Below are 72,089 nucleotides of genomic sequence, written 5' to 3' on the forward strand. Positions count from 1 at the left end.
CACAATAAAAGAGGATTGGACGGGAAAACACAAAATGAAGATCGGCAGAGTCGCTAAAAACTGTATAACAAACAGGAGGGAAGCTAAATATCAATTTGACTGCGAGTAAAATAGCAGTAAGTTCTGCGATAAAAGTAGATACGATGGGGGGAAGATTCCTACCACGAATGAAATCGGGAAATATAACACCCAAGCCTGTCCCCTCACGGGATTTCAGTCCATCAGTACATACGAGAATCGAGACACTGTGAGAGGAAGCATGTTCTAAAAAAATAGCAAAGAGCCGCCTGTGAGGAAAGAAAGGCCCCTCTCTCAGGAAAGTAAGCACACGGTTGCACCCCTGAGAGGAGCCAGGGAGCCATCCTTGGAACACGCACAGGACAAACAAGAAAGGTTGGAACATCCACATCCCCCATGGCAGCCTTCACCCTGTACCCAAACGGATGTGGATAGCGAGGATACGGCGAGGCAGACACTCCCTCCGGAACAGAGCCAACAAAATCTTCCTGAACTTTAGCAAAGACGGTGACACTAAGGACACTAGTTTGAGGCACTCCCTCCTCTTGAGGATATGAGGGAAACAAGGTGGCACCAATACGGAAAAATTCCATAATCCTGCAATACCTGGCTTGTGAAACGGTAGGACAACAGCCCCCGCCAAGAAGCAGGAGTGGACAAATCTCTCCAAATTCTATTTATAAGACTCAGGAGGAAGGACACTGCTTCATCATCCAGGTACCTCAGCACTGCATGGGGAATATTATCGACTCCGGAGAAGTGTCATGACAGGGAAAGGGTAGACCAAAGTTTACAACAAGACAAAGGGATGTTGTAAGTCTCTCCGCCCCCAGAACGGATGTCCAACACCTTAATCTCCTCCACCTCCCTAAGCCTGGCAAAAACCGAAGAACGAGTATCCCTACAGGAGACCTCAGCGGTAGGATAGGGTAGGGAACGCTAGGGCAGGGTAGGCTGGGGTAGGGTAGTGTAGGGCAGAGAAAAGTAGGTTAGGATGGGTTGATTTAGGCTAAAGTAGGACAGAATAGGAGAGGGGTAAAATGTGCCTAGTCCAGGAACGAAAAATATATCAGTTATCCATGTAACTAGCGTTTTCTATTTCGGTAGATTATTTTCTTGTCTGCCTAAAGTATCGTGATGTACGAACAATGAGATTAGATATCGAAACTGTAAGATGCGAATTAGTTACAGAGACGGTATTTTGTTTTGGCTAACGTTACATCGATACGTTCAGCTAAGAGCAACTCGGCAGAACTGAACAGTATATGACGTGCTAGATGAACGCTGTGACCGGAAAATAAATATATATGTATATATACTTCAGCATACAGTAAGCGATTTTATGTTAACTGAAGAGAAGCCACCACAGCTAATGGGTTAAGTTTACACACACACACACACACACACACACACACACACACACACACACACACACACACACACACACACACGTTGCGAAAAGTTTCACTGACGAAGTGGGTGGTTACTGTCCCTCTGGAGCAAGGGGACTGGTGTGTGCGTGTGTGGTCACAGCCTTGCCCTTAGATCGGACTATATGAGCTCTCAGCTCCCTTCCGGGAGGGTAAAAGCTGACGATCACGACCATCAAGTGATCCTGACCGACCCGGTGAATTACACACACACACACACACACACACACACACACACACACACCATTACTTGTAACTGGCTGGCCTATCATACAGCCATATCCTATATTCATGAAGTACAACACATCTTACATTTATGTAGTATGTAAAAAAAAAAAAAAAAAAAAAGATGGTTATATAATACAGAACTGGGAAATATGATGATGATGATGATGATGATGATGATGATGATGATGATGATGATAATGATGATGATGATGATGATGATGATGATGATGAGAGGGGAGTAAACAGGGTGAGATGAGGAGAATGAGAGAGATGGATGGACATAACAGTGAATGTATTATTTATATTAACCTGACAAATGCCGAAGTAAGCTGGTAAGGGTGAGGTAATATGGAGCCTGACCCTACCGTGACACCATATAATTATTGATTTATCCACCGATAGATCTATCTATCTATCTATCTATCTATCTATAGCCCGACGCCCTAATCCCACAGAGTGGCCGCAGACAAAACGCCTCCAAGTCGCTGTCACCCATCATTTGACTACCCTCCCCCCAACTCACCCTCCCCTCCCTCATATACCTCTCAACTCCATCCCTCCACCTCATCCTCGGTCTACCCCTCCCTCTCCCTCCCTCCACTTCACCTACATACACCCTCCTAGTCAGTCTATCATTCTCCATTCTCTCCACATGTCCAAACCACCTCAGTGTATTTCTCCTAATCTTCTCAACCACATCCACATCCACCCCACAACGTTCCTCCACTTCTTCATTCGTCAACCTGTCCCTCCATGTCACTCCACATGCTCCTCTCAAGTAACTCATTTCCACTGCTCTCACTCTTGACTTGTTCCCCTCTTGCAAGGTCCATGCCTCGCTTCCATACGTCAGGATAGGGATCACAATACTATCATGCAGTGACTTCTTAACTTCCATACTCACCTCCCTATTTCTCATCACTGCTTTCAGTGAACCAACAACCTTCCTTTCCTGCTGTACCCTTTCACGCACTTCATCCCCCAAAGTTCCATCCTTACTCATCACACTACCCAAGTACTTGAATGCACTCACATTCTCCATATCCTCACCATCCAACCTCACTGTACATTCTGTGACTTCATTCCTCTCAAACACCATAACTTTACTTTTGTTTACATTAACTTTCAGCTTCCTCCTCCTACACACTGTCCCAAATTCATTCACCAATCCTTGCAACTCCCATTCATCTTCACTCAACAATACTGTATCATCAGCAAACAGCAACACCGGAATCTTCCAAATCTCACCCTCATTCATCAGAGCCAACCCCACATCCACTGCCCTACCCTGCACCTTCACAACCCCATCCATGTATATATTAAACAGCCATGGAGACATCACACAACCCTGTTTCAGTCCCACATTGAGATCAAAGAACTCACTCAGCTCACCATCCACTCGCACCGTAGCCCTACCTCCTTCGTACATACTCTTCACAGCATTCAACAATTTCCCCTCCACTCCATATATTCTTAATACCTTCCACATACCTTGCCTATCTATTCTGTCATAAGCTTTCTCCAAGTCCATGAAGGCAGCATACACTTTCTTTCCTTTCTCTAGATACTTCTCCACTAAACATCTTAGAACAAATATCTGATCTACACACCCTTTTCCCTTCCTAAATCCCCCTTGTTCTTCTCCAACTAGCTCCTCTGTCATATGCCTAACCCTATCAATGAGTATTCTACCATATATTTTACCAGTCACACTAAGAAGGCAAATACCCCTATGGTTACCACATACTTCTCTCTCCCCTTTTCCTTTGTATAAAGGAACAATTATACCTGATTTCCAGTCCTCTGGAATCCTTCCCTCTTCCCAAGCCAATCTACACAACTTCCATATCCACTCCACAACAATCTCACCCCCATACCTCAGCATTTCACGACACACTTCTTCAATCCCTGGGGCCTTTCCCATCTTGATCTTCTTCATTGCTTCCACTACTTCCGCCCTACTGATTTCTTCCTCCCTCCTTTCATCTCTCCTTCTCCCAGCCATTCCCCAACCACTTATACTCACACTGTTGCCACCCTCTACATTCAACAAATCCTCAGTGTTCCTTCCATCTCCTCACTGTAGTGGAAGGGTTAATGTAATGTGTGTGTGTGTGTGTGTGTGTGTGTGTGTGTGTGTGTGTGTGTGTGTGTGTGTGTGTGTGTGTGTGTGTGTGTGTGTGTGTGTGTGTGTGTGTGTGTGTGTGTGTGTGTGTGAGAGAGAGAGAGAGAGAGAGAGAGAGAGAGAGAGAGAGAGAGAGAGAGAGAGAGAGAGAGGTGGGGGAGTTGATGAAATGATGTGGAAAAATACTACGTGTCTTGTAATCACTCACCTGCATTGCCAAAATTCTATCTCTTGAGCATTCTTACTTGGTGTGCATCTCCCCCTGCCTTCGACCTCCATTTTTCTAACGCTGTGTGTCCAGGTACAGCATGGTCTTGACGTTGGCTTGCTTGTTTGACTATCTGGCGGTGGTGTTCAGCCTTTGGTTCCTTCTCTCTGAAAAATGAAATAGTGTTAGTATATTGTATTGCTAGCACTTACTGTTAGGAATTTGGCGGAGAGGAACACGCAGAGAACATCAGGAAAATGGTAATGAAAATTAAAAAAAATAAGAAAACTGTATAAATAAATGAGGGAAACCTGTCATAGAGGTATCCAGGAAAAATGGCCTTGGGTTCATTCTTCCTTGCATGAAAAAAAAAAAAAAACAAATAATACACTCCTTCAATACTTCGTCTTAATTTAGTCCTTAATCTTAAAACTATGAGACCAAAGGAGAATTAAAGACCTCAGTTTTTGACGGTCACTAATGTAAGACTAGCAGGGATCAGATTTATTAGCCTGCATGCCACATTTTGAGTTCCTAATTGAGATATCATACAGGTAAAATCAACACATCAGTACAGGTGCATAATATCAGTGATGGTTTTATGTGAAAATTCTTTATTTATTCAACAACATAACACCTTCTTCTTCTTCTTCTTATTATTATTATTATTATTATTATTTAACTGGTACAACCTGATGATTATAATTGGCTCAGGTGTGAACTATGCAGGTAACTGGGTTGTCAACAGTCTCCTCTACTCCTGCCAGCGTCTAGAGATTTCTCCTAAGATGGATGAAGCTCTACTGAAGGGAAGAGGCTGTGTGTGTGTGTGTGTGTGTGTGTGTGTGTGTGTGGAGGTGTGGCTGTGTATGAAGGTGTGCCTGTGTATGGAGGTGTGGCTGTATGTCTCTGCAGGATATTACACAAACCATCTCCATAACGTGGTGTCTAAATATGTATATCAACATTTCGTAAAGCCTCTTATTTCCTAAGTACAGAATCACCCACTGTCTATCAATAAAGATAATATATACTTACATATATTCACACCATATTACTTCTACCAATGACATACACACACTCTGACACATAAACATAACCAATACTTTACAATATTTCCACTTTCACAAACATCACACTCCCTACACACCCATCCCATTCCCAGATGTACTTTGCCAGCATGTGGTAGTTAATTCTGCCTTTCACTCTCCCTCATATTTCTCCACTTTCATATGCATCATCCCTCCTACGGACACCCATCTCCCACTGGCACCTCGTCAGCATGGGAGTTAATTCTGGCTATCACTCTCCCTCCGACTTTAAGGTCCGACCCTACACTGAACGTAGCATAGATTAATAAAGCTATATATTCAAGGAAAAACTCCAGGATTATGTTAAGCTGAGAGAAGACCTTACAGAGCAACAGAAAAGAAAAATCAATTGACTCGCTACTATGGATGTATTTATATCTCGGTGCTCTTTCTTATATCTAAAACTAATCTCTGGAGGGGTGACCACAAACAAACCGCCTCCATGTTACCCTGTCATGCATCATCAGGCTGCCTCTCCTTCAACTCACACCAGCATCGTTCATATACCTCTCCACCGCATCCCTCCATCTCATTATTCTCGGTCTCCCACTACTCGTCTCTCCACCTGACTCACATACACTCTCTTATACTCCTTTCACTCTAACTTGTCCTAATATTACTGTCTCTGTCCTCAGTTCTGAGCTGTAGCAATACGAATACCAGAATATGACGCGTAAAATAAATAAATAAATAACAAGCATCATGGTAAGAACGTACGTAGAACCGTAGTACTGTATTATATTTTCCTGCCACTGAGCTACATGAAATAAGCTACAAAGGGACGAAAACCTGGGCCAAGTTAAGGTGGAAGAACTATAGGTAATCTCTCAGTCTTCATTCCACATGGCCAAACCATCTCAAGGTACCTCTCCCAACACCCTCCAACGCATCCACATCAACACCACAGCGCATCTTTACTTTTTCAGATTAATACAGACGATTTGGCGCAGCGGAGAGAACTCGTAGCTATCAAAGAACGAATGAACAGTATCCTCGCTTACCCTTCTGTACCTCAAGAAGACGAGGAAGCTGTTTACACACTATAATTCTATCACCGAGTTAATATACACACAGCACCTGCGTCCTCCCCCTTTCTCGGTTAGAGGGTGACTGATGGGATTCGGAGCTTCAAGGGTTCACAGAGTTCCAGTTCGAGACAGAAGACTCATTTCAATCATGCTCGGTAACATTTGCTTTACTGTATATTTCATTTTAACTATACTCTTTTCACTTATGTGTTATATACTTAAACATTATCATTATCTTTACATTAACCACTTCACTCTGAGAACGTCTCTTTGCCTCTGTTCATATTACTGTCAGACGATTTTAATTATCTAGAGTAAAACCTGTCGAAAATGATCGCTTATAGCATCATCATCCATTAACCTCTACGTAAGATGCGCCTTTTTAATTATATCTGCCACCGAGTCTCAAGATATTAATATATATAAAATGCCCGCCGCCGGACCATCCACCCCGCCACCCCCCACCCCACCACCGGGCCACCACCACCCCACCACCCCAGGAAGGGACAACGGGGGGGCTAATGACCCAGGGCAAGACCTGTGCCCCTTCTCCCCGCAACTGCCCCGACACCAGGTGAGCCTGGATCGGAGACAACCTCACCGGCGGGCTAACCATCGACAGACTTTGATGGATGGTTGCGGAGAGAGAGGACGTGTGCTGATCTCTCGTCTAGCTGCAGGGTTGCCTCACCGGCGTTAGCTTTTTCTTTTTTTCGCCACTAGGGAGTTTTTCAATAAAGTTAGGTTAGCTAGACCTCATTTTCCTCCCTGGCCTTAGTAGATATAGTAGGTGTCTATATCTAATTTCTGAGATTGCCTTTGCTTACTCACCTCTGGAGTGTACCCCCCACTGATCGCTCTGGGGTGTGAGTCACACACAGGCGCGTCCTCCCGACAGTGGGTTGAGAGGGTAATCTCAGCCTAGGTGGGTCTTCCCCAGGTACTTTGCCCCTTGGTCGTTTTTCTCTCTCTTCCCACGTCCCCTTCACGGGGGAAGTGGTAGCTATGACGGACGCCCCTACTGCCTCCCCTCCTTCAGGAAGGGAGGTAGTCCTGACGACATCCCTACCGTGACTGACCGGCCCCAGACTGACGGACGCCAGACTCGTTCCCCGCTTGACATACCTGTCAATAACGCGACCTTCGTAACGCTTCATGCACTAGTTTCCACTCCCCTGTCCAGACTCAATCCCTTCATTGTCAAGAAGGTGATTGACCACTGTGCGGGAGAGGTGGAACAAGTAAAAAAAACTTGGAAATGGGGACCTCCTGGTAAAGACATTCAACTCAGCTCAGGTTAAAGACTTGCTAAAGCTGCACAAGTTTCACTGCCATGATATCGAAGCCAAGATTCCAACATCCATGAATTCCTGCAAGGGTGTTATCACTTGCAGGGATCTCATGGTGATGAGTGAGGAAGATATCATACAGGAACTTGCTCAGCAGGATGTAATTGATGCCAGATTCATCACTCGTTATCAGGAAGGCGTAAGGATGAAGACAGCCACTGTTGTCCTCACTTTTGGCAAAGTTTTTCGACCTACAAATGTCAAAGTAGGATACGAAATTGTAAATGTAAGACCGTACATCCCGAATCCCCTTCGTTGTTCAAAATGTCAGCTCCATGGACATCATGAAAAGGCTTGTCGGGCTTCCAACATCGTGTGTGGCAAGTGTGCGGCTGTAGGTCACTCTGCTGGCAACTGTACATCCGAGACTGAGTGCTGCTTTCACTGTAAGGATGCTCACTCCACTTCCTCGAGGGTTTGTCCCAAGTGGAAGGAGGAGAAAGAGGTCTGCACAGTGAAGGCAACTGAGGGCATTTCCTTTTACGATGCAAGGAAGAAGGTGAAGGAGTTGGATGCAACTCCCAAGCCTAATATCTCCTATGCATCGGCGGTTGTGTCCCGTCCCGTGATGTGCACCGTTGAGACACAGACTGACCTTACATTCGCTCATCATGCCCCACGCCCTACCTCTCAGTCTAAGCCTCCCGTACGTTCCAACTCTCTTACGGACATCCCTGTTGCTACATCATACTCTCAGGCTGCCGCTGCTCCTTCGCAGTCAGTGCGGCCAAAACAAGCCTGACAAGGCTGACAAAATTAATTTGACCACCCTCACTAAGCAGTCACGTCCTCATGTCCTTCCCGCTCCTGGTCCAGTGAGGGAGAGAAAGAATAGCTCTTCCTCGGTGGAGTCTGGGAGCCTTATCACTGATGAAAATATGGAAGTATCCATGAATAAGAACCGGGAAAGGTCCCCCGGTAGCCACTCGCCTGGACGCGGGGGGCATAAAAAGACTAAGCACACTGGCCCCCCACGAAAATCTTAAACCGCCGCATTCACTATACTATAGTGGAATTGTAGAGGTATTGGGAATAAGTTACATAATATAGCTATCTTGCTTTCACTACACAGGCCAGACGTTGTTTGTTTACAGGAGACGCGCCTGGAGGATCATCCTGATCCTCCACAGTTCAAACACTACCACTCGTATAGAAGATAATGAAGGTCACGGAGTTGCCATTTTTTCATTCATCATTCATTCATTCATTGCCAGACGCCATGTATCCCAAACGGGGTGGCCAAGGGCTTAGAGTTAATTGTTTTACAGGGAGGGGCACTAATCCTCCACCAACCCCACTTGACACGTAGGGATGCCAACAGCATCTGCTGTTCCCAGGCGGTCACCCATCCAAGTACTAACCAGACCCAACGTTGCTTAACTTCGCTGATCGGACGGGAAGCGGTGTACTCAACGTGGTATGGCCGTTGGCCATAGCGAGGATTCGAACCAGCGGTTGCAACTGCGTGAGTACAGCAGCTTACCAAGTGAGCCATTTAGGCACCCAAATTGCCATTTACACACACAAATCACACCCACAAACGGAAGTGATTCTAAATTCTACTCTGGAAGCGGTCGCGTGCAGAGTAAAATTTAATAACACGTATCTGTCTATTTGCTTTCTGTACTGTACTCCACACGGCCCCATTGATAGTAATGCTTTAAATTCACTATTTGAACATCTACCTGGGAATAAGTTAGTGTTGGGCGACTTTAACGCCCATCACTATCAATGGGGTAGCTTGAGGATTGATGGTCGTGGGGAGCAAGTAGCTGACCTAATACTACAGTCCAACCTCTGTCTTCTGAACAATGGTAGAACGACTCGTGTAGATGATCGTACTGGTAACTTTTCGGCCATTGACTTATCTTTGGCCTCCCCTGGTATACATCAAGATTTCTCATGGGACCCTTACGACGACTCCTTGGGAAGTGATCATTTACCCATCTGTCTTTCTTATACATGCAACATCGTTTCGGACACTCCACCTCCAAAATTTAACTATAAGAAAGCAGATTGGGGATCCTTCTCAAGGATCGCCAATTTAGATATATCTGGGGAGACCATAGATGTTAAGGTCGAAAATATACCTACTTCCATATTACAAGCAGCTGAGGCTGCTATTCCCAAGACTTCTACAGTTCAGGCGAAGCATAGAGCACATTGGTGGACGCCGGATTGCCGACAAGCATTAAGAAAACGCAATAGGAGATACAGGATTTTTGATAGTCAGCCCACTGAGGAAAACTTTATTGCATACAAACAGGCACGGGCTGAGGCAAGGAGAATAATAAGAAGGGCTAAACGTGACTCCTGGCGGTCCTTTGTGTCCACGGTGACTCGTACAACACCATTACATAAAGTCTGGTCCACTATAAGAATATTAAATAATAAACGCCCATACTTCCCAGTGACCACCCTGCAGGTGAATAACACCATCTATGACGAGCCTGTGGACGTTGCTAACATCCTCGCCAGGAGTTTTTCTCATGTAAGTAGCTCAGCCAATTATGATCCGAGTTTTCAACATCATAAACGCATGGCTGAGCTACAGATATTAGACTTTGCCACAGAAGACGTAGACTTCCCGTACAACCAAGAGTTTAGGCTAGATGAACTGCTCCTTGCCCTTAAATCCTGTAAAGACACCAGCCCTGGACCAGACACCATCACGTACGGTATGATCCAGCATCTTAATCAGGACAACCTGATTAAGATGTTAGCATTGTACAATGAGATATGGGCGTCTCGAACGTTCCCAAACTCATGGCACTTTGCGCACGTCATACCGATACCCAAAGAGGCTGGTCGTCTTATGAATCCCACTTCATTTCGTCCTATTGTGTTGACTTCTTGTCTATGTAAGGTCATGGAACGTATGGTTAACAATAGGCTTCTTTTTGTTTTAGAGTAGAAGAATTTGTTAAATGATCAACAATGTGGCTTCCGTAAATACAGAAGTTCACTAGATCATTTAATGAATTTGGAGCATTGTATTGCAAAGGCATTTGCCAATAAAGAATTCATGATAGGGGTGTTCTTGGACATCCATAAAGCCTATGATATGACCTGGCGACACGGTATACTAATGAAGCTCTATGCTTATGGTTTAAGAGGAAATTTGCCTGTTTTTATTTCAAATTTCTTAAGGGACAGAACTTTCTCTGTCAAATTGCCCCGTAACGTAACATCGGATATATTTATCCAGGAAAACGGGGTGCCACAGGGAAGTGTGCTTAGTCCTACTTTATTTAGTATTATGATCAATGATATTCTGTCATCAGCTCCCATCCCGAGGAATCTTAAATACTCGCTCTACGCTGACGATTGTGCAATATGGCACTCCTCCTGTAATGCACAATTTTCGGCGGGCGGATTCAAGCAGCCCTTGACTCCGTCCACCTATGTGCCTCGCAGTGGGGATTTAAGTTTTCCGTCCGTAAGTGTGCCGCTATAGTCTTCACTAATCGTAACGTACCTAATTTGTGCTTAACTTTGGATAATCAGGCGGTACCTTTTCAAAATTCTGTAAAATTTTTAGGAATACATTTTGATCGTAGAATGAATTTTAAACTTCACGTTAATACTTTGCTTGCTCGTTGTGATAAACCGTTAAATGTCCTCAAGTACCTAGCGGGTACTACCTGGGGTGCCGACAGAAAATCTTTATTAATGGTGTATAAGTCCTTTATTCGATCGAAGCTAGACTATGGCGCACAGGTGTATGGCTCGGCATCTGATGCCACGCTGAAAGGATTGGATGTGTTGCAGAATAAATGTTTGCGAATGTGTCTTGGAGCCGTCCGGTGTACCCGTGTGACTCGTATGGAAGTGGAGGCGAATGTGCCTCCCCTCCGTATTCGCCGTGACCACCTGGCCTTGTCCTACGGCGTAAGAACGTTTAGGCAATGTGGCCTGTACCCCCCTGCGTCAATACCACCACTTCTGCTGGGGGTGCGTCGGCCACTTGCCGCTCGCCTCCACTTACTGACTCAGGAGCTTGGTGTGGACCCCAGTGACTGTGACAAGTTGGTGCTAAAAAATATAGCGCCTTGGGAGCCACCCGGCTTTACAGTGGATGTATCATGGCTCCCAGCACCAAAGGCCAAGGCACCGGAGGAGGAGGTCCACCACTTGTTTCGTAACATCATTGTTCGTCACTTGGGGTCCCATCAATTGTACACCGACGGCTCCAAGTCGAGTGAATGTGTGGGTGCAAGTGTGTGGTCGACTGAATGTGCCCTCAGGTATCGGTTGCCGACTCATACATCTGTGTTTACTTCAGAACTTTTTGCTATTGACAAAGCCATAGACAATGCTCTCAATTCTAGGCATGACTCATTTGTCATATTTTCAGATTCAAAATCAGCCCTTTAGGCAATTGCATCTTGTACTACGGACTCTCACGAGATCCAGGGCCGCATCGTTAATAAGCTGCATTCATGCAACAAGTCATTCACGCTGATCTGGGTGCCTGGTCATTGTCGTATCTACGGCAATGGGCAGGCTGACTTACTTGCAAAGTCGGCTGTAGAGCTCGAGGAGACTTGGGACGTTCCTCGTGATCTACGGTCGAGTCTCTCTCTCGGAAAGAAATCAGTAAATCTTCTGTGGCAAGGTCAGTGGACCAGACTAAATATTCCAACTTGTAAGCCGTACCTGGGCGACTGGGACACTGCCAACCGTCCCAGTCGCCTGGAAGAAAAAGTGTTGGCACGGTTATGGCTCAATGCCACCATTTTAACCCACATTAAACCATATATGGAAAGACGCTTCCCACCGCACTGTGACATCTGTAATGCGGTGTTATCTATCAGTCATATCATCCTGCGCTGTCGGCGATTTATTAGTGAACGTGCTTCATTTATAAATTACTGCGGCGCAGCAGACGTCCCCTTCACCCTTTCCACCATCCTGGGTGATGGGGACATTGTTATGACTGATAAATTGATGGCTTTCTTGAGAGAGACCGGACTAATCAGTGATGTGACTTTTTTACTGTGTGGTTATGGTTTTTATGAACAGTAAATATGTATATATTGTAATATTAATTAGGGTTGACAGTTGACATATTTTAAATAGTTCCTCCTCCCACCGATCTATTTCTAATATAGATGTCCCCTACATTAAGCCAAGTTCCTCGCCTGACAGTCACCAGCTGATGAGTGCAAGTGTGCAATATAGGAAGGTATTGGGCACTTGCAGTCGATGGTGGTCTGCTGGGCGAGGTTCTTCACTTTCTGTACAAATTATGTAAATACATTATATTATCTTGCTTAAGTTATTCTAATTAGGGACGACAGCTGACGTATATGGAAATGTTCCTGACTCGTCTGGTTCCCTTTCATATATTGATGTCCCCTATATTAGGTTGTGCCTCGACTGACAGTCACCAGGTGATGAGTGCAGGTATGTCATGTAGAAAAGCATTACATATCTGCAGTCGATGGTGTTCTGTTAGTCGAGGTGTTTTTACCATTAGTGTAGGTCTAGCTATTTGTCTCTGTAGGATTTAGTATAGGTTAGCGATTTGTCTGTTAGGTGATTAGTTTTAGGGTCTTTAGATTAGTTTTCCTTTATAATATAAGGTATAAAAAATATAAAACCAAGAAAAAAATAAAAAAATAAAAATACAAATAAATAAATAAATAAGATTAATATTATTATATATATATGTACGTTTGCATGAAAGTGTGTCTGTATGTATGCATGGAAGTGTGTGTGTGTGTGTGTGTGTGTGTATGTATATATATATATATATATGTTTGTATATATATGTATATATGTTTAAATGTATATAAATATATATATATATATATATATATATATATATATATATATATATATATATATATATATATATATATATATATATATATATATATATATGGCCTTAATAACCAGGGGCTTCGGCCCCAATGGTTGATAGGCCGGAAAAAAAAAAAAAAAAAAATCGACAGCAGTGAGGTGGGACTGATCTAACATCAGTCCCTAGTAGTTTTGTGGTGACGACCACAGCTTCACCCCAACAGGGCAGGAGGTCCCTTGGTGAGCCACGAGGTGTTCGCACCTGCTGCCACCGCGAGCCACGAGGAAATACCATCCTCTGCCGCTACTCTGGTGAGCCACGAGGGTCTAGTACCCTCTGCCACAGTGAGCCACGAGGGAGAAATACCCTCTGCCACTACCAGGACAGGAGGTCCTTTAACGAGGGAGAAATACCCTCTATCACAAACAGGGCAGGAGGCCCAATAGTGGACTATACGGGGCCAACACCCCTAGCCACCCCAAGGATAAGAGCCCCTTGTATAAAGCCACAAGTGGGTCCCAGGACCGATCGACCTGGCCCCACGGCTGTATCGGAGACAAGAGAGAGTCGCCTCTGTGCTACCCTCCCTGTGTAAGAGAGAGAACACGGCCTCCGTGTGTCCTCTAAATTCAGTCGACTCCTGCAGGAGTAGCTGGACACCACCCGGGAGAGTTGCCCCGAAAGTGTCACCCGAGCAGAGACCCGGTCCCAGTCGGGACCTACCTCCCACACCCGGGAAATTCTTGTCTTCCCCAGGTACCAGCAAGAGACGAGGCCGCAGCCCACACATGACGGTGCGTCCCCTGACAGACCTCCACAGCCCTCGGACCCCCAGGCGAGCCCAGCAGCCTACCAACGCTGACATACCCCTGCCGCAGACCCTCCGACGCCAGACACGACTGCTTCACCTGTTTGGCCCCAGTCCTGAGGGCTAACACAACAGGTCGAGGCCCCACATAGACGGGCCTCCCTGCACCACGACGACGGGACCCTGAGAAGGTCTACAACAGGTCGAGACCCCAGGCAAGAGGGTCTCCCTGCACCGTGACGACGGGACCAGAGAGAGGGTCTACAACAGGTCGAGACCCCAGGCAAGAGGGTCTCCCTGCAACGCCTCAGTGGATCGGACCCGGGTCGAGTCTCCCCCCAGCGGGTACGGTGATTCCCGCCACGGGTAGAGCCCCCGGAGGTCCCCTTAAAGTGACAGAGTGATATCGCCCCATAAAATCGGGCAAGATTAGTGATTTTCCCTCCTACAGTAAGACAGAGACAGTGATAAAGTGACAGAGTGAATAAGAGGGATCCCACCTATAAGTGTCCGTGATTACTTTCCCTTGATAAAGACTATAAGTTCTGGGCCCGTGAAACTAGTGTTATTCCCCAGCCCAGAATAGAGGAGTTCCCCCTTATCAGTGCACGCGCGGGCGAGAGTTGCCGCGCCGAGCCCAGCCAGTAAATTATAGTGATCTGCTCCCCTTGTTCTTTTATAGTAGTAATCCCTCCCCGGCTCATCAAGCCCAGACATCTCTATTGCACCAGTACACTAAGACCTTTTGGACTTTAATGAAAGTTAGTCTCATTCACTTATGGACCCTTAACCCATTGTAAAGTATAATTATAGTGTGTGTGAATATCCCGTGTTGTATTAACGTAACTTTGTATATCTGTATCCTCTGCCCATAATACCATTCTATGTAATATTGTCACGGTGTTAGAATTAAGGTAATAGATGTGTTAAAGGTGAACTGCCTAGTTTTTATGTCCTGTTCCTTTGTTAGTGCATTACTTCCGGTCCGGAAAGAGGACCCCGCTCAGTAGCTAGTGTCTTTAGTACGAGGAGTTGGCCTAAAAACACTCAGCATAACAGTATACCCTAACCCACTAACCTTGCCTTGGCTGTAAACCCCTGCAGCCCCAGCCAGTTGGTATACCCTAACCCACTAACCTTGCCTTGGCTGTAAACCCCTGCAGCCCCAGCCAGTTGGTATACCCTAACCCACTAACCTTGCCTTGGCTGTAAACCCCTGCAGACCCAGCCAGTTGGTATACCCTAACCCACTAACCTTGCCTTGGCTGTAAACCCCTGCAGCCCCAGCCAGTTGGTATACCCTAACCCACTAACCTTGCCTTGGCTGTAAACCCCTGCAGCCCCAGCCAGTTGGTATACCCTAACCCACTAACCTTGCCTTGGCTGTAAACCCCTGCAGCCCCAGCCAGTTGGTATACCCTAACCCACTAACCTTGCCTTGGCTGTAAACCCCTGCAGACCCAGCCAGTTGGTATACCCTAACCCACTAACCTTGCCTTGGCTGTAAACCCCTGCAGACCCAGCCAGTTGGTATACCCTAACCCACTAACCTTGCCTTGGCTGTAAACCCCTGCAGACCCAGCCAGTTGGTATACCCTAACCCACTAACCTTGCCTTGGCTGTAAACCCCTGCAGACCCAGCCAGTTGCTGTGCCCTAACCCACAACCACCAGGAGTCAGTTATGGTTACCACCCAGCGTATAAAGGATGTCTAGGGTTACAGTAAACTAGGTAACTTATTGAAGGCAGTCATGTATGGTTACCACCCAGCGTATAAAGGATGTCTAGGGTTACAGTAAACTAGGTAACTTATTGAAGGCAGTCATGTATGGTTACCACCCAGCGTAGTAAAGGATGTCCAGGGTTACAGTAAACTAGGTAACTTATTGAAGGCAGCCGTGTATGGTTACCACCCAGCGTAGTAAAGGATGTCCAGGGTTACAGTAAACTAGGTAACTTATTGAAGGCAGCCGTGTATGGTTACCACCCAGCGTAGTAAAGGATGTCCAGGGTTACAGTAAACTAGCTAACTTATTGAAGGCAGCCGTGTATGGTTACCACCCAGCGTAGTAAAGGATGTCTAGGGTTACAGTAAACTAGGTAACTTATTGAAGGTACTCACGCTGTGTTTCCTGACCAGTCATCGTCACTGTAGTTCTGTCACCGTAACTTAGGTCAGATTTTCGTCCTTTTGTATCTTATTTCACACAGCTGAGTGGCGGAGGAACACAATGCTGTGTCTCTTAGCCATTCCATTGCACTTACTCGTGACTGGCATCATATATTAGTGTTAATCTCAGGCCACAAGTCACAGTTCAGAGTAGAGTGATGGCAGTTTTTGGCCAAGTTAGTGTAGAATGAGTATAGCATCACTGACATCATTCCTCTCAAAGACGGTAATTTTAATCGTTGCTATAATTTAGTTTCAGATTTTGTTTTACACACTAACTTCCAAACTCATTAACAAGGTCTAATATGCAGAACAAATCGGTAAGCAAGATGTGTTAGGAATTCTCGTGTCAGTTGCAATAAGACCGGGAGTCTGCGTTGACATGGAGATATTTGCTTTCCCGTCAGTTTCATCTTACTGGCTAACGAGAGAGAGAGGAGCGACGTCGCTCTTATTGTATCCCATCTAATAAAGCCATCGGTGTATACGGATACAAACGAAATCCAGATACGGAGCAATATCCTACCCATACCCAACCTATATGTACAGTACCCCACCAAATTGTGGCAGTATTCTTCAGTCATTCAGCTACTGCACAGTACTGTATTTCGACATCAAAGCACACATGGGAATAACCAGTATAATGCTAGGGACTAAGAAAACAATGCATAAACAATAAAATTTCAAAAATATCCACAGTAGAGTATAATATAGTACTTACTGCCAACTGATCGGTGGACAGACATCATAACCCGGTAGCCCTCCAGCTGGTGTTAACAAATGTCAAACACCTCCTCCTCCTCCTTCATCCTCTGGAGCTGGGCAATGAGTGGGGACGTGTGGTGTGGTGTTGGAGGCCTACCCACCTCAGGAGACTCTGAAGACAGTCGCAGCTCATGTCTAATGGAGACTCAATGGCTGTTGATGTGCTCGGCTGCGGGTCCGAGAGTGAAGACTGGGGACAAGAAGGTGGTGGTGGTGGTGGTGGTGGGGAGAACAGGCTTGTACATGTCGGGGTGGCAGGCTTGAAGAAGGAGCTGATCTTGGTCTGACAATATGTGCGACGATTCTGACGGAGGATGACAACGTCCCCAACTGCCTGCAGATCAGTTGCCAGCTTGAGAGTCACCAACTCCATGTCGTAATGAGGGTGCTCAGCATAATCAAGCACCTGCTCAATGCCAGGATGTATCACACCGTGACGAGGGACTGATGGATTGGTAGGGTTCTCAGAGTTAGGGTCCTTGTCCTCACTGCTGTCCTCTTTTTGCTCTGTAGAGACAGCAGCGGCAATCTCATCAGACAACGTCTGATAACCTGGATCACTGCCATCGTCATCCAACCACTCCCTCACATCATCGACGCCCACATCCTCACCTACCATACATAGAAGAAGGTGGAAATCATCCATGCCAAATCCCTCAAAGTTGTGCATGGCCTTGTATCCCTGTAGGAGATGAGACCAACCAGTTTCAAGGGTTCTGATGGAGACTTCCTTCCAAGCATTCATCCAGTTGAACACCACAGACTTGATGTAACGGCAAAGATTTTCCAAGGTCTGCTCCCCATGTGTGTTGATTCCTTGCTCGTCCTCTAGCACCACTATCACCTCGTTGAGGAATCTCTGATGGTACAGTCTCTTCGCTGCCACGATAACACCTTGGTCCATTGGTTGACTGAGAGCAGTCATATTAGGTGGCAAAAACATGCACCTAATATGACCATTATCATCAACCAATTCCATCTCAGACCGATGCACAGTGGCAATGTCAAGGATCAGGAGTGCCCTCACCTGGGCACGAGGGATACTAAGTTCCTCCATTTGATAACGGATTACCTTCTTGACAAAGTGTCTGTGGAACCAATCTCTGAAAATCTTACAGGTAAACCAGGCCTTCAGAGAATGGTACCACACAACAGAAAGACTATCCATCAACCCAAGGAGACAACGTGGCTCTTTTGCATGTCCAACAATAACGAGCTTGAGGTAACGCATCCCGTTAGGATTGGCACAGCATAAGACCAAGATACGCTGTTTGGGTAACTTCTGGCCAGGCAGTCTTCTCTCTCTCTTTTGCCAGGGTGTTGGTGGACAAGGAGCGGTAGAGGAGGCCAGTTTTGTCAGCACTGTACACCCGACCGAGAGCAAGGCCCTTGTCCTTGATCAGGCACTGCATTTTCTGGCGAAATGGCTCAACATCCTCGGCTGCCGTGTCCAAAGCCTCACCATGTGTCTTACAGTCAGCAAGTCCACGCTGAAGCTTGAACCGGAAGTGCCCACCTTCAGATGCCTTGAAGTCGTGCACATTGTGTAGACGTGCAAACTTCTCAGCTGCCGCCTTCAGCTCAGTTCCATGTTTAAGCACGCCGGCACCCAGTTGTTGGCGGAACCAAACCAAAGTCGACTGGTCGATGGTGGTGTGGTGGGGCTGAGACATCACCTTCCTGTTGCCCTTCTGAGTGGCATCGCCGCAGTCCAGTCCATACTGAATAAGCTCGGACTGTGATTTCTTGATATGAAACAAGGTTGAACAGGCCAGATCATATCCCCACAGAATGCGTGAGGTGGTCCAGCCCGTGTCAACTTTGCTCAATATCTCACGTTTATTCTCCAGTGTCAAACCCTCCCTCTTTCGCTTCTTGGGTTATAGTGGGGCCATCATCACACACATGAGAATGCCACAGAGGAAAATTAAGGCCTGAAGGACGGAGGGAACCTCCACAAATGCAACAATGGAAGCAGCCATGGTCAGAAGCACGTCCACACTGGCAAGAGAAAGGCGGAAACTGAGGTCTGGTACTACCAAGTGAACCCTGAGCTGCTATGTCTCTACCCACACTTGACTATGAATACACAGGTAAAAAGCACCTAACTGACCTCTGAGCACAGGGGTCAATTTCACTCAGCCAGTCAAATGAGCAACACTGGAGCCCCTGCACATCATGGCCTCAGAGAGTGTTGGAGTCATCTGGCCGGCCAGGCAACTTCAACCATTCAGTAGGGAGGCAGACGGCCGCATGTGCCCAGTGGCATTGAAGTGATCCAGGCGACCCAGGGTCTTTGACCATTTGGTGAGAAGCCGGACAGCCATATTTGCTGAGCTTGTGGGTTTGGGTCTGTATTACTTGTGCGCAGCTGGTAGTGTCAGTGATCTGGGCAGGCGGGAACTTTGACCACTCAGTGACTAGTGAGGAGTCGGACGGCCGGTAATACCCACGCATGGCCAGAGAGGCCGGCCGGTCATCAAACTGATTTTTTTAATTTGTAGGCTGCCTAACCGATGATGTCAGAATTTTTCTGTTTGGATGTGGATTTAATAGCGCCAAGGCCTGATGTCCAAATACGAAGCATGTTGGATAAGCAGCTCCTGGAAAAACGAGTGATGACTGTAGTGTCAAATATCAGGAACACACATGGGCATGACTATGTTAATAGATTATTATGAAAAAAGCATGATAAGGAAGAATCATGTACCATACAGAGGCCTGAGACTGGCTTAAGGTAAGGGGTTCTGAGGCTTGGGGGTATAGAGTGTGTAGGCTCCACCACCTGGGATTAATTCCTCAAGTAGGGACTCATCTTTTAATTCCTCAAAGCCATCAAAAACCATACATTTTGCACCGTCATTATTGGCAGAAACCAGCTAAGATGCATGACGAGGATGTTTTTTAACCGAAAAATGTGCTATAATGCCAGGGGTGCAAATTTTCATCTTGCAGTGATATCGAACACTGATATAACCAAGTTAGTGCACAATAATCAAGGGATCACCATATGTACATATAGCTTTAATTAGAAAATTTTCAAAATCACGACAAAGTCACTGGGGAAGAATATCGGAGTAGCTGTCACACCAGGTTCATATAAAAAGTGAACCCAGAAGACTGTAGGCTGAAATGTCCTTCTGCAGTCCACCATTCTTCTTTGGGGTCCCGGGTCAGGCAGTTAAGGGACGTTTGTATAACCAGGCAGGGAAGTTGCCTTGTTACGTATTAGTGCCACCACACAAAGGCATACTGTACCTCAACAGGACTGTAAGAATACAAGACACCACCACATTGAGTCATGATGTATTTTCCTAGTTTTTCCTTGCTGCTGCCAGATGCCTTTAGTCAATATGGGAAGGACTAGTAATAAAGGAATTAACTACTTCAGCCTGGACAGCTTTTTTGTTTTTCTTTTTTAACTGTCATAGTTAACATTAGACATACTTTATGCAACTTGGGTGACACTCCTCATAATGAAAAGGATAATTAAGCCAATACTGTAAAAAAAAAAAAAATCAAGTTTTGCATAAACCTTTAGAATTTGCCATATTTGACTAACAAAAAGATTAAATCACAGTGCAGATGTTAATGAAAGTAATGTCTAACCTTTCCAGTTGGAAGTCTTTCTCTTATGCTGACTAAATCTGTCAGTAGATACAAGGGTGACCCAAAATGAATGCAGCCCATAAATGTGTGTCATTTCTACAACTGAAAAGAGATTGCTTTATTCTTGCATTCATGTTAGGCTGAGCTGATACCAAACAGTCCTGAATGTTGGGGTTCTGCAGTTTGAATGGTCTGCTTTTTATGACCCTTCTAAAATGTGTTCCAAATGAGAACCGTAACATTGCAGGCACTCCTGAATGTGACGCATGAAATTGTCAATTAAGCAGATACACTTCTTTCTTGGGATGGCTTTGATGTTGGCCGTGATTTCTGTTTTAGGTCTCTTGACTGTCTGGGGGTGGTTTGCATAAACATGATCCTTCAGATAACTCCACAGACAGAAATCTGGGGGATTCAGGTCGGGTGAATGTGGGGCTCACTCAGAGTCACATCTCCTACTGATCAGTCGATACCCGAATCGTTGCTGCAGCCACATCAACATTTGGTTTGAAGTGTTGGGGTGGCTCCAACCTGCTGGAACCATTGCTTCCAGCGACTGATGCCTCTGTGCCTTCCAAATGTCATCCAAAACTTTGTCATGACCTCAAGATAATGTTCTCTTTTCACCGTGACAGACTGTTTTTGGTCTTTGAAACAAAAAGGTCCAATGATGCCATGCTTAGAGATGGCCACCCATGTTGTGCATTTTGTTGAATGCAATGGATGTTGGAGAACATCCTCTGGTGGTGCTGTGCCCCAGAAAATACTGTTTTTACTTTTGACGTGGCCTGAGAGAAGAAAGCATGCTCCGAACTCAGAAGTGCCCGTGACGTTGAGGTGGTCATTTGGAATACATTTTGGAAAGATCATAAGAAACAGACCATTTAAACTGCAGAACCCAAACTTTCAGGACTGTTATCAACTCAGCTTAACATTAATATGAATGCCAAAATAAAGCACATCTCTTATCAGTTGAATAAATGACACATGCTTTTATGGGTTGCGCTCCCTACATGTCAAGTGGGTTGGTGAAGGGTTAGTGTCCCTCCCCGTAAAACAAATAACTCAGAGTCAAAGGGCCACCCCATACGGGATTATGGCGTCTGGCAATAGATAGATAGATAGATTCATTTTGGATCACCCTGTAGCACAAATAAATACAATGAGAAGGTAGTCATCTGTGGGGAAAGGGGAAGAAACACAATGTAATAATAAAACCTTTATTTACAAATGGCTTGACTGACTAGAGCATTGTGCTGTACCAAAAAACAAGTCCTCTCTTTCCTTGAAATATCCATTATTCCTTTTTCTCCCTCCCTCTTCCTATCTAGCAGCTACCCATCCTTTCTTTCTTCCTTCAGTCTATCCATCCTTTCCACCTTTCTCCCTTCCATCCATCCATCCATCCTTCCTCCCTTCCTCTTCTCTTCCATCCATTCATCCATACTTCCTTACTTCTCTTTTTGTCCATTCATTCATTCATCTATCCTTTCTTCCTTTTTCTTTTCCTTCCATCCATCCATCCATCCACACATCTACTTTTCATTCCATCCATCAATCTTCCCTTCCACTCATCCCTCTATTCATCTTTTCTTCCTTTTTTTTTTCATCCATCCACCCTTCTTCTCTTCATCACCCTTCCACCCATCCATGCCTTCATCCTATCATCCATCTTCATTCCCCTGCATCCATTATACCTTCTATCAATCCAACCATCAATCTACTACGTCTGGTCACCTTTGAGTACCATTCCGCCAACAATACCCAGGAATATCATCAAACCAACATGCCGATTGCTGCGAAACTTGTGTCCACAATCGCTCGGATCATCAATGTTTAAGGTCCATATCTGTGCCGGACAAGGAGAAAGAAAGTGGTATTGTGTGTTTATAAGCTGAGTTTAGGCAATATAATATTAATAAATAATAACAAAATAATAATAATATCAACAACACAGTCAGCCCTTTCCATATGCAGGTATGCTATTTATGGTTTTGGTTATTCTAACCTATAGTATCTTCCCTCACTGGTCAAGACAGTTCTACACATGTAAAAGCAACATGTTTTTCCCTGTATGGAATTTTTCCTCCCAGTACAGTCATCCAGCATGGCTCTGGCTCACCTCCCATCCCCCACTCTCACCAAAATTAACATCTCCCACTCACATCTTCCTTGCAAAATGTTTATGTTTCATTCACACACCTTCCCTGCATCCCAGCCACCACCACCTTTGCAGGTATCTCGCTCTGGTTCATGAATCTGATCTTATGGTCACATAGCTGTGCAACTTAGTGTCTGATATACGTCACTGTATAATGTTAGTGGGTAACCGATATCTGACCACTATTCGAAAGTTCGGGATGCGATATTCCCAACAGCATAGATGTTTTTTAGAACTACATACTGTACTATGTATAGTGTGTCATCTTCAAAGTCTCCCCTCAATCATGAGATCCAAGGAAGCATATTTTAACATTTCAATTTTAAAAAATCATCATCATCCGGACCTCCTTTCCCACCCTAGGGGAGGGTAAGGAGTAGCAACGTCCAGACAGCCCAAATCTACCCAATCCAATAAGCCATGCTTCCATTCACTAACCATTCAAGCCCCCGGAACCCTGACTCTATCTGATATGGTTAAAACATTCACCACATTCTGTAGCTTCAAATAAACCCATCTGATAGAGACAATCTGGACGCTGTCATGTTAAAAAGGGGTGCCAAATCCCTGATCATGTGCTTCTCCTCACAATATTCATCCAGCCAGCTAGAGCTCTTGTCAGTTCCGTAGCCTCACCAACTTCCAAACCTCTCTTCCTCACACAATCATCCACTATATCCCTCCAACTTCTCCTTGGCCTAAAAAAATCCATCCATCCATCCATCATCCAATCCCATATTGCCCCATGAGGAGCATAAGAGCCCAGGGCTAGGCAGCTGGTCCTGACATTTAAGATGAGAGTGATCAGCCTCACTCATCCCTGAATGGCATTATATGAGCAATCAACCCCAACCACCCCTTGGATATAAATTTTCACCGGCTCAATCCGATTGGAGCACAATAATTACCCACTAAACCACCAGGCACCAAAATTTGGTTATATGGTTACCACCAAGTGTAGTAAATGGTTTCCTGGTGTACAGGAAACCATTTGGCTTGTCACTCAGTGTAGAGTCACCCACAGGCTGAAGGAAGTGGAAAGAATGAAGGAAAGAAAGACAGAAGAGGGAGTGTTAAGTCACCCATAGGCAGAAGGACAAGGAAAGAATGAAGGAAAGAAAGACGGAAGAGGGAGTGTTAAGTCACCCGTAGGCAGAAGGACAAGGAAAGAATGAAGGAAAGGACAGAAGAGAATGGATGGAAAGAAGGATGGAGAGGAAAGGGCAAACACCAGAGAGCAGCACTACATCGAGTGAGTGGATGGTGAGCGTCCCCACCTAGCACATTTAATAATAATAATAAATAAATGCAGAAAGACAGTTTGAAATATAACATAAGGACCATTAAACACCTGTAAGAGCAAGGCCTTGTGGTCACCTCACCACTGCGGGGCCTCACTCTTAGAGGTGTTTAATTGGCCTGATGGTAGATTTCAAACTGTCATTCTGCATTTATTGGTTAACCAAAGAGGCCACATTAACTTAAATTCGCCGGCGCCCCCACTGCAATGGGTCGGGGTGTGGGAAGAACATAAACTCACACCACAGAATGAAGCTAGGGTGGCTAAAAATCAAACCGTGATAAGTTTTGGAATGATATTATGAACTTTGCAACTTCAAAGTTCTCTTCAAAATATGATGAACACTGGTAATAGGTTGCAAACGAACTGCTGTCTCTTACTTTTCAAAATAAAAATTATAAAGATGTCATTTTTATTCACTTCATGAATAACCATTTCACACAACTATATCCCTTGTAACAACTACAAATGCATCATACTGGAGGAGGTCTTTACATTACCCACAACAGGTTCTCCTGCACTGTAAATTTCCATGGTTCTTCACTGTATATGAGGGGTCAATCCCTCCCTCCCCCTATTTCCAACACTGAATTTTGTGTTGTGATTTTTCACAGTGGGTAACAAGAGAGCAGACAAGTCTACTGCTGTTAGCATCCTTAAGTGTCCTTGATGAAAAATCATTCAGTTGGCTCCATGTTCCACGTAAACGTATTGTGTGGTACATTATTAGCTACAAGAGGTCTATCCATGATGCTGCATGCCAGTACTCCACAATGCTATGGCTGTATTTAGTAGCATATGGGGCCATTTTTTAGCAAGAGAAGGTAGTTTATTTCTGGATGGATGATCAGCTCTGGACTCAATAATCTAGAATGGAAGGCTTAGTCTCTTTAAGACTGGTTCAAGTCCCCTGTTCCAGATCTTGATGCTGCTAGCATCAGCACAGCTCCTAGCAGCAGCACAGCCCCCAGCTATGCTCCTAGTCCTCAGTTCACTTCATTAAGTATAAGAGGGACTAGTCCCGATTTCATTTTGATAAGAATTAGAGATACCAGTCCTGTGTTCATTTTGATAAATATGAGAAACATTAGTCCTGAGTTCAATTTGATTCATATGAGAGATACTGTAGTCTATTTGATTGACCTGTGCACCTGAGATGTATGGGGCAAGTAGGGTGTGTTTGATTCGCAGCTGCTGATTGGCTGCTGCTGATGTCACTGAAGTAAATGCAGGCATGTACTGTAGTGCAACATGCAGATGTGGGTGTACACCATGGGTGGGTATTACAGTGCAACATGCGGATGTAGGCGTACACCGTGGGTGAATGCAGTGCAACACGCGGACGTGGGTGTACACAGTGAGTGGATAATTTACTTGTAATGTCACATTGTTTTCTAAAACTTTATAATCATCTTTAATATTCTTCAATAACAGTAAACTTTTAAAGCTAATTTTGACCTCCTTAGCTTTGAAAATTATTCCATATTTAAACTGGCTCCTTATGTTGCAGGCAATTTAAAGATATAAATATATATGTGTTAAAATAACAAGAGCTGTAGATTTACATCATCGGCGGCCAATCAACAGCCGCGAATCAAACACACCCTACTCATCCCATACATCTCAGCTGCACAGGTTGAGAAAATAGGGTATACTGTAGTTCTGAGTTCATTCCGATAAGTATGAGTGGCACTAATCTTGAGTTCATTCTGATCGGTACTAGTCCTGAGTTCATTTTGATAAGTATGGGAGGTGGTGCACAGCATAAAAACAATGGCGGAGGCAGTGTCTGCCAATAACATGACAGCAACACGGTTCCCATAAAAGCCCCAGCAGCTGACTGAGAAGTACAGGCCACAGAAAGTGTGGAACACAGGCAAGACAGGATCCTTTTGGAAAATGATGCCTGAGAGGACATACATCATGAAGAGGGAAAGCAGAGGCTGAAATTTAACCTATGACATGTGACTTACCTCATCTGATCAGGAATTTTAACAATGCACCATAAAGTTTCTCATAAAATTAGCATCAAGTAATTCTTATGTATTATTACGCTATTATCTCTCATCCACATCCTCAGGACTGAACCCAGAAACAAAGGAACAGCAACTACTACGAATAAAAATTTATGCTCTTGCAGATTCGTTTACCATGGCTTCAGCAACTATGGACAGCTCAAACCTGTCCACAAAAAACTGTTCTTGATGCTAAAATCGAATGCAAGGCAAACAACAGCTAAAGGAATAAAGGGATAATGATGAAATTAATTATCAAAAGTGGCACTTCACACTCATGTTATGGTTTATTAGAATGGCAACTCACTCAGGCTTGGGCAGGAGTGGGTCCCACTCATTTAGTTGCCTGTTTCCCCCCACTTAGGAAACTTCCAACTACAATAACTCTGTCACTATGATGAGCTGGGAAAAATATTTCATGGGCAAGTGTGTCATATCATTTCCAAGATGATGATGTACACTTGCATAGAAAAGTATTCTTGCTCAGGGGTCCGATGCATATGAAAAAGAACACTAAGAAGACTGGTGTCTTGGATGGGTTGGTACTCAAGTGTGGAAGTTGAATCTGATAATAAAGCTGGTGGTTACCCTTTAATTTGACTTTCTAGGGCCTGTAGTCATGCAATAATTATTCTTCCTCCTACTCCTACTCCTCCTCCTCATCATCATCTAATCCTGTGTTGCCCCATGAGGATAGTAGGAGCCTGGGGCTGGGGAAGTTAGTCCTGACATTTAACCCGTGGACTGAAAGCCACAGCTCAGGCTGGGAAGCGTCGCATTGTGAGCCACAGCTCAGGCTGTGCTAACCTTCCAGTGGCCGTGCATCACTGCTCACTACTCCACCCCTACGCAAACTTACGCATGGCGCTACACAGAGACGGAAAGAGATTCCCCCCCCCCCCACCAAATGATGCCCTGGATGTTTATCTTCAGGTTTATAATAAACAAAAACTATTTTTTTTTAATATATTTTTTCACTACTCCACCCGTATGCAAACTTACGCATGGCGCTATGCAAGGATGGATTTTTTTTTTTTTTTATCAGATGATGCCCTGATGTTTATCCTCAAGTTTGTAAAAAAAAAAAGAAAAAAAAGAAAAAAAAGTGCACAACAGGGTGGGTTAAAAAATGGTAACTGCGCAATCCACGGGTTAATACCATTTTTAAATATCTACCAGCAGCATCCTGTTCATAATTCTTTGTAATTCTTAAGGAGATACAAAACCAATTTAATCTGCATTTTACTCTATTTTTCATTGCCTTAGGTCTTTATGGAATCCTTCAAGTACTGTATTCTCCAATTGCATTTTCAAGTTTCATTTTTTTTTTTAAGTGGTAAAAAGTGCTTTAAAAAGCAGTGTTTGCTCATAGACGGGCACTATCATATGGTGCACCAAGACAGATGGATGCCACCTTAGAATGGCATTTATAAACAACATTACCTTTGTCAGTACCTACTTACCCAAACATAACCCAAATTTTATAACAACCCAACCTTTTTTATCTTACCCTACCTAACATATTTTAGGCTAATCTAACCAAATTCACCCTACCCTAGCCTATCCCTTACATAATCATTTTCCTAGTTTGTTGGTGGATCCCCTTCATACTCAAAAACACTTCTGTATACCATTATTAAGTCACTAAATCAGTTCAAAGGTAGGTAGTTTTTTGTTACGAGGCAGTCCTGCATCTCCAGTTTACCAATCAGGAGATGTACCATATTTACATCATAAGAATTGACTGAAAAGTTTCTTACTGTTAACCCTTTAACCGCGGGTGTCATCCCAGAATGACACTGCAAACACTGGACCAAACCGCGGGTGTCATTCTCAAATGTTTGTGAATATTTTAAATACCCCGCGTTTTTTCCGTGCGCCAATTGTTTCAAGGGAGAGTAGCTATTAAGTTCTTTCACTCCAGCTGACCCCTACCTCCCTCCTCCCCCCCCATGGGGCCCCACCTCCCACCCCCTGGGCCCCCCACTCCACCCCTGACCAAACACGCATCAGTATCTGTCCAGCTGGGTGAGTGACAACACCGCTGATGTGGCAGTGAAGTGCGGGCAATTACAGTGCCTTTTACCTGCCTCAGTGAACACAGGGTGGGTGTTTATCGTATGTGCAGTGTTCATATATGTTTATAGTATTATTATCAGAATGAGGTTGGCATTCGGTAATGGTGTGTGAGCGAAAAATAGTGATTACAACACCGCTGATGTGGCAGTGAAGTGCGGGTAATTACAGTGCCTTTTACCTGCCTCAGTGAACACAGAGTGGGTGTTTATCGTATGTGCAGTGTTCATATATGTTTATAGTATTATTATCAGAATGAGGATAGCATTTGGTAATGGTGTATGAGCGAAGGTAATGGTGTGTGAGCGAAAAATAGTGATTTTAGATCGCTCACTTCTAATGGCACTGCCCATCCAGTGATAGTCAACGAAATCATGAAACCTACGTCATTGCAAAGCCGAAGGTTAGTACTTTCTAATGGAACCTTATTTTTCGCTCTAGATTTATTCTGTGCAGAGTTATAAAGGTTTAAAGTTTGTTTACATTTTGGTCGAAACCCCTGCGGGAGAAGCCAGTCGGGGCAAAACAATGCCAGCGGTTAAAGGGTTAAAGTACATAAAGTATACATACAAACATGTGATAATGCAGTAATCCCTCATTTATCCGGATATAATAGAGCCAAAGGCATGTCCAGGTAGCGACAACATCCAGATATGAACACAATTCCCCTACCATACCCAGGCCCTACCTATACCCAACCCCCAAAGCTATTAAACTATTTGTACAGTATCTATGCTTAATATGGCAGTATTTTCTGGTCACTCTGGCATATTTAGACATCAAAACACACAAAGGAATATCCAAAGTAATGCTAAACACCAAGAAAACCATGCAGAAAAAACACTGAAAACCAAAAAACACCTGACCTATGCACTACTGAATGTACAGTACCCATCCTAATTTTGGCACTGTTTTCTGGTCATTCTGTCATACTGAAATATCAAAACACACGTGGGATTATCCACATTAATGCTAAACATCAAGAAAGCAATGCATAACCAAAAAAAATCCACAAAAAAAATGAAGACGGTTTGAAAATCAGTTACCTGTGATGAGTCATTGCTCCAGGGACTCAAAAAAAAATTCCACAGCCAAATATGCCACAGGAAATTGGTTATATTGGTATAAATGGTATACCATCATCTTCAATGGTGTTTATACCCAACCATTTTTCCCCCCCTCATCTACAGATGGGAGAGTTAGGGTTCTGAACGCAGAGCTGAAGAACACAGAGAAGAATCAAACATGAAAAAAGGTAAACTTACTCATCAAGACATTAGTGTAGCCGAACATACCTGCCGAGAAATATGGGTTGAGATGGCAACCAAAGCCACATAGTACGGCCAAGCCAGGTCGGTATATGCTCCCACAGCCAGAAGGGACGAGACCATACCAGCTCCTATAACTCCAAGAATCGGTTGAGTTCTACTACCAAACTTCAGTGCTGTTGATTTGATGCCAAGCTGGGCATCATCATCCTTGTCCTATGAAATAAAAATGGAAATTACTGAAAGTCTCCATTATAAGCTACATTTATAACATTCTTTTTTGTAATTAAAGCCAATGTAAGCTAAAAACTCCCTCATAAACATCTATTGTTACCTATAGTAAAATGCCGATTTGCCAGTTTTTCCAATGTACAATCTAGTATTAATGAAAAGGAACACATTTAGAACAAATCACTAGCTAAAAATGAGAACTTACTGCAAAAATAGTATAGGCTAAAATCAAGTCCTGGTATGCATTGGGGTTAAGTCAGGTAAAAATGGATCACATGCTGAGAAAACACATACTGTACTGAAGCTGATTTAACATGGGTTCAATGGGTAGTGAGGGCTATGGACGATATAACCTAGGATGCCAGAAAACAATTCTGCCACCCACCTGAAGTATGTTCTAGGCTGGTCTGAGTTGACATAAGGGTCACTCCCTAGGCTGGGAAGACAGCTGGAGGGCTTGGAAAATCAATGGAGGTCCTAAGAAGGAGGTGAGGAACAATGGGGAGAGTGAAGGGGTGAGGCTGAAGGAGAGGCTACACTTACCCTTTTAGACTTGCCCTTGGTGCCCTCAGTAGCACCATGCTTTCCACAAGGGCTAGCATACTTGCCAAACATGACTTCCATGTCACAAATTTCAGCATTTCACACACAAAATTTATCACCTCACTTAACTCTTATGTTACCATTCGATGCAGGATGCATCCTACCGTGAGCGAGTACTGAAGAGGCAGGCCTCGGCACCCAAGGCCACACACTGAGAGACCCTCCCTGTCACCGTGCTAATCCCGTACACTCGATAGTTCATAAACAATTATCTTTACGAGTACACCCTTATTTATGCTTCAATAATCATAATTTTTTTTCACCGTAATCCTGAATTACTGTACAGTACTTGCTTATTGTGTTGTAAAAAGGATCAGCTGATTGTAAATTGTGCCTTAATTTTTTTTTTTACTTCAGTTTTTTCTCTTAGAAATATAGTTTTTATGTAAATGTTACTGAGAAAAAGTTATAGGGAATTTATCTGGGTACATTCTGTAGTATAAAGAATTACTGTTGGTCAATTAGAGCAGATTTTACGGAAAGTGAATGGAAATTATCCAACAACCAAGCAAGACTTGTGACACACTGACTGGGGCGACGCTGGGTGAGGAGCGGGTTGAGCGTGACGGAGGGATACACAGGGATGCAAGTGGTACTTTGTTCTTGGCCAGAAATGGTCGAAAAATCATTCCATAACCAAAAAAACAGGGGCCATTTCATTCGATGCAATCGGCATCGAATGGTAACGAGTGGTTGAAATGTGGGCTGACGCAGCCTGCATCAAATGGTAATGAGAGCATGAAATTTGCACTGCACCCATCAACACCAAAGGGTTAACATACACTGCACTACTCACTGCACACTTGCACTAGTATCTGGCAATAGTGACAGTGTGTCGATGGCCTAGCATGTGCTAGCCAGTTTTCCTGTTGCTGTTATTACTCAACCCCAGTCCATCCAATCAAGCACACCCGTTGAGTGCAGGTAAGCAACTGCCCCTATGGGGTTGTCCCCTAGGTTCCATACATCGTTGATTATGTAGTGCACCTTTGTGTGGCATGTGCTGTGCAGTGCTCCATTATGTGTGTTATATTGTGTGGGTCTAATCTACATGCTGGGCATATGTCATCTCTGATGCCACCCAACACAAATCTAAGCAGGCAGCTCAGGAGGGATGGGCGATGTCCTGCTCTAAGTCTAGCACTGCGAATTTGATCATCTCAATTTGAGGTCACCTCCAATGTGTGGATGTCAGGAGGGAAGGTTTGTTGTATGGTGTTGTGACTGAGGTGCTGTACTGCCCTGCACATGAAGTATTTAGGTGTATTTCACTGTTAGTGTTGGAATATCTGGAGGTGGGATACTGTTGTAGAGGGTTTCATAATACTGTACTGTACTTGTGTGGTGATTGTTTTATGTGCCTAGATGTACTGTGTGTCTTGATCATGTGGTGACAGGTGCTGTGTATTGGCACATACTGCTGCACAGAACTGCATGCCCCTCATATCAAGGTAGTCTGACAGAGACGACTTTAGTTTCAAACTGCAGGTGAGCTGTGGGAAAACTTTTGGTGCAGCAAGTGGTGATGTGTGGGACATTGTTCTGTATGATTTGCAAGGTGCTGTAGTGGATATTATAAAGGACAGGAGCCCATGCTGGCGAGGCACAGGACATCACTGATCTAATGTATTATTTGTAGGTTAAGGAGACTGCTTCGATTTGTTGACCAAAGTCTGGCATTGAGTTTGAGGGTGCACTGCCTCTGGATGTCTTGTATATGATCCATGATGGTGAGTCTGGTGTAGTTTGGCACTCCAAGCACCTAAGTGGAAGGTGTGTGGCATACATGCATTGTTATGCATGATGTTGGGAGAGTACCTGTGTTCAGATTTACTGCTGGTGATGAGTGTGGTGGTGAATTTGGCTGAGGCAATATTCAACCTGTTGTCCTCAGCCAAAGTCTGCAATGTCTTGAGGTAGTACTATTGCAGTATGCAGGCTGTGCCTGCAGTGTGGTGCGTGGTTGTTATGATGATGTCATCTGCACATGAGGCAATGTTTGTGGGTGGCTGGGGTATATATGAAGAGCATGGGTGAGAGAACAGGAGTCCTGTGGAACTCTGGCAGGGAAATTTTGTGCTCTTGATGACCTGCCCAGGAATGTAACATGTGCTTGTCTACCAGATAAATAGCTGACAATCCAACACTTGGTGTTGACCTCCATATTTGTGTTGTATATCTTGCTGATTAGTTTGCATTAAGGGATGTAAACAAAGGCTTTGCTAATATCTACTGCTGTAAGAAGTGTGGAGCTTAGGCTGTTCAATCCTCGCTGTGTGAGATTAGTCAAAAGGTGCCTGTACAGTGCAGTACTCTGAATCCATGTTGTGAAGAAGCAAGGGGGACATGGGGAGTGACTGTTGAGAATAAGGCATTCAGTTATTTTCGATGGTGTGCTAAGTAGTATTATGGGCCTCTACAATGAAGGGAGTGTTGGGTCTCTGTTTAGGTTAAGTATACTAATGATTGTTCCATCCATCCATCCATCATCCAATGCTATGTTGCCCCATGAGGAACATAGGAGCCTGGGGCTAGGCAAGTTGGTCCTGACATTTAAGATGAGACTGACCAGCCTCACTTATCCCTGTGTGGCATAGCCTGAGTAATAAACCCCAACCACCCCTTGGATATAAACCTTCACCGGCTCAATCCGACTAGAGCACTATAATTACAAACTAAACCACCAGGCACCATTATTTGGTTATATGGTTACCACCCAGCACAGTTAATGGTTTCCTGATGTTCAGGAAACCATTTGGCTTGTCACTCAGTGTAGTCACCCACGGGCAGAAAGAAGAGGAAAGAATGAAGGAATGAAAGACAGAAGAGGATGGACGGAAAGAAGGATGGAGGATAGGAATGGGCAGACACCCAAGAGCAGCACTACATCATGATTGTTCCGTGTTTCCAAATACTGGAATTGCAACAGTGTGTATGAGTAGCTGCTGATCTCTGTGAGGGCCTGGATGCCTTGTGGTCCTACATGTTTCAGGTGTAAGTTGTCGATGCCACCTTGTGCTTGCAGAGCTGTTTGTTTTCTTGATAATGTTAAGTGTCTGTTAAGGACTGAAAGGGGTTGCATTATGATTCAGTGGAAAGGCCGATACTGAGAGGGTTTCTTTTCAGATTCAGTGCAAGTTGGTGTTGACGTAACTAACGTTTGTGTAGTGGTTTATGAGTATGTTAGCCTGTTTTCTGCATGATGGAATGTGTCAGCAAGTTTGGGTTCTGTTCATCCGGCGGTGTATAGCACAAGTGTTGGCAAAAAGATTGTGATTTTTGAGGAAGGGGAGGGGGGGGGGACATTTGTCTTGTGTGGGATGAGAATGTTTGGTGAGGAGTCTTTGAAAAAGTACTAACGTTCACAAAACGTGACAGCGTTCAGATTGACTCTATCAGATACATTTATGTGAAGCTAAAGAATGTGGCGAAAGTTTTTGGCATATCAGATAGAGCCAGGATTCCATGGGCTTGAATGATGAATGAATGGAAGCGTGAGCCACTGGACTGGGCAAACTTGGGCTGTCAATTATCATAAATGTGAATTTCACAACTGTTAACCTGAAAATGGGGTAACTTGTACTTATCTTTCTATCAATTAACTGCATGCCAAACTAATGAATACCAAGGCCTGACTATATTAAGTGGAGAGAGAAATATTTTTTGTGTAAAATACTGAAACTTGTGACTTGGAAATCACTACATCATTCTACCACCACCTCACCACATTGCTCTTCTGTCACCACATCAAACTGCTCCCCACCTGTCACACCATTACACTCTCCCTCAACCTCATAGCTTTGTTCTCCTCATTGCTTATCACCTCCTCATGGTGACCTGGAGTGATCGTCCAGATCTTCCATCTGTTCCCCAGCCTCTGGAGGGATCCTTGGTGATGACTTGGACAGGCCTATGACATACTTCAGGTGGGTGGCAGAAATGTTTAGGTTACATGGCCCTTGACCTCCAACGTATCCCCACTGAACCCATGTTAAACCGACATCAATTTATAATTTATCAGCGAGCGAGCAGTTCTAACTTGATGTAACCCAATTGTAAACTGGGTCACGACCATAATGTACAGTTCGAACATAGAAAGAACAACCCTAAATAGAGCTTTACAGATAAAAAGTCACAGTACAGTATACAACAGCACCTCAACACGGAATCAACATCCATGAGTTCACCTATCAGTGTGGCAGCCTCAGATGTCTAAATATATTTACCAGTTTTTACTTTTATTTATTCATTTATTTTTTTAAGTGTGCCAAGTGATGATATTGCCTCCATCATGATACAAACATTACCTATACCAAAGTAGCAAGCATTTTCTAGTCTTAACCTGGAATCTTGTAAAGATTTGCAGAGAATGTGCATATACTGCATAGGTAAGGCGTCTGGCAATAGCATGCACATTTTACCCAGTAATGCAAAGGTATGTAGATGTGTGGTCACTGGTGCTGCAGTGGATGTGACAGTGAAATTCTGTCAGGGGGATGAGTCGCATTGAGGATATCCATATGTGCATATTCTCCACACAGTAATGCGACAGTGTGCCTATATGTGGTTGTCGGTTGTAGTCACTGCTGCTGTAGTCTGCGTATTAGTCAGTGGAAATGTATCAGGTGAATGAGTGAGGGTGCCATTCCAGCATCACTGTGCCACCAAACATGTACATAATACTTACACACATCCTTAAATTAACATATTTCACTAAAGTCCAGATATAAAAGATGATGTTGCATAGATATATGTTTAGCAATCAGTGGGGCAGCGTATCTGGTGGCTGTGTGCATGACTGAGCGAAAGTGGCAGCCTGGGACACTTGTTTACAGGTAAGAGCAAAAGTTAACCACCAATTTTCCCCCAACAGTAAGCACTGTCTTCCATATTTCATATTCCTCCCTAAACAACAGAATACTCTGTATTCTCACACTGTCACACTATTATTGTGTAATTCATACTACAATGAGGAAAAATAATTTATGTACCACCGGCCATAGACCCTGCTGCTTCTGGAATCACAGTTTTGCTCATGGCTGTACATACTTCTGGAATTACAATTTTGCTCATGGCTGTACATACTTCTCAGGTCAGGCAGCATTCACCTGAGTAAATATTGCCATACATGGATGCTATTCCAGTAACAAAACTTACATGCTTTTCCCAAGATCATGTAAACACTCCATCACTACTTTGGTGACGGTGCAGTACAATACAGAATCCATCCATCCATCATCCAATCCTACGTTGCCCCATGAGAGTGTGAAAGCCTGGGGCTAGGCAAGTTGGTCCTGACATTTAAGATGAGAGTGACCAGCCTCACTCATCCCTGACTGGCATTACATGAGCAATAACCCCCAACCATCCCTTAGATGTAAACCTGCACAGGCTCAATCCGACTGGATTGCGTTAATTACACACTAAACCACCAGGTGACATAATCTGGTTATATGGTTACCACCCAGCATAGTAAATGGTTTCCCAGTGTACAGGAAACCATTCAGCTTGTCACTCTGTGTAGAGTCACCCATAGGCAGAAAGAACAGGAGAGAAAGACAAAAGAGAGTGTAAAATCACCCATAGGCAGAAGGACAAGGAAAGAATGAAGTAAAGAAAGAGTGAAGAGGAAGGAAAGGAGGAAGGACAGGAAGGGGCAGACACCTAAGAGCAGCATTACATCGAGTGAGTGGGTGGTGAGCGCCCATTCTCAATTATCCATTGTAATTCAGCTAAGCCCTATACCTAATAACGTGAAATGCTGGATATTGAATAGTACCCCACCCCATCATCTCAACATTCGGTGTTGAGCCGGATATTGTGTTACTATACACCTTGACCCTCTACCATAAAAACTTTCCCATGAGTAAAAGATGAAAACCAAGCATAAAATACGATAAAATAATGATACGGTACAGAAATACAGTAATACAGTGCCAGTTGGCTACCGATTATGAGCTGGTTGATACACCTCAACACCAGATATTACATAGAACCACCGGTTATGTCCCATTTCAGCATTGGATATTGTACAATTTTGCCAGACACTGCTTTAACAAAGCCGAGACAGCAGCGCCGAATACTGCGTTGGACTGGATACTCTGGCAGTGGATAAATGAGAATTTTCTGTATGGTATATGGAAATCCATTCGTTAAGTAGAGAACAAATACTGGATTAAAAAAGTAAGCTTATGAATCTGTTAGTTCTGTCACAATATTAAACTTCATTACAAAGGTGAATTTAAGAGAAACATACTGTTTGGTTTACTTTTCAAATTGGAGAGTTAAATGGATCCTCTTTTAGTTCTCCCTTTGTACGAACTTGGATTCTTTCAGATGTGAAGAGTGCAGTACAGTAAAACCTCGATATAACAGATGTCAATAGACTGGAATTCGCTTTTATCGGACTCGAGGAGCTACCGGACTAAATTCCTATATATATCGGAAAAAGTCCAATAAAGCCAGAAGCAGTCCGGACAGCCTGACCACTTCAGCTATGTTCACCACAATAAGATAAATAAAATACATGTTTATCAGTGTACAGCACAATATTATTACCTATCTATCTATGTATTGCCAGACGCCTCAATCCCGTTTGGGGTGGCCACAAACAAATCGCCTCCATGTCATCCTGTCCCCCACCATTTCACTGCCCTGCTCCCAACTCACACACCCCTCTCTCATATACCTCTCCACCCCATCCCTCCATCTCATCCTCGGCCTCCCCCTCCCTCTTCCCCCCTCCACCTCACTCACATACACTCTCTTTGTCAGTCTTTCACCCTCCATCCTCTCCACATGGCCAAACCACCTCAGTGTGTTCCTCATAACATTTCCTATCACATCCACATCCACACCACAACACTCCTTTATATCCTCATTCGTCAGCCTGTCTCTCCATGTGACTCCACAGGCTCCTCTTAAATAACTCATTTCCACTGCTCTCACTCTTGACTTGTGTCCTTCCAACAATGTCCAAGCTTCACTTCCATACGTTAGAGTTGGTGTCACAATACTGTCATGTAGTAACTTTTTCACTTCCATACTCACTTCCCTGTTTCTTATCACTGCTTTCAAAGAACCAGCAACCTTTCTTCCCTGCTGTACCCTTTCAAGCACTTCACCCTCCAAACTTCCATCCTTACTCATCACACTACCCAAGTACTTAAACGTACTATTATTATACTGTGTATATATATTATACCATTTGATTAACATAGTGAAGGTATAACACAGTACAGTACCACAAAGGTAGTCAAAACAGTTTAAAAACCATTCATGCGATCCAGACTAATGTCTGATATATCGGAAAAAGTCTGTATTAGCAGGGGGAGGTCCGGGTGTCGATTTTATTGGAATTTCGCATTTTTCGGAATGGTTTGGGCCCCAATTAGTCCACCACAGAGGTATTATTGTATATTTTTTCAGAACTGTTACAAACAATGTTCACAAGTCTTATTTATTTACACTGTATTTATTTTTTTAGACCAATAATATTCCACAATGTTCTGAAAGGAGGTAAAGAGACTTAGACAGAGTAATAAAGATGTTAGTAGGGGAATGAAAGATGAAAATAGTAGATTGATAGTGACAGAGAAAAAGTAAGCAGATGGAGAGAACACTGTTAGGAACTGTTATTTAAAAAGACTGAAAGCAATACAGGCATAAAGAACTGTTATACAGAGAGAATGAAAGCAATACAAGTACAAGTGGCTGGGGAATGACTGGGAGGAGGGAGGTGGGAAAGGAGGAAGAGATCAGCTGGATGGAAATAGCTCAAGCAATGAAGTAGGTTAAAATGGGGAAAGCCCCAGGAACTGATGGAGTGTGTGGTGAAATGCTGAAGCATGGGGGAGAGACAGTAGTTGAATGGATATGGAAGATGTGCAGATTGGCCTGGGAGGAAGGCTGAGTCCCAGAGGATTTTAAGTCAGGTATAATTATTCCCCTGCACAAAGGAAAAGGGGAAAAAGAAGTGTGTGGTAATCTCAAGGGCATTAATTTTGTCTTCTTAGTGTAAAGGAAAAGTATATGGTAGAACAGTTACTAACAGAATTAAGGAAATAACAGAGGAAATAGTTGGAGAAGAACAGGGAGGTTTTAGGAAGGGAAGAGGTTGTGCAGATGAGATATTCATCCTTAGGTCTTTAGTGGAAAAGTTTCTAGAGAAGGGAAAGAAGTCGTATGCAGCCTTCATGGATATAGAGAAAGCATATGACAGAGTGGACAGACAATGAATGTGGAAAATATTATGAATGTATGGAGTAAGTGAGAAGTTGTTGAATGCTGTGAAGAGTATATACGAAGATGCTAGGACTGCAGTGTGTGTGGATGGCGAATTAAGTGAATTTTTCTATTTGAATGTTGGATCAAAACAAGGATGTGTCACGTCTCCATGGTTGTTGAATCTGTATATGGATGGGGTTATAAATGAGATATAAGTAGGGCAGTGGATATTCGAGTGGCCCTCATGACAGGGGGCAGCGTTTGGAAACTTCCTGTACTGTTGCTTGCAGATGATACTGTATTGTTAAGTGAAGACAAAGGGGAACTGGAAGGCTTGGTACACAGGACTAGGAATGTGTGTCAGAAACAGAATCTAAAGGTGACTGTAGGGAAGAATAAAGTTAAGGTCTTCGAGAGAACTAGTCACTGTATGTACAGTATGGTTGGATGACGAGGAGATGGAAAACCTATCTATTGCCAGATGCCTTAATCCCATAAGGAGTGGCCACAAACAAATCACCTTGATGTCCCACGCCATTTCACTGCCCTGCTCCCAGATCACATCCCCCTTTCTTAAATACCTCTCCGCTCCATCCTTCCATCTCATCCTTGGCCTCCCCCTTCCTCCCCTCCCCCTCCACTTCACTCACATACACTCTCCTCATCAGTCTCTCGCTCTCCATCCTCTCCACATGGCCAAATCACCTCAATGTGCTCCTCCAAATGCTTCCTATCACATCGACATCCACACCACAACGCTCCTTCACTTCCTCATTTGTTAGTCTGTCTGTCCATGTAACTCCACATGCCCCTCTCAAATAACTAATTTCCACTGCTCTCACTCTTGACTTTTCCAACAAGGTAGCTTCACTTCCATATGTTAGAGTACAGTGACTTTTTTACTTCCTTGTTTCTGAATCCTGCATAACCTGTTGTACTATTCTTTTTCCATATTTCTGGACCCTCCCTTACCCCCATTTGCTAATGAGGACTGTCTGTATTTTCCTCTTGGCCAAAGTGCCTGGAGCTGAGATAATTGGCAGAGAATGTTAGTGCTGGTTGATGTTTTGGTGATGAATTGGTTGTCTGGGCGGGTTTACATTCGAGGTAAAAAAAAAAAAAAAAAATGGAGAGGAAATTGTGCAATTTATTTTTATGCCACAACTATTTCTTCCCTCGATTTAGCTCAGTCTGAAGATTTTCAATGCGACAGCTGAGTTTTGAAGCAGTCATGTATGATTTTTTAATGAAACACATTGGCAGTGACCTCTGGTGTTGTGCTGTCAGGAAAGCTGACACACAAACAGCCTGCTGTATATAACATTCAAATTCCACTACCACCCCATCCAGATTTCAAGGAGCGTGTATTCTGGAATAATGTACGAGGTGGTGACGCCAACGCTGCTTCCTGAATTGAGTAAACTATCCACAGCGACGTACATGAACACCCAAGACCAGTGCTCTTCAAGGCAATGAATAAGGCCCCTATACAAAGTTAAGAACTGATGATGATAACAATTATGATGACAACAATGAAACCATAGGAAATAATGACATTTATGAAGATAATGCTGATGATTTTGGTGCCATTCTTACCTGATGGGCATAGATGGTATCATATATCAGTGTCCATGCCAGACCAGATGCGTAGAGAAAGAAAGGAGGCGCGGCAATGGTTGAAGTTACTGCTGTCCATCCCAGCAATGCTCCCCAGTTGAATGTCAGGCCCAGAACGACTTGAGGGAACCATGTTATGCGCTTCATTAGAGGATAAACCATAACAAGACCTGTGGGAATAGTAGGCATGGTGGATAGTGGCAGCTGTGTAATTTATGATGCTGTGGTAATTGTTATGGTTGTGGTCCTTGTGGTAGTTGTGGGTGCTATATTAAGCATCTCATTTGCAAGTACACTGTGGAGGCAGTAGTTGCTGTTGTTGTTGTGGCCCCATCCTCATCTGAATATGAACCCAGTAAATGGCAGAAAACTAACCACATGGACTTGGTCCTACAAGAGAATTTTTTCTGAGATTAGCCTGAAAGAATGATGAATTCTAAGAGTAAGGTGCATAAGTCGAGAAGGGTGTGCTGTGGCGTGAGGGACTGTATTGCAGTTAGGGTACAATGGATTGGTAGAAAGTTGTATTTTGAAGCAGTGCTGGTACTGAAGCAGGGAAGAGTGATGGCCACATCACAGCCTGGATAGGTGCATTTGTCTCTCTCTGGGAAGGGCAAGGTTTGTGGACTGAATGTCTTACAGAGGATCAGGAAGGATGCTGTTTAGCTGGGGGCTTTGGATGACTGTGTTTGCATGTATGCTTATGAAGTGTAGAGTTGGGTGAGGGAGGAAGCATACTGAGGTATTCTGTGTACACCAGACCCCTAATTTGCACGTCTAATGTATCCAGGAATTTAATTGTGCAAACTAAAATGTGCAAATTGCAACACCCAAACCCATTTTATACAGGTAACTTGTATGATGAAATCCCAAGATTATTCCAGAGTTATCCCCCATGGCCCTCTTGAAAAATATTCCCCCTTCTTGATCAAACCTAACATTCACTGTCGTGAACATACAACTCAAGGAACATCATTAGGCATAAAAATGGAATAATTGGAGTTTACAAAGTTGTAAATAAGTAGTGATCACTTACCATGACAAGCAATGGAGCGATGTTCGGGTGTAGTGGAAGGAGGTATCTTCAGATAACAATTTACATTGCTATAGGATTTATCCCAATTGATACCAGGTATTAGTTAGCCCAAATTTTTTCATTTACAACAACAGATCCACTAAACATACACATTCTGTTATGGTAAGTATGAGAAACACACACAGGCAATGTTGGACTAATGGAAAGTAATGACAAGGGCATAATAAGGAAGAAACATATAGGCCTAACACAGAGTGGCCTGAGATGGGCTTGAGGTGAGGGGTTCAGATGCTAGGAGAGTGGAAAGTTAGTGGTCTCCATCACTTGGGATTAACTCCTCAAGTAGGGCCTCATTTTTGAATACCAAAAAACCATCAGAAACCACTGACACTACACCATCATTGTTGGGAGAAACCAGCTCAATTGCCTGATAAAGATATTGTTTTAGTTAAAAAAAATATGCAATAACAGCAGGATTGCAAATTCTTATCTAGCATGAATAATGAAGATCACTATAACCAAGGGGTCACTATATTCATTCATCTGTATTCACGTACGGGTATTTGTACTTTACAGGATTTGAGTACTATAATCATACTGTCCTATCTCCACCATTATAACTACAATATCTAACTTTTCCTTGAAAGTATGGATATTCTTAGCAATTACCACACTTTCACCTAATTGATTCCATTTAGTTATACAGTAAACCACTGCTATACGTGGGTTTGCCATTTCCAGTTTCACATACTTTGCAGATTTTTCTGGGAAATTATTTCAGAAATTCACAGGAAGATATTTCCTGCTTTTCCCACGGCATCAGCTGTTCCTAGTGGTTCATAAGTGATTTTTTGCAGTTTTCCATGAGAAATACTGTCCTATACAGTTAAACTGTGCAGTTACCCTGTATAGGTATGCACTGTTCAGCATAAGGCACCAGCACTCTACAGCACTCGGTATTTCACAGCACAAATCTCCACACTTTTCTTGCACTGAGAGCTTTTTTGTGACTGCTTCCTGGGGTAGCATCCCTTATTATCTGTGTACATGTCTTCTTTCTCCCTATCCTACTGACCATTCAAAGAAGGGACCCAATCATGTGCCATCGTACTCATTCTCTCTCAGTTCATCTTACAGGTTGTGCAGAAGAAAGTGGTGTCACTGGAAGAGAAAGTGAAACTGTTGAACATGATGCGTGAGAGGCAGTCAATCGTGGCTGTTGGGAAAAATTTTGGTGTGAACGAGAGCATGGTGCATTACTTCAAGAAAAATGAGAGGGCCATTTGTGTTGCTGTATCCAGAAAAGCCTGAGTATCATCCTGTACTGCCTTTTTAGGAAGTATTAATGTGCCATAAAATGCATTTACAAGTCTATATGTAATGGGAATGGTTAAAACAGAGAAATCAATAATAGTAACAAGCAGAACACATGTGAATGCACAACTTGAGAGTTGAACTGAGAAAGAATTGGCGTGACAGTATATGACTGGGTCCCCTCTATCATCAGCCTGAATGCTGTTGAGTGCTGATGCCTTGTGATGAACAGCACATACCTATACAGGGTAACACACAGTTTAACTATATAGGACAGTATTTCTCAAGGGAAACATGCAAAAAGAATCAAAGAATCACTTATGAACCATTATGAACAGCTGATACTGAAGGAAAAGCAGGAAACATCTTCTTGTGAATTTTTTAAATAATTTCCCAGAAAAATTGGGGAATATGCAAACCCATGATTAGCTGGGGTTGACTGTACTGTATATGGTAAGGTACTGACAAAGTAAGGGGAAAAAAATGAGGAATTAGTTGGAGAAGAACCAGGAGGTTTCAGGAAAGAAAGAGGTAGAGTAGATCACATATTCATGCTAATGTGTTTAGTAGAAAAGTTTCTAGAAAAGGGGAAAAAGTTGTATGCGGCCTTCATGGATTTAGAGAAAGCATATGACAGGGTGGATTGACAAACAATGTGGAAAATATTAAAAATATATGGAGTTAGTGGGAAGCCGCTGAATGCTGAGAAGAGTACGTATGAGGGTGCCAAGGCTACAGTGTGTGTGGATGATGAACTGAGTGAACTTTTGTCTGAACGTTGAATTGCAACAGGGATGCATCATGCCTCCATGGTTGTCCAATCTGTATATGAATGGAATTATAAGAGATAATGGGTTGGGCACTCGATGCTGGAGTGGTCCTAATGAGAGTGGGCAGCATTTTGAAACCTCCTGTTCTGCTGCTTGTTAAGTGAAAACAAAGGGGAACTGCATGGCTTGGTGAATGAGTTTGGGAGTGCGTAAGAAACTGAATCTTAAGGTGAATGCAGGGAAGAGTAAACTCATGGTCTTCCAGAGAAATGAAGTCACCAAATGTACAGCGAGGCTGAATGGTAAGGAAATGGAAAATGTGAGTGAATTTAAGTACTTGGGCAGTGTGATGAGTAAGAATGGAAGTTTAGAAGATAAAGTGATTGGAAGGGTACAACAGGGAAGAAAAATTGTTGGTTCATTGAAAGCAGTGATAAAGTATAGGGAACTGAGCATGCAAATAAAGTAAAATAGTTGTTGCATGACAGTGTGATACTCACTCTAACACATGGAAGTGAAGCTTGGACCTTGTTAGAAGGACACAAGTCAAGAGCGAAAGCAGTGGAAATGAGTTACTTGAGAATAACATGTGAAGTTACATGGTGAGACAGACTAACAAATGAGGAGTTGAAGGAGTGTTGTAGTGTGGATGTGGGTGTGTGTGATGGAAACCGTTAGGAGAATTACACTGAGGTGATTTGGTGATGTCAAGAGGATGGAGAGTGAGAGATTAACAAGGAGAGTTTATGTAAGTGAGGCAGAGGGGGAAAGAGGGAGGAGGAGACCGAGGATGAGATGGAGGGATAGAGTGGAAAGTTATATAAGAGAGGAGGATGTATGTTGGGGAAAGGGCAACGAAATGGCAGGGAACTGAGCAACATGGAGGCGATTTGTTTGTAGCCACCCCTCACAGGATTAGGGTGTCTGGCTAACGATATATAGGTAGACAGAATAACTGCTGCTGGCACAGTTGCTTGCTGACAACGAGACGACCTTGTGCTGCCAGCCCTACCCTGCCAGTGGTGGCAATCTATGGTACCACTGTGTTTGCTGTTAGTACTCAAGTGGCTGTTGTTAAAGGGGCGATGGAGAAGATGGCATGATACAGTATATAATGTACATAGAGTGTGGTGTAGACAGATGATGTACAAAGAAATGGTCAAGAACAGGTCCTATGGGCTGGTGACACAGGAGCTCCAGCTCTCCCTGTCACCAGCTTGCCACCCATGATGGAAGTAGCGGCATGTTTGACCTGTGTTATAGTTCACTCTCGGTGAAAACCATGCCACGAGACTCACCCAAAGATGAAGCACCGAGGATAATTGAAGTGAAATTCAGTTGAAGAAGGATGAAACAACCCAACCCCAGTTGCACTGCCAGTAGAGCTGTTGCATCCCACAGTGTCAGGGTTCCATCTGCCAGTGGTCGACTGGCCGTGCGACTGACCTGTGTCATTGGTGTTGTGAGAGCAAGAATAAAACTACATATATTCAACTTCTTCAATTAAAAGCCCTTTTTTATATTATACTCATCCTACTTCCACAATTTTTTTTTTTCAGTGTGGAATAGATATACGGTAAGTTTTGAACAAGAGAGGTTATATACAATCTTCATTAACTTCTTTATTGCGAGACATCCTTTCAAAGCTAATTAAAATCAGGTTAAAGTAGCAAGAATAAACTAAGATAAGTCACTGGACTCAAAGAGTTGAACTGTGGGATATCTGTACAGTATGCAAAATGCCACTTTAAATTTAAAAAAAAAAAAAAAAAAATCACAAAAGACACTCTCTGGTTCAAAATTAGAAGGTTAAAAACCTAATATACAGTACATCCCCCTAGTACGCGCCTATATGGGCGGCAGAGGATGTCGCGTACTAGGAATTCACGTACTGTGAATACATAAACACATGGGAAAAATTACATATGGGCAGCACCCCCCTTCATGGGCAACCCTTGTGAACCTTTCAGACCTATGTACAGGCATTGTACTATACAGGGAAACTATCTAATGCATATTACCTAAGATAAAGTACACCAACAAGATTATGGCTTTACTAGGTAAATCAACAAAGATTTGGCTTAACTAAACCAACAAGAATATGGCTGCTCACCTTTACCCATTATCGCTTCTTGGGGGGGCAATGTCGCGTACTCAGGGTAACCCCGGATTTGGGCCACTCTTTGCTGACCGTCTCGCTCACAAGTTCAATTCGCGTACTAATAAAAAATACACTAAAATTAAAAAAAAAATAGGTCTTTGCGTACAAGGGGGATCGCGTACTCGGAACTCGCGTACTGTGGGGATGTACTGTACTGTACACTCTTTTCTGACTTCATAATCATTTAATAATTAATCACATGCAACTTTAAGTTGAGAAAAAGCAAAAAATCATTTCAACACAACTTCAAGCACAATAACACTGAATAAGGACAGACTGAATTATAATAACAGGTTAACAGTGAAATTCTTAGCCACGTATTTTAATTTTCAGCTAAATAAAATTAAAACTGGCATTAGTTGGAACAGAGTATAATAGCTATACCTTAACGTATGCACTTTTTAAATTTGTGGTTTTGACAATTCTCAGGTACTGCACTGTATATGTACACCAATTTTCTGCTGTGACTTTAGAGCACATGCTTAAACCTTACACTGCAAAGTGGAATGCAAGCTCACAGTTTTTTACAATAATTTCTGAAGCATGAGATGAAAATGGAACATGTCTGATCCTGTAATGCCACTGACTACTCTGTAAGGTGGGATGCATGCTAATCTTACATAACCGTATCAGGTTTCTGGGCAGGGCAGATTATGTCTGTGCTAGAGTCAGTCTCTCTCGTGCTGACCCACATCTTTACGCCGCGATATTTATCTTTGATCACTCTGAGTAAATACACTTATCATGACAGAATGTTGGCTTTGGTGCCATTTTAAAGCTGAATAGTTGTAATTTAATGTAGTATGTTCAAAAAGGGAAAACACTGAAAATAAAAAGTCAAAATGACGAGCTGAAGTTAGGCGAAAACCAAAAATTTTATACAGTACCATGTCATAGAAAAAAAAAAAAAACTAATAAATATATAAAAATCTGGTTTAAACCATGCAAGACTACAATAAATAACCTTTATAATAATATACAGATTATGGTTATTTTTGCATTGTATTCCGCGGTAATGCGAAAGGAAAAAGAAGCTCAATTTTTTTTATTCTCGGACTCATATTCGCTTTGCAATCTATTTCTCTGATTGGTCAGTGTAAATACATTTTTAAAAATAGGATGCTAGTTATGGTGCTATTTTGAAGCTGAATAGTTGTACATTATTGCAATATGTTCAAAAAATGAAAACAAAGAAAATCAAAACTCCAAATGGCAAGTTGAATTAGGCAAAAACCAAAAATTTTACACCTTGCCATAGAAAAATATTTGGAAAAAAAAACTAATAAAGATATATAAATCTGGTTTAAACCATGCAAAATTACAATAAGTTACCTTTACAATGACATATAGTTTATGGCAACTTATGCGTACTGCACAGTAAAGCAAAAGAAAAAAGATGCACAATTTTGTATGATTCTCAGCCACATCTTCGCTTAGCAATCTTTTTCTTTGATTGGTCTGTGTAAATATAATTTTCAAAACAGAATGCTGGTTTGGTGTCATTGTAAAATGGAATAGTTTTACTTTATCGCAGTACTGTATGTTCATAAAACGAAAACAAAGAAAATAAAATGACAAGTTGAAGCTGGGCAAAAACCAGAAATTTTATACCCTGAGGTTGAAAAATATTGGCCAAGAATAAAGTAATAAAGAGACAAAGCCATGAGTCAGACCAGCTGTGCAATACCTGCCACGCACAGAGCGACCATTTCATGACATCATGTTCGAGTCTCTTTGTTATGACGTGTAAACATGATTTCTGGCGATTATTTTACAAAAGTATCTTAAAATGACACATAAATGAGTCATCAGAATCTCCAAGGTCGGACGTGAAATGACGCGAAAACTAGTCATCGGAATCTCAGTGTTAATGACTTCAGGCACTCCATAAATGACCATAAAAAAAATAAGAGTTTGCATTCCACTTGGCAATTCAAAGTTTAGGCATACATTCCTTAAATTCACATGAGTGGAAGTCCAAGCAGCAAGGGGTTTGCTAATGGCAAACAGGTACTTCCACGCTTGCACTTGCTTGCACCGTACCAATGCATTAACTCTTCAACAGTGATCCCTTGGTTATCATGCACTTGGTTATAGTGGTTTTCGTTACGGCTGCAGGATGAAAATCCACACTCCTGCCATTACTGCGCATTTTTTGACTAGAGAACATAGCTGTCACACAACTAAGCTGGTTTCTGTTGCCAATAATGGTGCAGTATCTGTGGTTTTCAATGGCTTTCAGGGGTTCAAAGATGAGACCCTACTTGAGAGGTTAATCCCAGGCAGTGGAGACTACTATCTCTCCACCTCTTAACTAATAAGGAAAAAGTTTCATATTCTTGCCTGGAAGGAGAACATCCCTACCAGATGGTCAGTGAGGAGAATGCCCTTGGCCTCCCACCAATGTTGTCCTCCTATGAAAATGAAGCTTATAGTCAGTCTCCCAAGGCATGAAGGGCTTAAAACTCCTGATATTATGGCTGCTTATCTCAAATTAATCATCCCAAGCTCCTACAAGGTGTCTATCCAAACCATCCAACACCGGTTGCAGAAGGACCAAGGACCTGAACCCGTTATCATGCTTGCCAGCCATGAAACCACTTCTGACCAAATAAAAATGCCAGAAAGGCCTCGAGTTTGCAAAGAAATACAAAGACTGGATCTCAGAAGACTGAAGAAAGGTGATGTTCTCTGATGAAGGCATTATTATGCATTTTCATCCTAGTATTAGGAGGGTAAGGACGACCCACAACATCAACCACAGTGATAGCGTAATGGTGTGGGGTTGTTTTAGTGGAGAAGTGGGCATGGGTGGCCTCTGTTTCTTTCCTAAAACTACAATAATGACTGCTGACCAGTATATGCAGGTGCTGGACAACCACCTCCTGCAATTTTACGACAATCATGATTGCACACATTTTACACAGGACCCTGCCTCATGTCATGAGGCAAAAAGGGTTATGAAATTCCTCTTAGACCCTGACACTGAAGCGCTGGATTGGCCAGGTAACTCTCCAGATTTGAATTCCAATGGAAATGCATGGAATTATACAATGGACCGGCTTACAACATGCAAGAACTCATTGGTACCTCACCTTAGGTATGAGATTCGCATCATGTGGCTCAGGGAAATGAATGCAGAATGCTTCCAAAATTTACTAAAAAGCATGCCCAAACACCTCCAGATTGTAACTGAGGCCAAGGGCAACATGGCCAAGTATTAGGATGTAGTTATGTTGCACAGTTTTGTCTACATCATTAATATACAGGTATTCCCTGGAATACGATTTCTGCTTACAGGGAAGGTCTTGTGCTGATAGTTTCTTCTGCGGAGTCCATACTGTATATATATAGGTACCACAGACCCTCACTGTAACAAATTGGGAGAAAGTCAGGTCTATTATAGCTCACAGTCCATTACATCTGAGGGTCCCCCTTTGAGGTGAGATTTCAAGCACATACAGTAATCCCTGTACTTTCCGGACGCCCACTTTCTGGACACCCCACTTACCGGACATTATGGGCCTGGACCTTCAGAACCCAAAAATGGCCAAAAAAAAAAAAAAAAAATCCCCCCAAAATCTGAATTTTTTCCCACCTGTAATTTGAAATTGCCACGCGGCACCGAACAGCTGTTACACCACGGACCCTTCACCCCTTCCTTCCTCCCCCCTCCCCCGTCAGGATTGCCATTTGGTATTTTTCATTGTCAAATGTGGGCCAGTTTGGTAATGAAAAATTCGTTTGGTAATGAATTCGAACAATGCATTACCAAACGGATTTTTCACGTGTATGAGGATACACAGGATGGAGATGGTGGATTGTTTGCTCTCTCTTATTAATCTGCTACCCTACATAGCATGAAAATAATCAACATGCTGTTAATTATAAGGAGAGTGATTACATTTATTTACACTTGTATATACAGTATAATTAGTGAAGAATAAATGCTAGCTTTACGAATTAGGAAATGAAAAGTTAAATTTGGCAATGGAAATTGAGGAGTTTGGTAATGTGGCCATTGTGATCTGCCAACTCTGTTTCCCCGTCACCAGCAAGGCACCAACAGTTACTGCCTAACTTCGATCGTGAGCAGATGTTCATCGCGGTGGAAGCCACACGTACTCGTTTTTTGTGAATAAACAGTGAATAAACTGCAATACCTCGCCACTAGACCACATGGGACTTTACAGTGTTGTGCAGTGTTAAGAAAATAGAATTTAGAATGCAAAGGATTAACTGTGGAGTTCAAACTGGTGGTTGAAACTGGCCTGGTGCAATTAACAGTGTGCAGTGTTAAACAATTATAACTCACAGTGCAAAGAATTACTGTAAGTGCAGCACAACACTAGATTACTGTACATGCTTCAAGAGCATTTTCACCACTGCCAAAGCCTTTGGTGAAGGCAGCCACAGACGTGCTGTAAGTACCCTGGCTGTGGTATAGTCAATTCTAATTCCTCATTCTTTGGTTCCTTTTCATTTATTTCATGCTTTATGTCCATTATTGGTGTGAATAGGGTCTTAAATAGGTTTAAATAGGTGCTATGCATGTCCGGTAGGGAGTTATTTAGGTGGTTTTCAGTCAGGCTGGGTTAGGGTCCTATGTACCAGTCCAGGAGCCAGGGGCCAACTTTCCGGACGGGACCACTTTCCGGACATGCCTTTGGCTCTATTACATCGGATAGTGTATTCTAGTACTATAAATGTAAGCTATACCCATTTTATGCTAACATGACCCATAATTTCTCTCTATCTGCTCACTTTCTCTCCCTTCTCCACTAATAATCTACCATTTTTATCTTTCACTCCCCAACTTGGGGGAGGTGGTAGCTCAGTCAGTAAAGAGGTGGCCTGCAGTCCTACCGGACCCAGTATCAAATCCCCACTGGGGTGGGGAAGAGTTTAAGGATTTGAAATTAATAAGAGCAGACTTTACTGAGCTACCTGACGACCTGCTGACATATCATAAAAATAGTCCTGCTAATACTAATACACCAGTCCCGTATGAGACAGCCCTAGCATGTATTCAATATGGACGGCGGGTGTTAGCGCTGAAGTGGTGACATGTAGAGGTGTATGGTATGTAGGAGGACTACTGGGCCTTGGGAGCAGGCTGTGAAAGCCTATGCCCAGAGTCAGATAAAAAAAAAAAAAAAAAAAAAAAATTCTTTGGCACCATATCTAACTCTCATTACCTCTTTTCAGAACATTTTGTGACATTCCCTCCACTTTACACTCAAATATCTTCCAAATTCCTCATCCACTCTCTTCTTACTCTCTCTCACTAATCTTTTCATTTCTCTCTTCCTCTCTACATATAACTCTCACTTCCGTCTCTCAATTTCTTCCATGCCCGTTTCTCATCCACTCACTATATGCTTTCTTCTTTTGTGCCACAGCCTCTCTCACCCCTTCATTCCACCATGCTGTTCCCTGCACCCCTTTTCGTCTTCTCTTCACCCCACACACCACCTCACATCCTGCACAGATTCCTTTTGTGAATATCTTGCACACAACTTCCACATCCCCCATCTGCTCCAATCCATGTTTACCCAATTGCTCCTCCCTCTTAAATTCTGCCCTTTTTCCATCCTCCTGTAACCTTTCCACCCTCCTTGTATGCACTACTTCCTCCCGTCCTTCCCACACAGACATATTGTTGTTAATTTAATAGAAAGTGATGAAAAGGGCACAATAAGGAAGAAACATATACCTCTGAGACACCTGGGATGGCTTGAGGTAAGGGGTTCTGAGGCTAGGGGGTAGAGAATTAATGGTTCTGCCACCTGGGATTAACTCCTTGAGTAGGGCTGATCTTGAATCCCTCAAAGTCATAAAAAATCACATACCGTTTATTGCACCATCACTGTTAGCAGAAACCAGCACAGATGCACGACAACAATGTTTTGGGGCTGATTTCATCTTGCGATAACGAAAACAGCTATGACCAAGTGCACAAAAGCCAAAGGATCACTGTACCTTATTACATTTATTTTGAAAATGTCAACCTTAATCAAAATTAATGTGACAGAATATGCAAAAAATAAAATTAAAAAAGGAATTCCCAGCCAAAACTGGTTAATAATACGGCCATGAGAGAGGCACTAACCTTGCCGTCAATATCTCGGTCCCACATATCGTTGATCGTGCATCCCGCTCCCCGCATTATCACAGCCCCAGCCCCAAACAGGACCAAGAGAGTAGGGTCAGGAAAACAGCCTGCAGGTGCAGAAAGAGCCAGGCTCCACCCGCATGGCCAGAAGAGCAGCCAGGAGCCAATGGGTTGGTGTAGACGCATTAATTGTAGATATGCACGCAGTGTGACTGGACATGCATTGACGATCTTCTGAGCAACTGTTGTCTTGCTGGCGATACTGAGTGGTTTAGGGATACCTGGGGGTTGGCTAGGGTGGCCTGGGAGTTGGTTAGGATGGCCTGGAGGTTGGACAGGGTGACCTGGGGGTTGGACAGGGTGGCCTGGGGATTGAGTACGGTGGCTTGAGGATTGGGTATAGTGGCTTGGGGGCTGGGTGGGGTGACATGGGGGCTGAGTAGGGTGGACTGGGGGTTTTGCTGGGTGGCTTGAGGCTCGTATACTAAATCCTTGAGGCTGAACTGATGTATGACTGTTTGGGGGTTGCATACAACTTTGGTACTGAGCAAGATGACTTGAGTATTGTGTAAGATCAACTGAATTAATCATGGAATGTGATGGACTGATCTGATGGGTAACATTTGGTGTCCGTGAATAACTGGACGTTGTCGGTGATATATGATGACACAAATCCACCTCACTAGCTTCAGATGGAGTGGCAGAGCTAAGACCTGTCGAGCAGGGACCAAGGTGAGCTCTGTCAATGTGGAAGATATGAATGCTTGTGGTGGTGTAAGCTGAAACTGACCCTATACATTCTGAGGGTTCCTGAATGAAGCTTCTCTCGCTTCTCCTTCTTGCAACTGGAAGTGTGTGTGTTTTTTGCGAACAGTCTCTGTGGCCGTAGTGACCAACTGTTGCAGTTGACCAAGGGTGAAAAGAAGTTTGATGACTTCTTGTGACAGAAGCTACGGTGGTTCCTATGTTTTCTAACTCTTTGTGAACCAAGCTTCTCTCTCTCTTGCCTGCAGATGTGTGCTTTTGTATATAGTCTCCATTGTCATTGCAAACAGTGCACTGTGAAACTTGCCTGCTACTCTGCCACCCCCTCCATCTGGTCACCAAGCTTTTACCTCCACCCCACTTCCACCCTCTCACCAACCACCAGCCCACATTCATACCAATGCTAGGATGGTCTGCACCACCTGGGGGAAAACACATGCACTATTAGAATACAAAATTCTGGTGTACAGAAGGTCCTTATTAAATTTTGCATTTCTCTTTACATGTTTGTATGTTCTTAGGTTCTCAGTAATTTACTGAAAAATTGTCTGTTCACTGTTAACTGATGCATGAAAAGCTGAACCATAATTTCCTCCAATTTGCAGTACCAACAGTATGGAAAAAAATTTAAATTGGAACACATTATCTCCCGAGTTTTCATGGAAACAACATACTGTAGAGTAATTTCTCAATTATCCAGCATAATTCAGCCAAACCCCCAGCCACGTATTGAAAATTATGCTGGATATTGCATTGGTACCATCAATTGGCTATCCCTTCCACACTAAGCCGCATAATGTCACTACCCCAAGCTATCCGTCTCGACCCTCTATCAAGAGCTTTCCTACAATATTACCCATGAGTAAAAGATTAAAATCAAAATGTGGATGCAATTTGTTTGTGGCCACCCCTCATGACAGGGAAGCTATTTGTTTGAGGTCACCCTTCATGGGATTAAGGCATCTGGTAATAGACTGATAGATATACAGTAATCCCTCAATTATCCAGCGTAATAGAGCCACTTAAGGCATGTCAGAAAAGTGGACCTGCCTGGGTAATGGACTTCTCCCCTGGCCTCCCTTCACAGGATACATAACGTAACTTTGACAGCCACTGTAAAAGGCCACTACAGTACATCATACAACACTTGTTCCTGTTGTATAACGCTGGACTACTCTATCTGGTCATGCAGAACTATAAACCACAACCAAGTAATTACCATAGGCAAGCACCAGGGTTGGAAAAAACTGATTTTTTTAAAGCCCCCCAAAATAATTTTTTAAATCAAATCAGATTTCTATGATTTAAATTGAGTTTGTTCACTTTTACGAAGACATTTTCTTATACTAAACCTTTGCCAGTGTTAAGTGAAACCATATTTTGGTATCAATTTTGGGAATTCAATCAAAGGAGTAGCCTATCATACTGGGTCTTTTTTCCTCCTAGACGCCTTACTCCCGTAAGGGGTGGCTATGAACCAACTGCCTCCATGTCGCTCTGTCTCCTGCCATTTCACTGCCCTGCTCCCATCTCACACCCCCTTCTCTCATATACCTCTCCACTCCATCCCTCCATCTCATTCTTGGCCTCCCCCCCTCTCTCCCCCCCTCCACTTCACTCACATACTCTCTCCTCATCAGTCTCTCTCTCTCCACATGGCCAAACCACCTCCTAAAGCTTCCTATCACATCCACATCCACTCCACAACACTCCTTCACTTCCTCATTTGTCAATCTGTCTCTCCATGTGATTCCACATGCTCCTCTCAAATAACTCATTTCCACTGCTCTCACTCTTGACTTCTGTCCTTCCATCAAGCTTCACTTCCATACGTTAGAGTTGGTATCACAACAGAGTAACTTTTTCACTTCCATGCTCACTTCCCTGTTTCTTATCACTGCTTTCAAGGAACCAGCAACCTTTCTTCCCTGCTGTACCATTTCAAGCACTTCATCCCCAAAACCTCCATCCTTACTTGTCACACTGCCCCAAAACTAAATGAAACAATACATACTGAAAGATGGATTTCATTTTTCAACTTCCTAACTCGATACTAGGTTGTTAGGTTAGGTTAGATTTAACTATTAATCTAGGTACAGTTAAGCTAGGTTAGGTTAGGCTTAGTTAAACTATCTATCTATCTATTGCCTGATGCCATAATCCCATGAGGGATGGCCAATTGACTTTGAGTTATCGGTTTTATGGGGAGGGGCACTAACCCTCCACCAACCCACTTGCTGACACGTAGGGAGCACTTATGGGTTGGTTATATGGTTACCACCCAGCACTGAAAATGGTTTCTTGGCTTACAGGAAACCATTTGGCTTGTCACTCGATGTAAAGCCACCTGTAAAGGAAAGAAGAGCAATATGAAGTGACAGGAAAGATGGAAGATATAGGAAGAGAGGAGGGCAGGCACAGAAAAAGAATGATAAAGGATAAGGAAGAAGTAGGCAGCACTACATCACGTGAGTGGATGATGGTCGCCACCACCTACCACGACTTAGTTAAACACGTGGTATTATTTAGGAAATACACACAACTAACATAAACTGAAATTCGTTTGTCCGTCATTTACTTTACGCAATTCTAATCAATTTTTCTTCAACATCCATCCATCGCAAATGCACTTTTTAGTACTAAGTAGATAAGCAGTAAGAGTGGTGGTTGTTCAGCTCATAACCCTGTCTCTTATTGAGTCTACCTCCAGACTAGATTAAACTGGGTTAGGTTAGGTTGTTAGATTAAATTAAATCAGATGCAATGAGAGACAGAGATAGGAGCTGCAGACTCCACCTCCCCCGTCTCCTTTTTTATGTACAAAGAAAAGCATTTGCCACGAATGCTTATACAAGAGAAAATGCATAGAACTGCGTAAATTCAGCAATGAGCATATTAATTTCAGTGTCCGTTAGCTGGGTGTATTTCCGGAAATTTGACGAACACTTAGGTTAGGACCGCCCCTTCCGCCATTACGCTTAATAAACCAAATGAGTTGATGGCTGAACATATCTAAAAACAACAGGGGAGAAAAATTTCACATGGAACGTTTATTTACCACCCCAAAAATAATCAGAAAAATGTAACACACTATTTGGAAGAACTGATTTTGTAAGGCACTTGTATTGCTCCAAATAAAGTGTACCTTTACCGGTTGTGGCCAAGTAAGGTTAGTTTAGACTGGGCTAGGTTTCATAAGGTTAGGGTATTTTTGGTTAGGCTGTTATATTAAGCTGCACAGGTTAGGTTTGTTACGGCTTAGTTATGAACACGCAAGGTTAGGCTTGCGTTAAATTTTGGTAGATATGAGTGGGTTTTCAAAAAGTCTGCCATTATGCCTGACAAACATAAATGAAGAATCTCAATGAACACCGACAGAAAAAAAGGCGGAAAACAATATCAGCAAAAAGCATTTACCACCCTAATTCTAAAGATACGAAAAACAACCAGGGTGAAGAGGAAGTGAATGAATAAGGTATTGCTACTGCTTAAACTAAAGTATATGTTTACCTTTTAGACAGCCTTTTTTTTTTTTTTAAAAGTGGTGCCGGTACCAAATCTTGACAAAAATTTTATATCTGAAGCACGAGTCTCTGATAATATTGCCTCGTATTATCAAGAGAACGTGCAATAACAAAAACAAAAATAATCCTCACATGCATGTACAGTAGGTCAGGTCACAGCACTATACTGAAAGTTAAAGAAGCCGTCAGTCCAGGCGTGGGCTTCAGCTGATGTTGTGGGCACTTGAATTGTCTCTCTCCAGGGACTGTATTTTACTATTTTCTACATCCCATCTCAAGGGTATATTACAGATGCGGCTCGTATTTAACTTTCATCAACACTGGCGAGTGCAATGACACAAGGTAATTGCCAATACACAGACAAAAAAAAAAAAAAAGTGCTACAATTCATTTCCTCTGAAACTAAGCTTAAGATGACCTCGAATGACGCAACTTACGCAGGGTAATACCTGTGCGATTACCACACAGGCGCGGCCTTTCAGCGCAGAGTATTAATGCATGTATGTGTACTATTCCCTACCTGTCAACAAGTGGGTTGGTGGAGGGTTAGTGCCCCTCCCCATAAAAAAACTAAAAGTCAGATATGGCGTATGGCTCCAGATGGAAAGATATATAGACATACAGTATATTTGTGGCTGTCAGTACACAGAAGTGTGTGTTGGGCTAAAGACTGGTAGTGAACTGTGACTTAGAAAAAGTCATCAGTTTGGGATATCAGTGAAATGCATAGGAATAATAATCAGTTTGTTGTTTTCAGGTTGACATCTGCATGCACCAGCAGAGACCCTGAGTTGTGCATCCTGTCTGAGCTGTGGCACCACATAAATTACTCTCAAGTATATTGGCTGGGGCAGGCAATCTGCTCTGTCTATCTGTCCATCTATCTATCAGCCCATCTATCTGTCTATCTAACTATAGCCAGACTCTTTAATCCTGTAAGGGGTGGCCACAAACAAATTGCCTCCATGTTGCCCTGTCCCCTGCTATTTTGTTGCCCTTCTCCCAGCTTACACCCACCTCTCATATACTGTACTTCTCTTTTCCATCCCTCCATCTCATCCTCAGTCTTCTCCTCCCTCTCATCCCTCCACCTCACTCACACTTTCCTATTTAGCCTCTCACTCCATCAAATGGCCAAACCACCTCAATGTATTTCTCCTAACATTTCTATCACATCCACATCACATCACTCCTTCATATCTATTGCATGTCAGTATTAGCCACTCTTTTAACAGCTGAGCCTTTATATTACTTCTTTCTTATCATTTTATAACATTCCAGATTTGGTAAAATAAAATGCTATTGACTTTTTAAAACTTATGAATGATAAGAGTAAAAGCATCAGGGAGACCTCATTTTGGGAAGGAGTAATTGCATGCTATATATGACCTCTCCAGTTCTAACTCCATCTTGTGCAGTGTTTGTGATCAGCGGGTGCATAAGAGATGAAGTGCTATTAGAGGTAGACTGCAAGGTAATGTTGATTTCATGTGTGCAGTTTGTTGGGGAGAGCATTTGAGATTGTCAGGTTGAAAGTATTGACCTTCCTGGTGAGTGTCTTGAGTATATAGAAGAGTTTTATTATTTGGAGTAGCATGTTATATGCTGGAGGTGGGGCTGTGGCCAGAGTGAGGAGTGGTTGGAAGAAATTCAGGGAGCTGTTGCCTCTCCTGACATTGAGAGGGTTTTTTCTTTATGCTAAGGGACCTTTGAACAGTATGCAGCATGTGTTAGGAGTGTAATGTTGTATGGTAATAAGACCTGGGCAGTAAATGAAGACAAGATCTGTAGGCTCAGATATACAGAAATGACCGTGATTAAAAGGATGTGTAGTATGTCCTTGGTTGTAAGGTCTGGAGGGCTGGTTTATGAGTCAAGAGTTGAGAGAAAGGCTGGAACTGGAGTGTATTGGTGTTGTGGTGATGAGAGGTAGATTGAGATGATTTGGGCATGTGGAGAGGATGGAAGATGATAGTTGGGTGTGGAAAGTGTAAACACTGGGGGTAGGAGGCAGACTGTCACACTTATAATAGCACTTCAGCTAACTGTGGAGGGAAATACCACTCCTGAATGTATGCTTTTATTTTTTTTTTATTTTTATACCTGAGGTACCTGTACCCCCTAGGGGTAGGGTTTTTTTTTCAAGAATACTCACCCAGTACCCCTGCTTGTCGTACAACGCGACTAAAAGGGTTGGCGGAGGGTTAGTGTCCCTCCCCAGAAAACAACTAACTAAAAAGAAGAACAAGAAACCTTGGACAAGGACTGACCAAAAGATGACGACCAAGGACCGGACAAAGGACATGGTAATCGCAACATGGAATGTAAGAGGTGCGAATTATGAGGTGAAAGAGAGATTGTCCAGGTGCTTGAGGGTGCGAAAGTTGATGTATGTGGAATAACTGAAACAAAATGGAGAGGAGAAAGTGTGAGAGAATGGGAGTATGAATGGGGTATATGTGCAGGAGTTGGTGAGAATGAAAGGGCAAAAGAAGGAGTGTGTATAGTTGTGAGCAAAAGATGGAAGAAGAACATAAGAGAGTATGGATCAGTTGGGTCAAGGATTGTTTGGGTAAGATTGAAAGTTGGAATACAAATGTGGGCGATTGTGTGTATGTATGCGCCAACGCAAGATCGTGCAAGCAGAGTGAGAGAAGAGTTCTGGACAAATGTGGAAGTGTGCATGGAAAAGTTTGGAAGGATTGAGAGTGTTTTTGATCAGTGATATGAATGGTAAGTAGGAAATGTGAACGTGGATGGAATAGTTGGTGAGTGGGGTGTGCCTGCTGAGACAGTTGAGAATGGCAGTGCATTAGTGGACATTTGTGCTGGGAGGGGGTTAGTGATAGCCAAACCCTCTTCAGGCATAAAATGATCTACAGGTATACATGGCGAGTGATGAGAAGGGTGGGTGGTGAACTGAATGAAAGGAAGGCAATGATTGATTATGTGTGTGTGGATGAAAGGATGCGAAGATGTGTAATGGATGCAAGAGCTTATAGAGGTTGGAGGAGTGGACTTTCTGACCACTACTTGGTGGTGGCCAGAATCAAGGTCCAAATAAGATGGAGAAATAGAAGAAGGGAAGGATGGGAAGAAGGAGTATTTGCAAGGAGAGTGGAAAGATTACAAGAGGATGAGAAAAGGCAGAATACAGTATAAGAGAGAAGTGGAGGAACGACTGGGCAAATGTGAATTGGAGCAGACGGGGGACGTGGAAGGTGTGTGTAGGATATTCACAGAAGAAACATGTGCAGCATGTGATGTGGTGTGTGGGATGAAGAGAAGACAGAGGGGGGTGCAAGGAACAGTGTGGTGGAATGAAGAGGTGAGACAGGCTATGGCACAAAAGAAGAAAGCATACAATGAATGGGTGAGAAATAGGGACGTGGAAGAAGTTGAGAGGCGGAAGAGAGAGTTATTGTAGAAAGAAAGAGGTGAAAAGATTAGTAAAAGAGAGTAAGAAGAGAGTGGATAAGGAATTTGGAAGGAATTTGAGTGTAAAGTGGAGGGTCTGTAAGAAAATGTTCTGGAAAGAGGTGAAGAGAGTAAGACAGGGTGGAAGTGAAGTTAGCAGGGGAGTGAAAGATAAAAATGGTAAATTACTAGTGGAGAAGGGAGAAAAAGTAAGCAGATGGAGAGAACACTTCAAGGAATTGTTGAACATAGAGGATGGAAGTAATGCGAGTATAAGTGGCTGGGGAATGGCTGGGAGAAGGAGGGAGGTGAGAAGACAAGAAGAAATCAGTAGGATAGAAGTTGTGGAAGCAATGAAGAAAGTTAAATTGGGGAAAGCCCCAGGCATTGATGGAGTGTGTGGTGAAATGCTGAAGCATGGGGGAGAGATAGTAGTAGAATGGATGTGGAAGATGTGCAGATTGGCCTGGGAGGAAGGTAGAGTCCCGGAGGATTGGAAGTCAGGTATAATTATTCCCTTGTACAAAGTAAAAGGGGAAAAAGAAGTGTGTGGTAATCACAGGGGCATTTGTCTTCTGAATATAATAGGAAAAGTGTATGGTAGGATACTTATTGACAGAGTTAGAGAAAGAACAGAGAAATTAGTAGGAGAAGAACACAGAGGCTTTAGAAAAGGAAGAAGTTGTCTAGATTGGATATTCATTCTTAGATCTTTAGTGGAAAAGTTTCTAGAGAAGGGAAAGAAGTTGTATACGGCTTTCATGGATTTGGAAAAAGCATATGACAGGGTCGATAGACAAGGATTGTGGAAAGTATTAGGAATGTATGGAGTAGATGGGAAGTTGTTGAATGCTGTGAAGAGTATGTACGATGGTGCGAAGGCTGCAGTGCGTGTGGATGGTGAACTAAGTGAATTTTTCTCTTTGAAAGTTGGTTTGAAACAGGGATGTGTCATGTCTCCGTGGTTGTTCAATCTGTAAATGGATGGGGTAATAAAAGAGGTACAAGGTTGGGTAGTGGATGTTGGAGTGGCCCTGGTGAGAGAGGATAGTGTTTGGAAACTCCCTGTACTGTTGTTTGCAGATGATACTGTGTTGTTGAGTGAAGACGAAGGGGAGCTGCAAGGCTTGGTGGATGAGTTTGGGAGAGTGTGTAAGAAACGGAATCTAAAGGTGAATGTAGGGAAGAGTAAAGTGATGGTCTTTGAGAGAGGTGAAGTCAGTGAATGTACAGCGAGGTTGGATGGTGAGGAATTGGAAAATGTGAGTACGTTTAAGTACTTGGGTAGTGTGATGAGTAAGGATGGAGGTTTGGAGGGTGAAGTGCTTGAAAGGGTACAGCAGGGAAGAAAGGTTGCTGGTTCTTTGAAAGCAGTGATAAGAAACAAGGAAGTGAGCATGGAAGTGAAAAAGTTACTACATGACAGTATTGTGATACCAACTCTAACGTATGGAAGTGAAGCTTGGACATTGTTGGAAGGACACAAGTCAAGAGTGAGAGCAGTGGAAATGAGTTATTTAAGAGAAGCCTGTGGAGTCACATGGAGAGACAGGCTGACAAATGAGGATATAAAGGAGCGTTGTGGTGTGGATGTGGATGTGATAGGAAGTGTTAGGAGGAATACACTGAGTGGTTTGGCCATGTGGAGAGGATGGAGGGTGAAAGACTGACGATGAGAGTGTATGTGAGTGAGGTGGAGGGGGGGAGAGGGAGGGGGAGGCCGAGGATGAGATGGAGGGATGGGGTAGAGTGGTATATGAAAGAGGGGGTGTGTGAGCTGGGAGCAGGGCAATGAAATGGCAGGGGACAGGGCGACACGGAGGTGATTTGTTTGTGGCCACCCCTTACGGGATTAAGGCATCTGGCAATAGATAGATAGATATTTTTCTGGTATATTTTGAGGACTTATTGTAAATGTTTATGTCTCAAGGCCATACAATGTTACAGTTCTGGGTATCTGTCAGTTTAAACAAGTATCATGTGAAATAAACGGCAAAAGGATGATATAATGAGCCAAGTTAGTGTAAAATGGGTATAGCTTTCATTTTTAGTGCTAGAATATACTATTTTACTCATTACTTTTCCATTATGTGCTTGAAATCCAACTTCTGGGGGAGCCATTGGACATACAGGAATATCGGCTTTATTGGATCAGGCTTCCCCCCTTTCCTCCAATTGCTCCGGTATAGAGAGGGTTTGCTGTATTTTTCTTTTTCTGTGTCTGTTCTTCTCTCTTCCTGTTCTGGCTTTCCTGTCACTTTTTATTATTATTCTTTCATTTTCAGGTGGCTTTGCATTGAGTGACAAGTCTAATGGTTTCCTGTAAGCCAGGAAACCATTTACAGTGCTGGGTGGTAACCATATAACAAACCCATACGTGTTCCCTATGTGACAGCAAGTGGGTTGGTGGAGGTTTAGTGCCCCTTCCCGTAAAATCACTAACTCAAAGACAGATGGCCACCCCTGACAAGATTATGGCATCTGGCAAGAGATACCCTGTAGACAGATAAATAAATAGATAGCTCATTTATATAATTGCTGTCACGCAACTAATCAGTCATTTTATCAGGCTGCAACAAGATCCCCCTGCTGGAGTCAGTGCTGCTCTCACAGAAAACATCATGATCTGGAATACCGTTTCCTTTGGGTGAGTTCCTATAGCATGTTCACTGTAACTTGGCTTAGAGAAGGCTCCAAGTTAATCCTGGAATTGATAAAGGAGGAAAGAAGCATGGTTTATTTTACCATGGTGGGAAAAACTGTGATAATGGTTATGGTGTGCGCTGATGATGATTGATGATATATATTTTTTTTCACTGGCCACACAACACTCCCTTTGAACATGACACATACAAGTTAACCCTGGAACTGACAGAGGGTGAGAAAAGAGTTAGGGAAGATGATGATGATGATGGTGATGGTGTTGATGATGATGATGATGATGATGATGATGATGAAGATGCTGTCTCTCGGTCATTGCACACATATGGCATCGCACTTGTACACTCTTGCACACTCTTTTTGGCCCTTGTCCTGCACTGGGTGGTGGCGCCGTCTCTAGGTAGTGCAATGCAACTCATTCCTTTGCAGCAAGTCTGTCAGGTTGGTCGCAAACTCCACTTGAACACTCCCATGCCCCGGAAGGCTGGTGAAAATACTCTTGCAAGATCTCGAACACAATCAGACACGAAATCCCTCACTGAGATTGCCTTTCCGGATTTCTGAGAGTAGTGCTGATGTGCATTCAAAACGCACATGTCTACCAAGTGGCATAACAGTTTTTTGTGCCACTGAACAGAACGACAAATGCACTCCACACTACCAATTTCCATGTAGCATTTATCAACGAAGCGCATGTTGCGATTGTAGTCTGTGATAGCATTTGGCTTTTGAAGAGACCCACCTGTTACGTGATCTATTTTCCCTGTGGTAATGAGAGCACCTGTGTGCACAGTTATAGCATGTGCACATCACACTTGTCTTCCCAGCACAGGGCAAGTGTCAGGACTCTAAAATATCGTAACACTACAAAATAGCTAGTAACGTACATATGTAATCTAGAGGTTAGATGAAAGTCATGTCTAGGGCTAGAGGAAGTGGCGTTCGCACATCTTTCTCAAGAATGCCATGGATAGCCTGATCGGAAAGAAAGTCCCCACGGTCGGGAAAGTTCCACACAACGGTGCCTTACACATGACACAACCAGGCATGTACAGGGGAAAGGAGAAAAACAGGGCAGAAGGGGTTTTAGGGGAGAGAGAGAGAGGCATGGTGGGAAAGGCAGGAGGAGAGTGCGCGGGTTAGCCAGTAGCTCTCACCAGTACGCTCTGTGAGACTCCCTCACTGTTATTCAGTATTACTTTTGAGATATTCCCTTTGAAGAAAATAAACTACAATCTGACCCCAGACGCATCTTTCTCCTGCCATTGACAACAAGTACAATGAACATTTTCTCCTTTTGTAAAATCCCTACAAATCAACACACTGTTACAATAGCTCGACGATGACCACGATATATTATATCTGCTATTATGATACATTATTTGGTGGCAGCAAGCGTACGAATCACGTCTACGAGTCTACAGTTTGAATCTACATTATCAAGATAGAGAACAAAAAACTACTACAAGTTCAAGCCACACGATGCCTCACAATTTTACACTGGCAGCAGTTTGACAACATATTTTTACAACCAACCTTCCAGTTTCTACGTCAATCTTCAATCAGGGAACCAACGAACCACAAGTATCTACAATTGCTACAGAACAAACAGGCGAAACGGTAATCAACATCATCTTCAAGCTCACACCATACAGCAAAAAACTGCATAAATGTTGTACAATAAATCACAAGCATTTCAAGAAGCCTACAAATCTATCTGTCTGTCTATCTGTAGCCCGACGCCCTAATCCCGCAAAGGGTGGCCGCAGACAAAACGCCTTCAAGTCGCTCTGTCACCCACCTTTTGACTACCCTCCCCCCAACTCACCCCCCCTCCCTCATATACCTCTCAACTCCATCCCTCCACTTCATCCTCGGTCTACCCCTCCCTCTCCCTCCCTCAACCTCACCTACATACACACTCTTAGTCAGTCTTTCATTCTCCATTCTCTCCACATGTCCAAACCACCTCAGTTTATTTATCCTAATCATCTCAACCACATCCACATCCACCCACAACGTTCCATCACTTCTTCATTCGTCAACCTGTCCCTCCATGTCACTCCACATGCTACTCTCAAGTAACTCATTTCCACTGCTCTCACTCTTGACTTGTTCCCCTCTTGCCAGGTCCACGCCTCGCTTCCATACGTCAGGGTAGGGATCACAATACTATCCTGCAGTGACTTCTTAACTTCCATACTCACCTCCCTATTTCTCATCACTGCTTTCAGTGAACCAACAACCTTCCTTTCCTGCTGTACCCTTTCACGCACTTCACCCCCCAAAGTTCCATCCTTACTCATCACACTACCCAAGTACTTGAATGCACTCACATTCTCCATATCCTCACCATCCAACCTCACTGTACATTCTGTGACTTCATTCCTCTCAAACACCATAACTTTACTTTTATTTACATTAACTTTCAGCTTCCTCCTCCTACACACTGTCCCAAATTCATTCACCAAACCTTGCAGCTCCCATTCATCATCACTCAACAGTACTGTATCATCAGCAAACAGCAATACCGGAATCTTCCAAATCTCACTCTCATTCATTAGAGCCACCCCTACATCCACTGCCCTACCTTGCACCTCCTTTAGAACCCCATCCATGTATATATTAAACAGCCATGGAGACATCACACAACCCTGTTTCAGTCCCACATTGAGATCAAAGAACTCACTCAGCTCACCATCCACTCACACCATAGCCCTAGCTAATTTGTACATACTCTTCACAGCACTCAACAATTTCCCCTCCACTCCATATATTCTTAATACCTTCCACATACCTTGCCTATCTATTCTATCATAAGCTTTCTCCAAGTCCATGAAGGCAGCATACACTTTCTTTCCCTTCTCGAGATACTTCTCCACTAAACATCTTAGAACAAATATCTGATCTACACACCCTTTTTCCTTCCTAAATCACCCTTGTTCTTCTCCAACTAGCTCCTCTGTCATATGCCTAACCCTATCAATGAGTATTCTACCATATATTTTACCAGTCACACTAAGAAGGCAAATACCCCTATGGTTACCACATACTTCTCTCTCCCCTTTTCCTTTGTATAAAGGAACAATTATACCTGATTTCCAGTCCTCTGGAACCCTTCCCTCTTCCCAAGCCAATCTACACAACTTCCATATCCACTCCACAACAATCTCACCCCCATACCTCAGCATTTCACCACACACTTCATCAATTCTTGGGGCCTTTCCCAACTTAATCTTCTTCATTGCTTCCACTACTTCTGCCCTACTGATCTCTTCCTCCCTCCTCTCATCTCTTCTTCTCCCAATCATTCCCCAACCACTTATACTCGCACTGCTCTCACTCTCTACATTCAACAAATCCTCAAAGTGCTCCTTCCATCTCCTCAATTTCTCTCTCTTCTCCACCAGCAATCTATTATTCCTATCTTTCACTCCCCTACTATTTCCCCTTTCACACTGCCTTACTTTCTTTACCTCCTTGCAAAACAATTTCTTACTCTCCCTCCATTTCACACTCAGATTCCTCCCAAACTCTTCCTCCACTTTCTCCTTACTCTCCTTCGCCTCCCTTCTCCTGCTCACATATACCTCTCTCTTCTCTCTCTCTCATCTTCTCCCCTACCTCTACTCGCTAACCATTCACTATATGCCTTCTTTTTTTGTTCCACAGCTCGTTTCACCTCATCATTCCACCATGCTGTCCCTTGCACACCCCTCGCATCTCCTCCTCACTCCACAAACCACCTCACACGCTGCTCCTATCTCTTCCGTGAATATCTTACATACGTCTTCCACCCCTTCCATCTGCTCTAGCTCCTACCTTCCCAATCTTTCTTCCACTATACTCTTATACTCTGCCATTTTCTCACTATCTTGCAAATTCTCCACTCTCTCACAGGAGTTGTTTCCTCCTGTCTTCCCCTTCGTCTCCTCAACCATTTTCTTTGTTTTCCCTTACCACATTTTACCATTTCTAGTAAAAAACACCACTTCATCTATATACTAACTTACGTACATACACCTTCATTACATATTTATATTAAGTCCATCAATGATTACTAGTACCAACAGTAATAATTACATATATATATATATATATATATATAGGTGTGCTAAGCCAACTCCGTGCCTTCTTTACCCCTGCACAGTTGTTGACTTTATACACGGGTTTTATTCGCCCCTGTATAGCATACAACTCTCATGTGTGGGGAGGCTCCCCACATACAGCTCTTCTCAAAAAGGTGGAGTCAAAGGCAATTCGTCTCATTAACCTTTCTCCTCTTAATGGCTCCCTTCAACCTCTGTCTCTTTGCCGCACTGTTGCCTCCTTATCTCTTTTCTATTGCTACTTCAATGGTCACTGCTCCTCTGAACTGTCTGCTTTCATCCCTCCACCTCTACGACGGGCCCGAAGCACCCGTCTAGCAACAAACTCTCATCCCATTTCTGTCCAACTCTTTAATGCAAGAGTTCACCATTACTCCCAGTCCTTCATTTATGCAACAGGTCAACTCTGAAACTGTCTCCCTCTGTCTGTATTTCCTACTTCCTATGATCTCCAGTCTCTCAAACGCAGTGTGTCCAGACATCTCGAAATGAATGGATCTTGACTTTGGCTCTCTTTTGTATAGTTTTTGTTTTTTTCTTGGAACGTTTTGTGGGCTCAGCCTTTGGTTCCTTCTTTCTTGCATAACACACACACACACACACACACACACACACACACACACACACACACACACACACACACACACACACACACACTCATAATCATTGTGTTGGTAAGTGCGGCAGTGTTGACGGGCCTAACCTCCACCGTGCTGGGCCTGGTGGTGGGTCGCCTGGGTACTCTTTTCCATCCGCTGAATGTCTTGCATGGGGCCGTCAATGCACACATCATAAGCGTATGTATGGCGGGTCTCCTCGTGCCTCAGCTCACATCTACGGTAAGCAGTCACTGTTTTCATCAAATATTGTTTTTTCTTTACCAACGGTGCTGTAGTGGGATGCTTCACGTGGTGGAACCTAAATAGCCGAGTGGCATTTCTACCAGGTTATAAATATCCCTCAGCTTCCTTCCTAAACCGGAAATAGGATGGTAGACTACAGGAGAAGGGCAACTTCAGCCTGTAATACATTAGGTTCACGTCCAGATAAGTTTGGGCTCACAATGAGGGCAGTTTGTAGTGCATTATTTTCATCAAGTATCATGTGTTACTTCAAACCCAGATAGTTTTCTTGTACAGTAATGGAGCTTCTTATCAGCCCTTCCCTAGTGATAAATCTGACCAGTTTTACTTTAATCCCTTCAATCCGAGTACGTCTTATTATTATTATTATTATTATTATTATTATCATCATTATTATTATTATTATTATTTTAGACCAGCGTTATTTCATGTAGCATATGGGAAATCTCTTCCGTGAAGGTAGAAACTCAAGATGTATTTAACTGTTTCATTTCGAAAAATCTCCCTTAACATGACTAAAACCATCTGGAGGTAGAGTAATCGAGAAAAAGGGTCATCGGTGTGAAAGGGTTATTTTTTGAGATAGGCCTATGCCATTTATTCATTGTCGGCATGCTTTGAATATCATAGACTAGGATTATAACCTGTCATATACAGAAATAGGTTCGTAAGGGAGAGGTATTAGCCACACTCCTAAACCGATTCGAATACAGAAATTAACTTGGTGTCATATGCCAGTTCAGTTCATATTCTGCAATCAGCTTAAAGTGTTATGACTCTGTTCAATCTAAATACAGTCAAATTCTGCAGTCCCTTCATCTCTCTTGCCTTTTTTATTTTGCTATTAGACGGCTGTTTTCTTTTATTTCTTACGTTGTTATGAATAAGTGTATATTTCTGTATGTATTTCAGCCTTGTTCTGCTTTTACTCTTGTTGTACGGCGGTAATGATCTCTGTTGTTACGCTGCCATGTATTTTATTTTAAGCGATGAACATAACCACAATTTAACTATTGTATTTCATCAGACCATCATAATGGGGTTCGTAGCGGCACTGTACGTCAACATGTGGATGGTGGTGGGCAAGCTGGTGCGTGGGGGAGTGTCACCGTACCTCCTTCCTCTCTCTACCAGTGGCTGTCCTCACACCCTGGACAACTTCACTATCCCTGTCACCTCCACACCACCTAACACCACAGACATTGACACCCTCATACTCAACTCTACCTTACCTGAGCAGTCAGAAACAACCCATACGTGAGTTTCTGCATTTTTTATTCTTCTCATATATACGCAGTCATGGTGTTAGAGGGGGACACCTTCACGTGGTGGCACCGATATTGCCAGACAGTGGAGCTACCTGGTTTACAAACGTTCCTCAAAACTTTCCTTGTACTCTGTAAGGTGGATGGTCGATTACTGGAGAAGGGCAATATCAATCTGCAGTTCACCGGGTGCACGTTGCATTGAACTTTGGGCTCTGTAAAGTGGATGGTCGATTATTAGAGAAGGGCAATATCAATCTGCAGTTCACCGAGTTCACGGAGTTGAACCTCGGGCTGTAGTAACAACTAATAGTACTTGCGCAATCAGCCGCATCGAAATAATACTACAGCTGTTATTTCTGTTATCACTAAAACAGGTACAGTGCCACCATTAGTGCAGCATTCACAGCTATTGCCATAATCATTAAGAGAAAAATGACTACACCACAACTAACCACAAATGTTACTGTTGCTATCAATCCACCTACTACAATTATCGTAGCAAATACTTGGATTGTAAATATGACCGTTAAAAGATTCATATCCATTGACTACTAAAGGATGCTCTGTCCTTGGGGTTAAAAAAATATGTCATTATGAATATTAACAAACTGGAAAAAACTGATTGCCGTAGTCCATAGAACAAAACAATAAAGTTAGGAAAATCTCTCTCTCTCTCTTTCTCTCTCTCTCTCTCTCTCTCTCTCTCTCTCTCTCTCTCTCGCCAGGCGCCTTAATCCCGTACAGAATGACCACAAACAATAGCCTCCCCGTGGCCTTGTCCTCTGCCCTGTCCTCTGAAAATAAAACCCAAACTTTGGAACAAAATACCCACACAGCAGAAATTTACCCCTGCCAGCTGATGAAGTCATAGTGAGCAATAATGGAATCTTCCCAGCATGAAGGAAGAGGTAGACAAATAAACTCATATGCATCAGTAAGCCAAGATAATATCACTCCACACACAGGCTAATTCCACACAAAATATGAAACACAGAGAGAGAGAGAGAGAGAGAGAGAGAGAAAACTAGCTTGTTTGACCTTTAGGCCCATTTGAACGAGGACCTCACCAAGCCGATCAAATACTCTGACAATAACAGGAGACAGAATTAAGCAGGCGTTTTCGATGTGAAAGAATTAATGGAAGAAGACTCTAACAGGCTCACTGCAAGCTGCATCATTTAACCCTTTCAGTGCGATGCACATTGATATATATATATATATATATATATATATATATATATATATATATATATATATATATATATATATAGAGAGAGAGAGAGAGAGAGAGAGAGAGAGAGAGAGAGAGAGAGAGAGAGAGAGAAGATTGCCTAACATGAAAATTTTAGGTTGAGGGGTGAGGGATGAAAAGTGGGAGGAGAGAAGGAAGTGATGAAAAGATTAACGTGGAGAGGAGAGAGAAGTACTGGCCAAAGGAAAGCAAACATTACAACTCAGTGTGTGCCATATATTTACAGACGAACTGAAGATGCTGTTTTGCTTCATTAGACTAGAAGTAAATAAACGTAAAGCCAACATTTGTAGTTTAATTCAACCAACAGATTGGCTCTTACATCATTTTCCATGCTAACAATGTATAGGAATGGATTATTACGTAAGTGAATCACCCCTCGTCGAATTTTGCGTGTTAATAAGGCATTGTTAGTTTTAAATGCCCCTTGCTAGACTTAGTTCTCATTCTGGTTATCACTTTTGTCACCAACCTTTGCACTCTGCACAGTTTAAAAAATATACGTGCCACAAAATTACTGAGGTGTGGCATTCCTTGGAAATATATTAGGTATGGATTATTGCGCATTCAAACGCCAATGCTTTTCTTTTTTTTTTCTTTTTTTTTTTTTTACCTTTTCTATAGCGAATGTGCACTCTCAAATTAGTTACAGTAATTTTTCAATATTCATCAATATTTTTCTTTTTTCATTTTTCTTCTTTTTTGTTCTTCTTTTTCTTTCGCTTTGCATACTTTAATTCTGCCGTACATAACACTGGTCGACAAAATTTAAAGTGTTATGGTTCTAGTATATTTTGAGGTGATTCTAAGCAACATGAACCTGTAAATATTGAATATGATGTCCAGTTCTCGCCAGCACGTCCAGTTTTCGAGAACCATTATACCATAGGAAAACCTGCTTGTGAGTTGGAAAATCTGACTGGACTCCAAACATAGAGATAGATATACCTTACAAAGTTGCGTTCAGCTAGTAATTGTGGCGGTTATATCAGCTTCAGTTAAGTATACGAACCACAACATATTTAGTAACTCAGACTGAAACAGCCACAGCCGAAAGTCGGGTAAAATTTTCCCAACAAGCAGATTTTTTTTTTTCTTTTGACACCAATGTATACAATGGTACTCTTATATTTGCTATTATTCCATTTCAGCTTTTCTTTACTGTTACGGTGCCTTTATATGTGTTGGCAAGCAATAAACCACCGCAACGTATGAATGCATCAGACTCTGCTACATCTGCGGGTTCTTTTACACCTGAAAGCCTGAAGCGACCAGTTACAAGGAATGTTAATAGTGCTTACAAACATTACTTCAAATGTCCTGATGGTAATCAAGATAAGAAATGGGCACCCCATACTGCATGCAGGCTCGGTGTAAACCACATGAAACGGCCATCAGGTACGCCTTTTGCTGTACCAATGGTTTGATGAGAACCAAATAATCACTGTTCTGACTGCTACTTTTGCCGCACTAACACCAAAGGGAATTCAGTGAAAACTCGGTCCAAGATCAGGTACCCTTACGTACAGTACCTTCTCTAAGGCATGCACCCCATGGCCCTGAGCTTACAGTTTCAGATCCTCTATTAAGTACCAAAAAATGAATCAGAATCCAGTGAGGAGGAGTTTTGCATGGATGCCGAAGGTTTAGTGAGCAAGGAGCCACACCACATCAGTCAGGCAGAGCTGCATGACCCTATAAGAGACCTTTATTCCCCCAAGGAGAAAATTTTTTTCTTGGGTCTCGACTCAAGCCATGGAACATGCTACAAGGTGGAGTTTGTACCACCACCTTCTGTCATAGACATGAAAATCTCTCAATGTACTTCAAGCTGGATGACTTGCTTTGTTACTGTTATGATGCTGTATCGTTAATGCAACACCTTTGTAAGTCTCGTCCTTATCAAAAAGGGAAATGGTGGTTGTTCAAAGATTCTGGAAAGAATGCAGTGAAGGCAGTCTTCCATAATGGAAATGAGGTTCCTTCCGTTCGAATAGTGCCTGCCCATGGAATGAATGAAATTTGTGAAACTACGAGCATGAGTACTCTGCTGACCGCTACAGGCCACAAAACACCTCAACGGGGCATCTGTGGAGACCTGAAAATGGTCTGCTTGCTTCTAGGACTTTAGCAAGGTTACACAAAGCACATGTGTTTTCTCTGTTCATGGGACAGCAGAACAGACGCTAAGCATTGCACACAAAAGGAATGCCCAGTGTGACCGAAAGATATGACTAGAAGGATGATAATCTTAACAAACCTCTTGTTGACCCTGTGAAGGTATTCTTTCCTCCACTTCGTTTGAAACTTTGATGATGAATTTTATGAAGGCCATGGATCAATATGGTGTTGGCTTCCACTGCTTGCTAACGAAGTTCCAAGGCATTGTATCCGAGCCCAAAGTCGAGGCAGGATTTTTCAATATATATATATATATATATATATATATATATATATATATATATATATATATATATATATATATATATATATATATATATATATTTGTGCTTAGTATAAATATTAAGGACTAAGTATATTATTTTTGTAACAATATATAGACTTACTGACACTTATTTGACGAATTTGCTTATTTCATCGAATTCTCCCTCACTTATGATGTAGTTACGTCAAGATTACGTGATAGCCAAATTTGAGGGTTAGTTTAGAAATTGGGGGTAACAAATTATTTAGAAACA

At 43.0% G+C, this 72,089-nt stretch overlaps 1 protein-coding gene and 1 non-coding gene across 2 annotated transcripts; both read right to left on the minus strand.

Moving 5' to 3' along the window:
• Nucleotides 1–8,789: 8,789 nt before the first annotated feature.
• On the minus strand, nucleotides 8,790–8,908 carry LOC145396277 (5S ribosomal RNA). The gene has a single exon (XR_013896759.1). It is a non-coding gene; the product is annotated as a 5S ribosomal RNA (ribosomal RNA).
• Nucleotides 8,909–21,880: 12,972 nt separating this feature from the next.
• Coq2 (ubiquinone biosynthesis protein COQ2, mitochondrial) lies at nucleotides 21,881–56,022 on the minus strand. The gene is made up of 6 exons (XM_080269630.1): nucleotides 55,953–56,022; nucleotides 51,529–52,718; nucleotides 44,554–44,701; nucleotides 40,115–40,305; nucleotides 29,486–29,674; nucleotides 21,881–22,487 (listed from the first exon to the last, which is right to left on the minus strand). Exons 2-6 carry the CDS (start codon nucleotides 52,690–52,692, stop codon nucleotides 22,362–22,364), a joined length of 1,818 nt encoding a protein of 605 aa, XP_080125756.1. The 5' UTR covers nucleotides 52,693–52,718; nucleotides 55,953–56,022; the 3' UTR covers nucleotides 21,881–22,361.
• Nucleotides 56,023–72,089: the final 16,067 nt, after the last annotated feature.

Source organism: Coenobita brevimanus, chromosome 35, assembly GCF_032717465.1.
Source record: "Coenobita brevimanus isolate Jiangsu-jjx chromosome 35, ASM3271746v2, whole genome shotgun sequence".
In the NCBI taxonomy this organism is placed as follows: Eukaryota; Metazoa; Arthropoda; class Malacostraca; order Decapoda; family Coenobitidae; genus Coenobita; species Coenobita brevimanus.

Bases quoted from the DNA above. Each gene is read 5' to 3' on its own strand.
- Coq2 (XM_080269630.1), bottom strand. From the start codon at position 52,692: ATGAATGTGGGCTGGTGGTTGGTGAGAGGGTGGAAGTGGGGTGGAGGT. The intron at 29,675-40,114 runs GTAAGAATGGCA...TTTATTTCATAG, and splicing joins ATACCATCTATGCCCATCAG to GACAAGGATGATGATGCCCA. The intron at 22,488-29,485 runs GTATGTTCGGCT...TGTCCGGCACAG, and splicing joins CAACCCATATTTCTCGGCAG to ATATGGACCTTAAACATTGA.